At 31.7% G+C, this 72,089-nt stretch overlaps 18 non-coding genes across 18 annotated transcripts; 7 read left to right on the top strand and 11 right to left on the bottom strand.

The window, feature by feature from the left end:
- The first annotated feature begins 15,240 nt into the window (after positions 1–15,240).
- On the top strand, positions 15,241–15,312 carry TRNAQ-UUG (transfer RNA glutamine (anticodon UUG)). The gene has a single exon. It is a non-coding gene; the product is annotated as a tRNA-Gln (tRNA).
- Positions 15,313–29,828: 14,516 nt separating this feature from the next.
- Positions 29,829–29,900, bottom strand: TRNAQ-UUG (transfer RNA glutamine (anticodon UUG)). Its single transcript has one exon. It is a non-coding gene; the product is annotated as a tRNA-Gln (tRNA).
- Positions 29,901–30,200: 300 nt separating this feature from the next.
- On the bottom strand, positions 30,201–30,272 carry TRNAQ-UUG (transfer RNA glutamine (anticodon UUG)). Its single transcript has one exon. It is a non-coding gene; the product is annotated as a tRNA-Gln (tRNA).
- A 2,108-nt stretch (positions 30,273–32,380) lies between these two features.
- Positions 32,381–32,452, bottom strand: TRNAQ-UUG (transfer RNA glutamine (anticodon UUG)). Its single transcript has one exon. It is a non-coding gene; the product is annotated as a tRNA-Gln (tRNA).
- An 8,050-nt stretch (positions 32,453–40,502) lies between these two features.
- TRNAQ-UUG (transfer RNA glutamine (anticodon UUG)) lies at positions 40,503–40,574 on the bottom strand. Its single transcript has one exon. It is a non-coding gene; the product is annotated as a tRNA-Gln (tRNA).
- Positions 40,575–42,332: 1,758 nt separating this feature from the next.
- Positions 42,333–42,404, top strand: TRNAQ-CUG (transfer RNA glutamine (anticodon CUG)). The gene has a single exon. It is a non-coding gene; the product is annotated as a tRNA-Gln (tRNA).
- Positions 42,405–49,682: 7,278 nt separating this feature from the next.
- TRNAQ-CUG (transfer RNA glutamine (anticodon CUG)) lies at positions 49,683–49,754 on the bottom strand. Its single transcript has one exon. It is a non-coding gene; the product is annotated as a tRNA-Gln (tRNA).
- A 564-nt stretch (positions 49,755–50,318) lies between these two features.
- On the bottom strand, positions 50,319–50,390 carry TRNAQ-CUG (transfer RNA glutamine (anticodon CUG)). Its single transcript has one exon. It is a non-coding gene; the product is annotated as a tRNA-Gln (tRNA).
- Positions 50,391–50,611: 221 nt separating this feature from the next.
- TRNAQ-UUG (transfer RNA glutamine (anticodon UUG)) lies at positions 50,612–50,683 on the bottom strand. The gene has a single exon. It is a non-coding gene; the product is annotated as a tRNA-Gln (tRNA).
- Positions 50,684–51,096: 413 nt separating this feature from the next.
- Positions 51,097–51,168, top strand: TRNAQ-UUG (transfer RNA glutamine (anticodon UUG)). The gene has a single exon. It is a non-coding gene; the product is annotated as a tRNA-Gln (tRNA).
- Positions 51,169–56,571: 5,403 nt separating this feature from the next.
- Positions 56,572–56,643, top strand: TRNAQ-UUG (transfer RNA glutamine (anticodon UUG)). The gene has a single exon. It is a non-coding gene; the product is annotated as a tRNA-Gln (tRNA).
- Positions 56,644–58,302: 1,659 nt separating this feature from the next.
- Positions 58,303–58,374, top strand: TRNAQ-UUG (transfer RNA glutamine (anticodon UUG)). Its single transcript has one exon. It is a non-coding gene; the product is annotated as a tRNA-Gln (tRNA).
- Positions 58,375–58,974: 600 nt separating this feature from the next.
- Positions 58,975–59,046, top strand: TRNAQ-UUG (transfer RNA glutamine (anticodon UUG)). Its single transcript has one exon. It is a non-coding gene; the product is annotated as a tRNA-Gln (tRNA).
- Positions 59,047–59,387: 341 nt separating this feature from the next.
- On the bottom strand, positions 59,388–59,459 carry TRNAQ-UUG (transfer RNA glutamine (anticodon UUG)). Its single transcript has one exon. It is a non-coding gene; the product is annotated as a tRNA-Gln (tRNA).
- A 554-nt stretch (positions 59,460–60,013) lies between these two features.
- Positions 60,014–60,085, bottom strand: TRNAQ-UUG (transfer RNA glutamine (anticodon UUG)). Its single transcript has one exon. It is a non-coding gene; the product is annotated as a tRNA-Gln (tRNA).
- A 650-nt stretch (positions 60,086–60,735) lies between these two features.
- Positions 60,736–60,807, top strand: TRNAQ-UUG (transfer RNA glutamine (anticodon UUG)). Its single transcript has one exon. It is a non-coding gene; the product is annotated as a tRNA-Gln (tRNA).
- An 828-nt stretch (positions 60,808–61,635) lies between these two features.
- On the bottom strand, positions 61,636–61,707 carry TRNAQ-UUG (transfer RNA glutamine (anticodon UUG)). The gene has a single exon. It is a non-coding gene; the product is annotated as a tRNA-Gln (tRNA).
- A 325-nt stretch (positions 61,708–62,032) lies between these two features.
- TRNAQ-UUG (transfer RNA glutamine (anticodon UUG)) lies at positions 62,033–62,104 on the bottom strand. The gene has a single exon. It is a non-coding gene; the product is annotated as a tRNA-Gln (tRNA).
- Between the last annotated feature and the right edge of the window lie 9,985 nt (positions 62,105–72,089).

Raw genomic sequence — 72,089 nt, 5'->3', positions numbered from 1 at the left:
CAAGCCCTAGATTGGAATCCCCAAGGGAGCAGAAAAAAAGGAAGACCTAAAAACTCCTGGAAAAGAAGTCTTATGAAGGAGTTAGAAAGCACCGGATAATCATGGAGCGAAATAAAAGCACTAGCAAATGACAGAACATCCTGGAGGTTGTTTGTAGAGGCCCTATGCTCCTCAAGGAGTTAAACGGAAAAGAAGAAGACCTTTTCCGCAACTCTTTTGAACTTTATTCCTAGTCCACATTTTTGTCGGCAAGTTCAAATGTCCAAAAAGGGTCACAAAATTCTGAAAAGACTCTGAGTACATTCGATCTGTCGGTAGATGAAAGTTTCAATTCAAATAGGCTGAGGGTATATCTCTGTCGTCAAAGCCGACTGATACTTTTTTACTTGTTTGGTTTATACCCATACGAAGTTACCTCCCGTTATTTTAAAACATTACAATTTGCTGGCAGTTTGAAGTAAGGCGGCTTCTGTTAATTCAGCTTATATGGATAGATATAGTTTGGTAAATATCTTTAAAATACGTAAAAGCTGAAGAGCTAACACTCCGAGACTTTCAGTAGTAACTGCAGTTTCAGCCAAGGTAACAAGAGGCCATAAAAGGTGCCAATTTGTATTAAAATGACACACTATACATAAAACTATGCATGGTATTTGATACATAGAACGAAAATTGTCAGAATTATCCAGAGCTCCGAATTACTCGCTCGAATTCTACTCGCGAGTGAAATTCGAGCGAGTTCGTGCGGGAGTACTCGCGCGAGTAGAAACAAGTAAGAAAAGCGTTAAGTTCGGCCAGGCCGAACTTTTTATACCCTCCACCACGAACTGTATTAAATTGAATTCCAACAATTCCGAAAATTGGGAGATATCGTCCAATGGGGCCTATATGAGGGCGTGGGCCTTTACCGACAAATTTCAGGTGGAAAGTTGTATACCCTTAACGAAGACTAACTACCAAATTTCAGTCATTTCGATGAGATATTGAGGTCACAACCTTCAAAATTCCGAAAATCAGTAGGTACCGTTCTATGGCGGCTATATGAAGACGCGCACCTATACTGACAAATTTCAGGCGGAAACCCCCTAACGAAGACTAACTACCTAATTTCAATCACTTTGGTGGGATATTGAGGTCACAAGCTTCAAAATACCGAAATTAGGAGGTACCGTTCTATAGGGGCTATACTAAGGCGTGGACCTGTACCGACAAGTTTCTGGGAGAAAGTTTTATACCCCCAACGAAGGCTAAATACCAAATATCACCCATTTCTGGGGAATATTGAGGCCACAACCTTCAAAACACCGAAAATCGGGAGGTAAGTTCTATGGAGGTCATATAAAGGCGTGGGCCTAATACCAACAAATTTCATATGGAACGTTAAATACCCTAAATGAAGACCAAATACCAAATTTCCGCCATTTCGGTGGATTAATGTGGCCACAACTTTCAAAATACCGAAAATCTGAAAGAACCGTTCTATGGGGGCTATATGAGGGCGTGGACCTATACCTACAAATTTCTGGGGGAAAGTTTTATACCCCCAACGAAGATTAAATACCAAATTTCAGCTATTTCGGTGTGATAATGAGGCTAAAACCTTCAAAATACCGAAAATCCGGAGGTATCGTCCTATTGGGACTATATCAAAACATGGACCTTTGTCAACATTTTATGGTAGAAATGTTTCTTAGCCTCTGGTAACACAAAATACAAAGTTACAACCGATTCTGTGGTCAAATGGGACTAATACATTCAAAATATCGTAAAGTGACGCGTACTAAATACCGTGCGTTATATGGGGGCTATACCAAAACGTGGACCTATATAAACAAACTTTGGTAGAAATATTTTTTAGCCTTGAAAACACAAAATACCAAATTACAACCGATTCGGTGGTAAAATGGGACAAATACATATATTAAAAATTCCTTAAAACGACGACGCGTCACGCGTCACTTTGTATGGGGGCTATACGAAAACGTGGACCTACATAACCCGCTTTCAATACCAAAAGTCCTACGTACAAATAATAGATTTTCCCAAAATTTCATCCACTTACTTCAATCTGTTCGGACGCTAGAGTGATTTCCACAGACGGACAGACGGGCGGACATGGCTATATCGATGTAGAATTGCACGCTGATCAAGAATCTTATGGAGGAGAGTATAAAAATAAATCGAGTATACTCTATTTTTACTCGTCACTCGCGAAGCATATTTCAGACTTGCTCGTTTTTACTCGCGAGTGAAAAGTGTTTGCGAGTACGAGTACTTGAAGAGTACGAGTTTTGCAAGAAAAAAACAAGTGGGAGTGAAAATGCTTGAAATAGAGTACGAGTTTACTCGAAGAGTGAAATCCAGTAGGAAAAATTTATTTTTTTTTTGCCGTTTGTGTGTTCGGAGGTTCGGATGAGATTGTTAGGAGGTTAGAATTAGGTTGTTCGGAATTTCGGAGGTTCAGAGGATGTTGGAGTTCCAGAGGAGGTTGTTCCGAAGTTAGAAGGAGGGTGGTCGGAGGTCCAGGGGAGATTTTGTTCCGAAATTCGGAAGAGAATGGTCGGAGATCCAAAGTAGGTTGTTCCGAAGTTCGGAGGAGGGTGGTCGGAGGTCCAGAGGAGGTTATTCCGAAGTTCGGAGGAATGTGATAAAACAACAAATGAGTATTTCTTTGCATATAGGGCTTACAGAATTCAACTTTTTTAAGGCGCGAAATCACTGGATCCGTTTGTCAAAAAAAAAAATTTTGAAAATATACTGAAATGTTTTGCTGATGAGCAGCATCATCACAGCAAAAAATAAAGGAAATCAAAAACCTCATTTTGAAAAGTGTCCGTTTTCACTCAGAAATCCCCATATGTAGGTTTCTTGGCGCAGTAGACCTTGCAAAAGGTATTCTTACTTACTTATTTTTAAAGGCTTGATCGCATTCACTTCCTCAAAACATCTCACAACTTTCTATTTCATTACGTAGATTTACTCTTACAGCACATAATCGTGTATACTCTATATTTGTTCTGATTTTTTCTTTCACCACAAGACTGCATACTTTTCCCAAAAATCTTCTTATAAGTTCACAACCAGACAATACTTACCAATACAATTTGAATGCGAATTTCAAATATTCGTGAACAGTTGGTTGCAAATAAAATTTGTATCGTATTTTCTAAGTTGTCCGTGTGAAACGTGACAAATTTGTATTTCACTGATTTGCATATGTTTTACATATAAATAGGTGTATGAGACACATACTATGTGTGTGTGGCGGTAGTCAGGACTTGGACAAAGAACAATTTGTTAAGAAACAAAACCAAAAAAACCTAATTCAATTTGCATAAGGACTTTTTTGCATTCATTTTTCCTCAGATATGTGAAAAGCGAGACTCATATATATTTATGATTTTTTCGCAAGAAAAAAACTCATATCTACGATAAACACACGCAAGGAATTGCCTTTGTCTTCAAAGACAAATGACTATCAATTATATTGTAGTTTATCTTACATCTTCGTTTTTTATTATCCTTTCTTGTGAGGGTAGAAGATGTGATTTATAACCATCAGTCGGTATGCATGTTTAGATAATAATAAGCTGATATCCATAAATAAGAATTATATTCATGGAGATTAGAATTAGAATAAAGAGATTTGAAAGGAATTTCAAAACTATTAAGTGGGTATTTGGACAATAGGTGTGGATATTTAAGGACACATTTTATAGTTAATCAGAGTGGAAAATGTATAAAATAAAATATAATAAAATACAATAAAAAACTGGAATGGAAAACTGGAACTTTTGAAGAAGATTGTCTCAGATTTAAACGGGAACCTTCTAAATATTTTCTCAGACTTGGGCGTCGAGTTTATAAAGTAGACTTTCTACGACTCAGAAGTTAAGCTTTGAAAAAAAATCTTACTCCTATGTGGAACTTTAAAAAAATTTGTCTGACTAATGCTTTGAGGTTTTTGAGAATATTTTTCTAGACTAAAATGTTAAGTTTTTATAAAAATTTTAGCCATTGGGGGAATACTCCAACTCAAGCAATCAAATGAGATTGAATCTTCAACAATAAACAAAACAAACAAAAAACAGCGGAGGCACGCGCAAGGGAACTTTGTTAAAAACAAAATTCCAACAACAACCTCACAGGCAACTGTGTTGATGTTCTTTTCAACTCACAGAATTCGATGAATTCTTAGTTGATACGTGCTGACATGTGGCAGAATATTTTGATTTTGGTGTTTCTTTGGAAAAGCCGAAAAGTGAGTGTGATTCTCATTCATATGGGAGTGCTAGAGATTTAAAGAGTTCGGTTTTTTCGCTAAAAAGGCATCATTTCAAAAACTGAGAAGCCAATTGATAATTCCCTTCGCCGGGATGAAATCATGATATTGGTAGCGATCAGTAAAATTTTGCAACACTGTCAGTTCGTTTTGAAAAACATTACTCTCTGTAATAGAGGGTAATAAATGAAGTTGAGCCATTGGGGGAATACTCCAACTCAAGCAATCAAATGAGATTGAATCTTCAACAATAAACAAAACAAATAAAAAGTTTTCGTATAATTAGATCTGGAGCTTTCAAAGAAGATTTTATCAGACATTGCCTTTAAAGACGATTTTATTTGACGTGCAGTATTTAAAGAAGATTTCCTTTGACTTGGACGTTAAGCTTTCAAAAGATATTTTCTCTGACTTAGACGTGGAGCTTTTAGAGGGAATTTTCTTAAAATTTAGACGTGAAAATTTTAAATAAAACTTACCCGACATAAATGTGGAGCTTTACCTTAAGATCTTCCGGACATATACATGGAGCTTTTAGAGAAGATTTTTGTAAGATATAGACTTGAAGCTTTTAAAGAAAAATTTGCTCAGACTTAGACGGGGAGGTTTTAAAGAAGTTTTTTCTGACATAGATATGTCCAATGTCCTATAGATTAAAAAAAATGATCCGACTTAGACGTGGAGCTTTTAATAATGATTTTCACAAAATTAGATGTGGAGCTGTAAAAGTAGACTTTTCTTTGACATAGAGCTTTTAAAGATGATTTTCTATGAAGTTTTTTAAAGAAGATTTTCTCTGACTTAGAAGTGGGGCTTATAAAGAAGATTTTCTTAGACTAACACGTGGAGCTTTTAAAGAAACTTTTCATAGACTAGGACGTGAAGCTTTTAAAAAATAATTATCACAGACTTAGACATTTTCTCAGACATAAACGTGGAGCCTTTAAAGTAGATTTTCTCTGACTTAGACGTAAAGTTTATAAAGAAGATTTTCTCTGACTTAGACATGGGGCTTTCAAGGACGATTTCTTTGACGCAGACGTACGGGGAACTTTTAAACAAGATTTTCGCAAGACTTCGACGTGGAGCTTTTAAAGAAACTTTTCATAGACATGACATGGAGATTTAAAAAGTGATTATCACAAACTCTGACTCAGCTATTAAAGCAGATTTTTTTCAGATTTAAACGTGGAGCTTTTAAAGTAGATTTTCTCAAACTTCAACGTGAAGCTTTTTATGAAGATTTTTCCAGACTTAACGTGGAGTTTTTATTAGACTTTATTTAGATTTTATTAGACTTAAACGTGGAGTTTTTAAAGTTGATTTTAGTAGACTTAAACGTGGAGCTTTTAAAGTTGATATTAGTAGACTTAAACGTGGAGCTTTTAAAGTTGATTTTAGTAGACTTAAACGTGGAGCCTTTAAAGTAGATTTTATTAGACTTAAATGTGGAGCTTTTAACGTAGATTTCTGAGACTTCTACGTGGAGCTTTTAACGTAGATTTCTGAGACTTCTACGTGGAGCTTTTTAAGAAGATTTCTGAGACTTCTACGTGGAGCTTTTTAAGAAGATTTTTGCAGATTTAACGTGGAGCCTTTAACGTAGATTTCTGAGACTTCTACGTGGAGCTTTTTAAGAAGATTTTTGCAGATTTAACGTGGAGCTTTTAAAGTAGATTTTCTCAGACTTAAACGTGGAGCTTTTAAAGAATATTCTTACACACTTAACGTGTAGCTTTTAAAGTAAGTTTTCTCCGACTTAAACAAGGAGCTTTTTAAGAAGATTTTTCCAGACTTAAACGTGGAGCTTTTTTAAAAGATTTTTCCAGACTTAAGCGTGGAGCTTTTAAAGTAGATTTTCTCAGACTTAACGTGGAGTTTTTAATTTAGATTTTCTCAGTCTTAAACGTGGAGGTTTTAATGTAAATTTTCTTAGACTTAAACAACGAGCTTTTAATGTAGATTTTCTCAGACTTAAACGTTGGGCTTTTAATGTAGATTTCTCAGACTTAAACGTGCAGCTTTTAAAGTAGATTTGTCAGACTTAAACGTGCAGCTTTTAAAGTAGATTTTCTCAGACTTCAACTTGGAGCTTTTAGAGTAGATTTTCTTAGACTTAAACGTGGAGCTTTTTAAGAAGATTTTTCCAGACTTAACGTGGAGCTTTTGAAGTAGATTTTCTCAGACTTAAACGTGGAGCTTTTAAAGTAGATTTTCTCATATTTAAAGTAGAGCTTATCAAACTTCAACGTTTAACTTTAAAAGTAGATTTTTCTCAGACTTAAACGTGGAGATTTTAAAGTAGATTTTCTAAGACTTAAACGTGGAGTTTTTAAAGTATATTTTCTCAGACTTAAACGTGGAACTTTCAAAGTATATTTTCTCTTACTATGACGTGGAAATTTTAAAGTAGATTTTCTCAGACTAAAACGTTGGGCTTTTAAAGTAGATTTTTAACCGTAGAGCTTTTAAAATATATTTCCTCCGACTTAAACGTGTATCTTTTAAAGTAGATTTTCTTCAACATAAATATGTAGTTTTTATACCCGCACCATTTATGCTAACGAGTTTTTAATGTAGATTTTCTCAGTCTTAACGTGGACCATTTAAAAAAGATTTTCTCAGACTTAGAAGTGGAGTTTTTAAGAAGATTTTCTCATAACACTGAGCGACAACAAAAAAAATGACAAGGAAAATAGAGTAGATTATGAAAGTTGAGCTAAAAATATGAGACACGTGTATCGGCGTTTTTAATGTTTACTTCGGAAAGTAATCAAAATAGGCGGGGCAAATTCCGCCCATTTTTAATTTCTTCGAAATATTCGAATTAAGATATCTTGGAATCCTTGCATTTCAGGTATATAGTGTCTTTGGCAACTTTACTTAGGAGTGTGTGTGGAATATTTTTGTTAAAAATGTTAACCCTCATGCGGTTCATCAAAGGGTTCTTTGATAAAAAATAAAATTCTATTGTAGGTCTCAGAATACACCAAATCTGTAACTCTTGTCTATTCGCCAGGAATCTCTAAAAATGAAAAACACGTTTTAGGCTTAAAGCCGGACTTCATCTGAGTTTATTCAAAATTGTCCCACAAAACATAATTTTAGAGAGATGATGTCAGAGACGAAAATATTCTTCATCAAATTTTACTATGGGTCACCAAAGAAATGAAATGTCTGTTCACATTATATAGCATGAAAATATCAGTATCAATTTTGCTGAAAAAACGTGAAAATATTTCCCAATTTTTTTAAAGAAAAATTTTTCCTTCTTTTTTCGAGTTGATACATGGAAGTAATATAAAACTTGGTTATAGGTGAAAAGTGTCAAGGGATGAAAAATTCTACACAAAATTTCACTATGAGTTTCAAAATAAACCATATATCTATGTATACTATTTCCTTAAAAAAAATAGATTACAAATTTATATATATTAGGATGAAATTATATGTTTTAATTTTGGACTGTTAATTTTACATAATTCCATACTGGATCAAAATCTAGCAAAATCCTTTACTTTTTGGGAATATTGTTAAAGAAAGAAATGTTCCAAAAGAAATTTCATGGTGAGTCTCTGAATAAAAGAAATCTGTAACCATAACGTATAACATTCTTAGCAGCCCTTTTTTTCGTGTAAGGTTTAGGGCCGTATTTTACAATTTCTAACCAGATTGTCGTTGTGATTAAAAAATATAAATATTTTATTGATGGTTTTTCGTTATAAATTCATACAGAAGATGTTCTGTGTTCAATTTAAATAGCTTTAAAAACATTTGTGGTGAATATATATTTGAAAAATATAGAAAACCCAGATCGGACCTGCCAAAATTGCGTATTTTTAATACTTTTTACTTAAATTACGTATTTAGGATAAGCCATTGGTTGCTTGTATTGTATGTGAAAGTACATCAGAGGTCCACGGCTATGGTCCAGTGAAAATATAGGTGTAATATGGGCTCTCACATGTACAATTTGGTGTGGTCCAAAAACTACAATGATGGGACTCACTCCTACTTTGGTGGCATTTACGTAATTAACTATAGCAATTTTGTGGAATATTTGGATTTGATACGATCACAATTTTAAGGAGTTTTTGAAAGATTTTCAAAAAAAGGACAAAAAAGACCCCTTTGATGAACCGCATGAGGGTTAAAATTTTTAACAAAAATATTCCCCACACCCTCCTAAAGTTGCCAAAGACACTATATACCTGAAATGCAAGGATTCCAAGATACCTTAATTCGAATATTTCGAAGAAATTAAAAATGGGCGGAATTTGCCCCGCCTATTTTGGTTACTTTCCGACGTAAACTTTAAAAACGCCGATACACGTGCCTCATATTTTTAGCTCTACTTTCATAAAGTGCTCGGTTTTTCCCATCATTTTGAAAAAATTGAATTTTGTTGCACAGTGTAATTAAAGTGGAGTTTCTCAAACATCAACATGGAGCTTTTAAAGTAGATTTTCTCAGACTAAAAAGTGGAGCTTTCAAAGTACATTTTCTCAGACTTAAACGTGGAGCTTTTGAAGTAGATTTTCTCAAACTTCAACGTGAATCTTTTAAAATAGGTTTTCTCAGACTTAAACGTGGAACTTTTAAAGTGGACTTTTTTAGACTTAAACGTGTAGCTTTTAATGTAGGTTTTCTCAGACTTCAACGTGGAGCTTTTAAAGTAGGTTTTCTCAGACTTAAACGTGGAGCTTTTAAAGTAGATTTTCTCACACTTAAGCGTGCAGCTTTTAGAGTAGATTTTCTCAGACTTCAACGTGGAGCTTTTAAATGTGATGTTCTCTCATTTCGACGTGGAGCATTTAAATACCATTTTCTCCCATTTCGAGGTGGAGGTTTTAAATACGATTTTTCTCTCATTTCGACATGGAGCTTTTAAAGTGGATTTTCTGTGACTTAGATGTGGAGCTTTTAAGGAAGATTTTCATCGACTTACAAGTGAAGCTTTTAAAGAACATTGTCTTGAAAGAAATTTTTTTAGTTTAAGAATTTTTTAACAAATTTTATGACTTTACTTAACTATAGCTGTTCGTAAAAAATGTAATTTTTTTTAATTTAATTTTGTTATAAAAAACACAAACCACAATTTCATTTGACAACTACTTACAAGTGAAACATGTAATTTATTTTAAACGAAACATTTGACAAAATCACTTTCTCCCACATCTGCCACTCTACCAAAAGGACACATTTACCTACAAGTAAAGCACTTTCACTTTCGTCACAATGACAACCACTAAATATTCCAAATAGTGTACTTTTGTTGTTACACTCCAGTGAGCTATCATTTGTATTGTTGTTTTTTTTTTCTCGACCATAGTTTACAAGATTATATTCCACAAATTTGATGGGTGGCATAGTTTAAGACAAGACATAAGACACTTTGTGTGTCTTGTCTTAAAGTGGTACAAATTCGTTGCTTTTTTTCTACAAAATACCAAAGACCATTATTGAACGTACATAATTTAATACAAAGATACCGACAAAGTTGCTAGCTGTTGTCTCTTGTCTAGGAGTGAATGAGTGACTAAATAATTGGTTATTTAAGTGACATTGTCTTGCTATGGTGACACCACTTAAGATGAATGGTTACGGTCTGGCACAAGTGGTAATTTGACTATGTGCCACATTTTTTGTTCTCAATTTCATGAAATTAAAGTGAAAACCACTGCTTCAAAGATTATTTGGTAACGAGTTTATGGTGATTAGGGGCTGAGACAAAAGAAGTTTGTAAAATATACGATACTAACTAAGTTTACCACCTTTTTTGCACTTACCATGTTCCATTTATACGAAGTGGAAATTTCTAAGAAAAAAGGAGATCCAGCGAGATCTAGCTTGTCATAAATTTTGCCATCGTTAGTACTGGAGAAGACTATCTACGAAATCGATGGTGCGTGCTAACCTTCGGAAGACGGAAGCTGCAATAGTTCAGTTTTGTGCAGATAAATCTGCATTATTGCGAGTGTTTATGAGAGAGTTATGCAGGCCTTCCACCAGCATAGATTCCGTAAGTAGCACAGCACGACAACAGCGCTGCACGCCATCTTCACATATATTTGTCAAGGACTCAACCAGAGACCGCCGGGTGACAGAACAGTAATGGTGGCGCTTGACTTATCAAACGACTTTGATACAGTCGGACACTCCACGCTATTTGAGGACATTGAGCAAACAACCCTCCGGCCAAGCTTGAAACGTTGGACGCCAGTCATTTCGTATTCCAAAATTCTATGGTAATTAATTTTTGATCACATCCTCGTCTCCTGTTGTCTGCTAACTATAAACCCAAATTGTTGTCTGTGTGTCTCATTCGGTTGGTCTTGCATTACAAATGCAATTCAAAGCCACTTAACCACGTCCTATTATTCCCTGTTATTTGATGAGCTTTCTAGCTAGCTATTGTTGTTGTCAATGATGTTCATCTGGTTGCCTTGGTAAATTACAACAAGTGTTTGGTTTTTGGTTCATTCTTTGAAAAAAGTCTGCACTTGCACTCTTTGCAGTAGGGTTTTTGTACTTTTAATTTGTGCTGTTAAACCACCCAGAATTTTATGACCAACGAATTATTACCCCAAAAACAAAAAAACGGCAATGTTTTTGTGGTCTTTGTTTTTGTTATCTTGTTCGAGTGTCAGCTTGGAAGGAGGTTCAATTCTGTTGTTGTTTTACTATTTTAGTGTCATTGTGACACTCGTTTTTAATTAAAGTTTAGTGAACTCATGGGTGGCATAGAAAGGGATTGTTGTGATGCGTATGTAAGATTGGATTTAGTGGGAACATTTTTACAAATATATCAAAGAGATTACTGGGTTTTTAAATTTTTTACTAGATTTTCTCTGTGTTTTAGCAAATAAATTAAAAACTTAAAAACCAAGAATCACTTCAATGGCTTCCTGATCATAAATACCAACTAATCTTCCAACTAAAAATGAATGTTCAAGAACCAAATGTAATCTGTTTTAAACTAATGCACTCTCCAAGACTTGGCAACATTTAAGACAACATGGAAAATTCAAGCAAATATCCCAAATACAACACCAGACCATTTCGAAGTTAACTTCATTTTTCTCTCTTCCATTTTGCCAAACAAAATTGTATTTTTATCTAGACTTTCAAATCGTATTTTAGCAATTGTTTTTAATTGATTTTTCCTGGACTCGTTTTTATTTGTTGTTGCATTTTCTTTCCAACTATATTTTTGGATGGTTTTATATAAAGGACTCTTAGCCGAAATCACACATGTTTACATGGATTTTAATAAAAGTTTTCATTTTCGTTTACACTGTAATCTAGTCCAGTGTAAAGTAAATGCTGCAGTTTTCAATGTTGGCATTAAACCAAATGGTTTGTTGCTGGCCATTGGATGTGGATGTTACCATGGCCATCACATATGGCCACAATGTGTGAGAGACGAGTGTTTGTCCAGTAAATATGTACCTTAATCTACATACTTTTTTTAAATGTTGGTTTTATTAGCTCGAAGCACAGAAACGGGGTGTGGAATATTGAATCTGGAGTGAAAGTGAATTTTATTAAATTTTAAAATAAATATTCTTTAAACAATCCACGTTTATGGCTGCGCTAATTTAAGAAGAAATATTTTTTAAAAAAATTCACGTTTATGGCTATGTCAATTTAAGAAAAAATATTCTTTAAAAAATTCAGGTTTATGGATATGCCAATTTAAGAAAAAATATTCTTTAAAAAATTCAGGTTTATGGATATGCCAATTTAAGAAAAAATATTCTTTAAAAAATCCACGTTTAAGTCTCAGATAGTCTAAGAAAAAATATTCTTTAAAAAATCCACGTTTAAGTCTCAGATAGTCTAAGAAAAAATATTCTTTAAAAAATCCACGTTTAAGTCTCAGATAGTCTAAGAAAAAATATTCTTTAAAAAATCCACGTTTAAGTCTCAGATAGTCTAAGAAAAAATATTCTTTAAAAAATCCACGTTTAAGTCTCAGATAGTCTAAGAAAAAATATTCTTTAAAAAATCCACGTTTAAGTCTCAGATAGTCTAAGAAAAAATATTCTTTAAAAAATCCACGTTTAAGTCTCAGATAGTCTAAGAAAAAATATTCTTTAAAAAATCCACGTTTAAGTCTCAGATAGTCTAAGAAAAAATATTCTTTAAAAAATCCACGTTTAAGTCTCAGATAGTCTAAGAAAAAATATTCTTTAAAAAATCCACGTTTATGTCTCAGATAGCCTAAGAAAAAATATTCTTTAAAAAATCCACGTTTATGTCTCAGATGGTCTAAGAAAAAATATTCTTAAAAAAATCCACGTTTATGTCTCAAATAGTCTAAGAAAAAATATTCTTTAAAAAATCCACGTTTATGTCTCAGATAGTCTAAGAATAAAAAATCCACGTTCATGTCTCAGATAGTCTAAGAAAAAATATTCTTTAAAAAATCCACGTTTATGTCTCAGATAGTCTAAGAAAAAATATTCTTTAAAAAATCCACGTTTATGTCTCAGATAGTCTAAGAAAAAATATTCTTTAAAAAATCCACGTTTATGTCTCAGATAGTCTAAGAAAAAATATTCTTTAAAAAATCCACGTTTATGTCTCAGATAGTCTAAGAAAAAATATTCTTTAAAAAATCCAGGTTTATGCCCCACATAGTCTAAGAAAAAATATTCTTTAAAAAATCCACGTTTATGTCCCAGATAATCTAAGAAAAAATATTCTTTAAAAAATCCACGTTTATGTCTCAGATAGTATAAAAAAATTTCTTTAAACACCCACGTTTATGTCTCAGATAGTCTAAGAAAAATATTCTTTAAAAAATCCACGTTTATGTCTCAGATATTATAAGAAAAAATATTCTTTAAAAACCCACGTTTATGTCTCAGATAGTATAAAAAAATTTCTTTAAACACCCACGTTTATTTCTCAGATAGTCTAAGAAAAATATTCTTTAAAAAATCCACGTTTATGTCTCAGATAGTCTAAGAAAAAATATTCTTTAAAAAATCCACGTTTATGTCTCAGATAGTCTAAGAAAAATATTCTTTAAAAAATCCACGTTTATGTCTCAGATAGTCTAAGAAAAAATATTCTTTAAAAAATCCACGTTTATGTCTCAGATAGTCTAAGAAAAAATATTCTTTAAAAAATCCACGTTTATGTCTCAGATAGTCTAAGAAAAAATATTCTTTAAAAAATCCACGTTTATGTCTCAGATAGTCTAAGAAAAAATATTCTTTAAAAAATCCACGTTTATGTCCCAGATAATCTAAGAAAAAATATTCTTTAAAAAATCCACGTTTATGTCTCAGATAGTCTAAGAAAAATATTCTCTAAAAAAATCCACGTTTATGTCTCAGATAGTCTAAGAAAAAATATTCTTTAAAAAATCCACGTTTATGTCTCAGATAGTCTAAGAAAAATATTCTTTAAAAAATCCACGTTTATGCCTCAGGTAGTCTAAGAAAAGATATTCTTTAAAAAATCCACGTTTATGTCTCAGATAGTCTAAGAAAAATATTCTTTAAAAAATCCACGTTTATGTCTCAGATATTATAAGAAAAAATATTCTTTAAAAACCCACGTTTATGTCTCAGATAGTCTAAGAAAAAATATTCTTTAAAACATCCACGTTTATAACTCAGATGGTCTAAGAAAAAATATTCTTTAAAAAATCCACGTTTATGTCTCAAATAGCCTAAGAAAAAATATTCTTTAAAAAATCCACGTTTATGTCTCAAATAGCCTAAGAAAAAATATTCTTTAAAAAATCCACGTTTATGTCACAAATAGCCTAAGAAAAAATATTTTATTAAAAAATCCACGTTTATGTCTCAAATAGCCTAAGAAAAAATATTCTTTAAAAAATCCACGTTTATGTCTCAAATAGAAAAAAGAAAGAAAAAATATTCTTTAAAAAATCCACGTTTATGTCTCAAATAGCCTAAGAAAAAATATTCTTTAAAAAATCCACGTTTATGTCACAAATAGCCTAAGAAAAAATATTTTATTAAAAAATCCACGTTTATGTCTCAAATAGCCTAAGAAAAAATATTCTTTAAAAAATCCACGTTTATGTCTCAAATAGCCTAAGAAAAAATATTCTTTAAAAAATCCACGTTTATGTCACAAATAGCCTAAGAAAAAATATTTTATTAAAAAATCCACGTTTATGTCTCAAATAGCCTAAGAAAAAATATTCTTTAAAAAATCCACGTTTATGTCTCAAATAGCCTAAGAAAAAATATTCTTTAAAAAATCCACGTTTATGTCACAAATAGCCTAAGAAAAAATATTCTTTAAAAAATCCACGTTTATGTCTCAAATAGCCTAAGAAAAAATATTCTTTAAAAAATCCACGTTTATGTCTCAAATAGCCTAAGAAAAAATATTCTTTAAAAAATCCACGTTTATGTCTCAAATAGCCTAAGAAAAAATATTCTTTAAAAAATCCACGTTTATGTCTCAAATAGCCTAAGAAAAAATATTCTTTAAAAAATCCACGTTTATGTCACAAATAGCCTAAGAAAAAATATTCTTTAAAAAATCCACGTTTATGTCTCAAATAGCCTAAGAAAAAATATTCTTTAAAAAATCCACGTTTATGTCTCAAATAGCCTAAGAAAAAATATTCTTTAAAAAATCCACGTTTATGGCTGTGCTAATTTAAGAAAAAATATTCTTTAAAAAAATTACGGTTACGGCTGTGATGGTCGGTGAAAACTATTATTTTAAAATAATTTATGCCTCTTATGGTCCATGACAATATTTTACATATTCTTCTTATTGCCACTATGTTGTAGGTACACTTTATAAACTATCTTCCGATTATCTATAAATATTTTCCCCCTTTCATGAAGGCAATGCAAGAACAAAACATCACCGATCGCTACAAAATCTTGAAAATCTATTTCTATTTTTAAATTTAGCTGCATGGGCAACACTGATAGCAATTGAAATTTCAATACGGTTCTATGGTGTAATGGTTAGCACTCTGGACTTTGAATCCAGCGATCCGAGTTCAAATCTCGGTAGAACCTTTCTACCACTATTCCTTACAGGAATTCACATTTTATGATTTTAAATTGCATTTTCTTTTTAAGTACGTGTGCATGTGTTGTTTAATATATGTATGTGTCGTATTCATTATTAAAGTTGTATTGCCCCTCCCATGTACTCCCTTATGTACCCATTCATCAAGATCCGGTTCATTATTATTATGTTACAACGTGATAAATTAGTAAGTCATTGTATAAAATTAACACAGCAAAATCCCAGTTTACATAGATAGTGCATACAATATTTATGTGTAGTCCTTGTAATATTATGGAAAATACAGTGAAACCTATAAATTGAACTAAACATATGCCATTAGAATATAGACTATCGATTTAACCCCTTTCATAATTTTCGTTTTTAATTTTTTGTTTTAATTATTGTTATTTTTGTTCTAACTTTTTTTTATTGAAAAAATTGTCTCTTCCTCAAGTTCCCACTGTATATTTATTGAGTGCTTAATATTGTATTTATATTCTATATAGATGGACATGCAACATGTTGCAAATTACGTGCAGTTTATGACCATAGCTGGAGGCTATGTTTTTTCTCTGTTTGTTCCGTAATACAAAGCACTTTAAATTTCATTTGATGGCAATAGGAAGCTAATTAATTAATAAAATATGCTGAGTTTATTGTTCGAAACTATGCAGATGAAAATAAACAGCACACGTTTTCAGTTTGCAATAAATGCACAGTGTTCTTGTCAATATTTTTTCTTTAAGAATATTTTATTATAAGAAAATTCACAGCCATAAACAGGAATTTTTTCAAAGATTATTTTTCCCCCAATTATCAGAGCCATAAACGTGGATTTTTCAAGAATATTTTTTCTTAAATTAGCACAGCCATAAACGTGGATTTTTTAAAGAATATTTTTTCTTAAATTAGCATAAACGTGGATTTTTTAAAGAATATTTTTTCTTAAATTAGCATAAACGTGGATTTCTTAAAGAATATTTTTTCTTAAATTAGCACAGCCATAAACGTGGATTTTTTAAAGAATATTTTTTCTTAAATTAGCACAGCCATAAACGTGGATTTTTTAAAGAATATTTTTTCTTAAATTAGCACAGCCATAAACGTGGATTTTTTAAAGAATATTTTTTCTTAAATTAGCACAGCCATAAACGTGGATTTTTTAAAGAATATTTTTTCTTAAATTAGCACAGCCATAAACGTGGATTTTTTAAAGAATATTTTTCTTAAATTAGCACAGCCATAAACGTGGATTTTTTAAAGAATATTTTTTCTTAAATTAGCACAGCCATAAACGTGGATTTTTTAAAGAATATTTTTTCTTAAATTAGCACAGCCATAAACGTGGATTTTTTAAAGAATATTTTTTCTTAAATTAGCACAGCCATAAACGTGGATTTTTTAAAGAATATTTTTTCTTAAATTAGCATAAACGTGGATTTTTTAAAGAATATTTTTTCTTAAATTAGCATAAACGTGGATTTCTTAAAGAATATTTTTTCTTAAATTAGCACAGCCATAAACGTGGATTTTTTAAAGAATATTTTTTCTTAAATTAGCACAGCCATAAACGTGGATTTTTTAAAGAATATTTTTTCTTAAATTAGCACAGCCATAAACGTGGATTTTTTAAAGAATATTTTTTCTTAAATTAGCACAGCCATAAACGTGGATTTTTTAAAGAATATTTTTTCTTAAATTAGCACAGCCATAAACGTGGATTTTTTAAAGAATATTTTTCTTAAATTAGCACAGCCATAAACGTGGATTTTTTAAAGAATATTTTTTCTTAAATTAGCACAGCCATAAACGTGGATTTTTTAAAGAATATTTTTTCTTAAATTAGCACAGCCATAAACGTGGATTTTTTAAAGAATATTTTTTCTTAAATTAGCACAGCCATAAACGTGGATTTTTTAAAGAATATTTTTTCTTAAATTAGCACAGCCATAAACGTGGATTTTTTAAAGAATATTTTTTCTTAAATTAGCACAGCCATAAACGTGGATTTTTTAAAGAATATTTTTTCTTAAATTAGCACAGCCATAAACGTGGATTTTTTAAAGAATATTTTTTCTTAAATTAGCACAGCCATAAACGTGGATTTTTTAAAGAATATTTTTTCTTAAATTAGCACAGCCATAAACGTGGATTTTTTAAAGAATATTTTTTCTTAAATTAGCACAGCCATAAACGTGGATTTTTTAAAGAATATTTTTTCTTAAATTAGCACAGCCATAAACGTGGATTTTTTAAAGAATATTTTTCTTAAATTAGCACAGCCATAAACGTGGATTTTTTAAAGAATAATTTTTCTTAAATTAGCACAGCCATAAACGTGGATTTTTTAAAGAATAATTTTTCTTAAATTAGCACAGCCATAAACGTGGATTTTTAAAGAATATTTTTTCTTAAATTAGCACAGCCATAAACGTGGATTTTTTAAAGAATATTTTTTCTTAAATTAGCACAGCCATAAACGTGGATTTTTTAAAGAATATTTTTTCTTAAATTAGCACAGCCATAAACGTGGATTTTTTAAAGAATATTTTTTCTTAAATTAGCACAGCCATAAACGTGGATTTTTTAAAGAATAATTTTTCTTAAATTAGCACAGCCATAAACGTGGATTTTTTAAAGAATATTTTTTCTTAAATTAGCACAGCCATAAACGTGGATTTTTTAAAGAATATTTTTTCTTAAATTAACACAGCCATAAACGTGGATTTTTTAAAGAATATTTTTTCTTAAATTAGCACAGCCATAAACGTGGATTTTTTAAAGAATATTTTTCTTAAATTAGCACAGCCATAAACGTGGATTTTTTAAAGAATAATTTTTCTTAAATTAGCACAGCCATAAACGTGGATTTTTTAAAGAATAATTTTTCTTAAATTAGCACAGCCATAAACGTGGATTTTTTAAAGAATATTTTTTCTTAAATTAGCACAGCCATAAACGTGGATTTTTAAAGAATATTTTTTCTTAAATTAGCACAGCCATAAACGTGGATTTTTTAAAGAATATTTTTTCTTAAATTAGCACAGCCATAAACGTGGATTTTTTAAAGAATATTTTTTCTTAAATTAGCACAGCCATAAACGTGGATTTTTTAAAGAATATTTTTTCTTAAATTAGCACAGCCATAAACGTGGATTTCTTAAAGAATATTTTTTCTTAAATTAGCACAGCCATAAACGTGGATTTTTTAAAGAATATTTTTTCTTAAATTAGCACAGCCATAAACGTGGATTTTTTAAAGAATATTTTTTCTTAAATTAGCACAGCCATAAACGTGGATTTTTTAAAGAATATTTTTTCTTAAATTAGCACAGCCATAAACGTGGATTTTTTAAAGAATATTTTTTCTTAAATTAGCACAGCCATAAACGTGGATTTTTTAAAGAATATTTTTCTTAAATTAGCACAGCCATAAACGTGGATTTTTTAAAGAATATTTTTTCTTAAATTAGCACAGCCATAAACGTGGATTTTTTAAAGAATATTTTTTCTTAAATTAGCACAGCCATAAACGTGGATTTTTTAAAGAATATTTTTTCTTAAATTAGCACAGCCATAAACGTGGATTTTTTAAAGAATATTTTTCTTAAATTAGCACAGCCATAAACGTGGATTTTTTAAAGAATAATTTTTCTTAAATTAGCACAGCCATAAACGTGGATTTTTTAAAGAATAATTTTTCTTAAATTAGCACAGCCATAAACGTGGATTTTTTAAAGAATATTTTTTCTTAAATTAGCACAGCCATAAACGTGGATTTTTAAAGAATATTTTTTCTTAAATTAGCACAGCCATAAACGTGGATTTTTTAAAGAATATTTTTTCTTAAATTAGCACAGCCATAAACGTGGATTTTTTAAAGAATATTTTTTCTTAAATTAGCACAGCCATAAACGTGGATTTTTTAAAGAATATTTTTTCTTAAATTAGCACAGCCATAAACGTGGATTTCTTAAAGAATATTTTTTCTTAAATTAGCACAGCCATAAACGTGGATTTTTTAAAGAATATTTTTTCTTAAATTAGCACAGCCATAAACGTGGATTTTTTAAAGAATATTTTTTCTTAAATTAGCACAGCCATAAACGTGGATTTTTTAAAGAATATTTTTTCTTAAATTAGCACAGCCATAAACGTGGATTTTTTAAAGAATATTTTTTCTTAAATTAGCACAGCCATAAACGTGGATTTTTTAAAGAATATTTTTCTTAAATTAGCACAGCCATAAACGTGGATTTTTTAAAGAATATTTTTTCTTAAATTAGCACAGCCATAAACGTGGATTTTTTAAAGAATATTTTTTCTTAAATTAGCACAGCCATAAACGTGGATTTTTTAAAGAATATTTTTTCTTAAATTAGCACAGCCATAAACGTGGATTTTTTAAAGAATATTTTTTCTTAAATTAGCACAGCCATAAACGTGGATTTTTTAAAGAATATTTTTTCTTAAATTAGCACAGCCATAAACGTGGATTTTTTAAAGAATATTTTTTCTTAAATTAGCACAGCCATAAACGTGGATTTTTTAAAGAATATTTTTTCTTAAATTAGCACAGCCATAAACGTGGATTTTTTAAAGAATATTTTTTCTTAAATTAGCACAGCCATAAACGTGGATTTTTTAAAGAATATTTTTTCTTAAATTAGCACAGCCATAAACGTGGATTTTTTAAAGAATATTTTTTCTTAAATTAGCACAGCCATAAACGTGGATTTTTTAAAGAATATTTTTCTTAAATTAGCACAGCCATAAACGTGGATTTTTTAAAGAATAATTTTTCTTAAATTAGCACAGCCATAAACGTGGATTTTTTAAAGAATAATTTTTCTTAAATTAGCACAGCCATAAACGTGGATTTTTAAAGAATATTTTTTCTTAAATTAGCACAGCCATAAACGTGGATTTTTTAAAGAATATTTTTTCTTAAATTAGCACAGCCATAAACGTGGATTTTTTAAAGAATATTTTTTCTTAAATTAGCACAGCCATAAACGTGGATTTTTTAAAGAATATTTTTTCTTAAATTAGCACAGCCATAAACGTGGATTTTTAAAGAATAATTTTTCTTAAATTAGCACAGCCATAAACGTGGATTTTTTAAAGAATATTTTTTCTTAAATTAGCACAGCCATAAACGTGGATTTTTTAAAGAATATTTTTTCTTAAATTAACACAGCCATAAACGTGGATTTTTTAAAGAATATTTTTTCTTAAATTAGCACAGCCATAAACGTGGATTTTTTAAAGAATATTTTTCTTAAATTAGCACAGCCATAAACGTGGATTTTTTAAAGAATAATTTTTCTTAAATTAGCACAGCCATAAACGTGGATTTTTTAAAGAATAATTTTTCTTAAATTAGCACAGCCATAAACGTGGATTTTTTAAAGAATATTTTTTCTTAAATTAGCACAGCCATAAACGTGGATTTTTAAAGAATATTTTTTCTTAAATTAGCACAGCCATAAACGTGGATTTTTTAAAGAATATTTTTTCTTAAATTAGCACAGCCATAAACGTGGATTTTTTAAAGAATATTTTTTCTTAAATTAGCACAGCCATAAACGTGGATTTTTTAAAGAATATTTTTTCTTAAATTAGCACAGCCATAAACGTGGATTTTTTAAAGAATATTTTTTCTTAAATTAGCACAGCCATAAACGTGGATTTTTTAAAGAATATTTTTTCTTAAATTAGCACAGCCATAAACGTGGATTTTTTAAAGAATATTTTTTCTTAAATTAGCACAGCCATTAACGTGGATTTTTTAAAGAATATTTTTTCTTAAATTAGCACAGCCATAAACGTGGATTTTTTAAAGAATATTTTTCTTAAATTAGCACAGCCATAAACGTGGATTTTTTAAAGAATATTTTTTCTTAAATTAGCACAGCCATAAACGTGGATTTTTTAAAGAATATTTTTTCTTAAATTAGCACAGCCATAAACGTGGATTTTTTAAAGAATATTTTTTCTTAAATTAGCATAAACGTGGATTTTTTAAAGAATATTTTTCTTAAATTAGCATAAACGTGGATTTCTTAAAGAATATTTTTTCTTAAATTAGCACAGCCATAAACGTGGATTTTTTAAAGAATATTTTTTCTTAAATTAGCACAGCCATAAACGTGGATTTTTTAAAGAATATTTTTTTCTTAAATTAGCACAGCCATAAACGTGGATTTTTTAAAGAATATTTTTCTTAAATTAGCACAGCCATAAACGTGGGATTTTTTAAAGAATATTTTTTCTTAAATTAGCACAGCCATAAACGTGGATTTTTTAAAGAATATTTTTCTTAAATTAGCACAGCCATAAACGTGGATTTTTTAAAGAATATTTTTTCTTAAATTAGCACAGCCATAAACGTGGATTTTTAAAGAATATTTTTCTTAAATTAGCACAGCCATAAACGTGGATTTTTTAAAGAATATTTTTTCTTAAATTAGCACAGCCATAAACGTGGATTTTTTAAAGAATATTTTTTCTTAAATTAGCACAGCCATAAACGTGGATTTTTTAAAGAATATTTTTTCTTAAATTAGCACAGCCATAAACGTGGATTTTTTAAAGAATATTTTTTCTTAAATTAGCACAGCCATAAACGTGGATTTTTTAAAGAATATTTTTTCTTAAATTAGCACAGCCATAAACGTGGATTTTTTAAAGAATATTTTTTCTTAAATTAGCACAGCCATAAACGTGGATTTTTTAAAGAATATTTTTCTTAAATTAGCACAGCCATAAATTTTTAAAGAATATTTTTACTTAAATTAGCACAGCCATAAACGTGGATTTTTTAAAGAATATTTTTTCTTAAATTAGCACAGCCATAAACGTGGATTTTTTAAAGAATATTTTTTCTTAAATTAGCACAGCCATAAACGTGGATTTTTTAAAGAATATTTTTTCTTAAATTAGCACAGCCATAAACGTGGATTTTTTAAAGAATATTTTTTCTTAAATTAGCACAGCCATAAACGTGGATTTTTTAAAGAATATTTTTCTTAAATTAGCACAGCCATAAACGTGGATTTTTTAAAGAATAATTTTTCTTAAATTAGCACAGCCATAAACGTGGATTTTTTAAAGAATAATTTTTCTTAAATTAGCACAGCCATAAACGTGGATTTTTTAAAGAATATTTTTTCTTAAATTAGCACAGCCATAAACGTGGATTTTTAAAGAATATTTTTTCTTAAATTAGCACAGCCATAAACGTGGATTTTTAAAGAATATTTTTTCTTAAATTAGCACAGCCATAAAAGTGGATTTTTTAAAGAATATTTTTTCTTAAATTAGCACAGCCATAAACGTGGATTTTTTAAAGAATATTTTTTCTTAAATTAGCACAGCCATAAACGTGGATTTTTTAAAGAATATTTTTTCTTAAATTAGCACAGCCATAAACGTGGATTTTTTAAAGAATATTTTTTCTTAAATTAGCACAGCCATAAACGTGGATTTTTTAAAGAATATTTTTTCTTAAATTAGCACAGCCATAAACGTGGATTTTTTAAAGAATATTTTTTCTTAAATTAGCACAGCCATAAACGTGGATTTTTTAAAGAATATTTTTTCTTAAATTAGCACAGCCATAAACGTGGATTTTTTAAAGAATATTTTTTCTTAAATTAGCACAGCCATAAACGTGGATTTTTTAAAGAATATTTTTTCTTAAATTAGCACAGCCATAAACGTGGATTTTTTAAAGAATATTTTTTCTTAAATTAGCACAGCCATAAACGTGGATTTTTTAAAGAATATTTTTTCTTAAATTAGCACAGCCATAAACGTGGATTTTTTAAAGAATATTTTTTCTTAAATTAGCACAGCCATAAACGTGGATTTTTTAAAGAATATTTTTTCTTAAATTAGCACAGCCATAAACGTGGATTTTTTAAAGAATATTTTTTCTTAAATTATTTTTTAAAGAATATTTTTTCTTAAATTAGCACAGCCATAAACGTGGATTTTTTAAAGAATATTTTTTCTCAAATTAGCACAGCTATAAACGTGGATTTTTTAAAGAATATTTTTTCTTAAATTAGCACAGCCATAAACGTGGATTTTTTAAAGAATATTTTTTCTTAAATTAGCACAGCTATAAACGTGGATTTTTTAAAGAATATTTTTTCTTAAATTAGCACAGCCATAAACGTGGATTTTTTAAAGAATATTTTTTCTTAAATTAGCACAGCCATAAATGTGGATTTTTTAAAGAATATTTTTCTTAAATTAGCACAGCCATAAACGTGGATTTTTTAAAGAATATTTTTTCTTAAATTAGCACAGCCATAAACGTGGATTTTTTAAAGAATATTTTTTCTTAAATTAGCACAGCTATAAACGTGGATTTTGTAAAGAATATTTTTTCTTAAATTAGCACAGCCATAAACGTGGATTTTTTAAAGAATATTTTTTCTTAAATAAGCACAGCCATAAACGTGGATTTTTTAAAGAATATTTTGTCTTAAATTAGCACAGCCATAAACGGGGATTTTTTAAAGAATATTTTTTCTTAAGCGTGGATTTTTTAAAGAATATTTTTTCTTAAATTGGCACAGCCATAAACGTGGATTTTTTAAAGAATATTTTTTCTTAAATTAGCACAGCCATAAACGTGGATTTTTTAAAGAATATTTTTTCTTAAATTAGCACAGCCATAAACGTGGATTTTTTAAAGAATATTTTTTCTTAAATTAGCACAGCCATAAACGTGGATTTTTTAAAGAATATTTTTTCTTAAATTAGCACAGCCATAAACGTGGATTTTTTAAAGAATATTTTTTCTTAAATTAGCACAGCCATAAACGTGGATTTTTTAAAGAATATTTTTTCTAAATTAGCACAGCCATAAACGTGGATTTTTTAAAGAATATTTTTTCTTAAATCAGCACAGCCATAAACGTGGATTTTTTAAAGAATATTTTTTCTTAAATTAGCACAGCCATAAACGTGGATTTTTTAAAGAATATTTTTTCTTAAATTAGCACAGCCATAAACGTGGATTTTTTAAAGAATATTTTTTCTTAAATTAGCACAGCCATAAACGTGGATTTTTTAAAGAATATTTTTTCTTAAATTAGCACAGCCATAAACGTGGATTTTTTAAAGAATATTTTTTCTTAAATTAGCACAGCCATAAACGTGGATTTTTTAAAGAATATTTTTTCTTAAATTAGCACAGCCATAAACGTGGATTTTTTAAAGAATATTTTTTCTAAATTAGCACAGCCATAAACGTGGATTTTTTAAAGAATATTTTTTCTTAAATCAGCACAGCCATAAACGTGGATTTTTTAAAGAATATTTTTTCTTAAATTAGCACAGCCATAAACGTGGATTTTTTAAAGAATATTTTTTCTTAAATTAGCACAGCCATAAACGTGGATTTTTTAAAGAATATTTTTTCTTAAATTAGCACAGCCATAAACGTGGATTTTTTAAAGAATATTTTTTCTTAAATTAGCACAGCCATAAACGTGGATTTTTTAAAGAATATTTTTTCTTAAATTAGCACAGCCATAAACGTGGATTTTTTAAAGAATATTTTTTCTTAAATTAGCACAGCCATAAACGTGGATTTTTTAAAGAATATTTTTTCTTAAATTAGCACAGCCATAAACGTGGATTTTTTAAAGAATATTTTTTCTTAAATTAGCACAGCCATAAACGTGGATTTTTTAAAGAATATTTTTTCTTAAATTAGCACAGCCATAAACGTGGATTTTTTAAAGAATATTTTTTCTTAAATTAGCACAGCCATAAACGTGGATTTTTTAAAGAATATTTTTTCTTAAATTAGCACAGCCATAAACGTGGATTTTTTAAAGAATATTTTTTCTTAAATTAGCACAGCCATAAACGTGGATTTTTTAAAGAATATTTTTTCTTAAATTAGCACAGCCATAAACGTGGATTTTTTAAAGAATATTTTTTCTTAAATTAGCACAGCCATAAACGTGGATTTTTTAAAGAATATTTTTTCTTAAATTAGCACAGCCATAAACGTGGATTTTTTAAAGAATATTTTTTCTTAAATTAGCACAGCCATAAACGTGGATTTTTTAAAGAATATTTTTTCTTAAATTAGCACAGCCATAAACGTGGATTTTTTAAAGAATATTTTTTCTTAAATTAGCACAGCCATAAACGTGGATTTTTTAAAGAATATTTTTTCTTAAATTAGCACAGCCATAAACGTGGATTTTTTAAAGAATATTTTTTCTTAAATTAGCACAGCCATAAACGTGGATTTTTTAAAGAATATTTTTTCTTAAATTAGCACAGCCATAAACGTGGATTTTTTAAAGAATATTTTTTCTTAAATTAGCACAGCCATAAACGTGGATTTTTTAAAGAATATTTTTTCTTAAATTATTTTTTAAAGAATATTTTTTCTTAAATTAGCACAGCCATAAACGTGGATTTTTTAAAGAATATTTTTTCTCAAATTAGCACAGCCATAAACGTGGATTTTTTAAAGAATATTTTTTTTTAAATTAGCACAGCCATAAACGTGGATTTTTTAAAGAATATTTTTTCTTAAATTAGCACAGCCATAAACGTGGATTTTTTAAAGAATATTTTTTCTTAAATTAGCACAGCCATAAACGTGGATTTTTTAAAGAATATTTTTTCTTAAATTAGCACAGCTATAAACGTGGATTTTTTAAAGAATATTTTTTCTTAAATTAGCACAGCCATAAACGTGGATTTTTTAAAGAATATTTTTTCTTAAATTAGCACAGCCATAAATGTGGATTTTTTAAAGAATATTTTTCTTAAATTAGCACAGCCATAAACGTGGATTTTTTAAAGAATATTTTTTCTTAAATTAGCACAGCCATAAACGTGGATTTTTTAAAGAATATTTTTTCTTAAATTAGCACAGCCATAAACGTGGATTTTTTAAAGAATATTTTTTCTTAAATTAGCACAGCTATAAACGTGGATTTTGTAAAGAATATTTTTTCTTAAATTAGCACAGCCATAAACGTGGATTTTTTAAAGAATATTTTTTCTTAAATAAGCACAGCCATAAACGTGGATTTTTTAAAGAATATTTTGTCTTAAATTAGCACAGCCATAAACGGGGATTTTTTAAAGAATATTTTTTCTTAAGCGTGGATTTTTTAAAGAATATTTTTTCTTAAATTGGCACAGCCATAAACGTGGATTTTTTAAAGAATATTTTTTCTTAAATTAGCACAGCCATAAACGTGGATTTTTTAAAGAATATTTTTTCTTAAATTAGCACAGCCATAAACGTGGATTTTTTAAAGAATATTTTTTCTTAAATTAGCACAGCCATAAACGTGGATTTTTTAAAGAATATTTTTTCTTAAATTAGCACAGCCATAAACGTGGATTTTTTAAAGAATATTTTTTCTTAAATTAGCACAGCCATAAACGTGGATTTTTTAAAGAATATTTTTTCTAAATTAGCACAGCCATAAACGTGGATTTTTTAAAGAATATTTTTTCTTAAATCAGCACAGCCATAAACGTGGATTTTTTAAAGAATATTTTTTCTTAAATTAGCACAGCCATAAACGTGGATTTTTTAAAGAATATTTTTTCTTAAATTAGCACAGCCATAAACGTGGATTTTTTAAAGAATATTTTTTCTTAAATTAGCACAGCCATAAACGTGGATTTTTTAAAGAATATTTTTTCTTAAATTAGCACAGCCATAAACGTGGATTTTTTAAAGAATATTTTTTCTTAAATTAGCACAGCCATAAACGTGGATTTTTTAAAGAATATTTTTTCTTAAATTAGCACAGCCATAAACGTGGATTTTTTAAAGAATATTTTTTCTTAAATTAGCACAGCCATAAACGTGGATTTTTTAAAGAATATTTTTTCTAAATTAGCACAGCCATAAACGTGGATTTTTTAATGAATATTTTTTCTTAAATCAGCACAGCCATAAACGTGGATTTTTTAAAGAATATTTTTTCTTAAATTAGCACAGCCATAAACGTGGATTTTTTAAAGAATATTTTTTCTTAAATTAGCACAGCCATAAACGTGGATTTTTTAAAGAATATTTTTTCTTAAATTAGCACAGCCATAAACGTGGATTTTTTAAAGAATATTTTTTCTTAAATTAGCACAGCCATAAACGTGGATTTTTTAAAGAATATTTTTTCTTAAATTAGCACAGCCATAAACGTGGATTTTTTAAAGAATATTTTTCTTAAATTAGCACAGCCATAAACGTGGATTTTTTAAAGAATAATTTTTCTTAAATTAGCACAGCCATAAACGTGGATTTTTTAAAGAATAATTTTTCTTAAATTAGCACAGCCATAAACGTGGATTTTTTAAAGAATATTTTTTCTTAAATTAGCACAGCCATAAACGTGGATTTTTAAAGAATATTTTTTCTTAAATTAGCACAGCCATAAACGTGGATTTTTTAAAGAATATTTTTTCTTAAATTAGCACAGCCATAAACGTGGATTTTTTAAAGAATATTTTTTCTTAAATTAGCACAGCCATAAACGTGGATTTTTAAAGAATATTTTTTCTTAAATTAGCACAGCCATAAACGTGGATTTTTTAAAGAATATTTTTTCTTAAATTAGCACAGCCATAAACGTGGATTTTTTAAAGAATATTTTTTCTTAAATTAGCACAGCCATAAACGTGGATTTTTTAAAGAATATTTTTTCTTAAATTAGCACAGCCATAAACGTGGATTTTTTAAAGAATATTTTTTCTTAAATTAGCACAGCCATAAACGTGGATTTTTTAAAGAATATTTTTTCTTAAATTAGCACAGCCATAAACGTGGATTTTTTAAAGAATATTTTTTCTAAATTAGCACAGCCATAAACGTGGATTTTTTAAAGAATATTTTTTCTTAAATCAGCACAGCCATAAACGTGGATTTTTTAAAGAATATTTTTTCTTAAATTAGCACAGCCATAAACGTGGATTTTTTAAAGAATATTTTTTCTTAAATTAGCACAGCCATAAACGTGGATTTTTTAAAGAATATTTTTTCTTAAATTAGCACAGCCATAAACGTGGATTTTTTAAAGAATATTTTTTCTTAAATTAGCACAGCCATAAACGTGGATTTTTTAAAGAATATTTTTTCTTAAATTAGCACAGCCATAAACGTGGATTTTTTAAAGAATATTTTTTCTTAAATTAGCACAGCCATAAACGTGGATTTTTTAAAGAATATTTTTTCTAAATTAGCACAGCCATAAACGTGGATTTTTTAAAGAATATTTTTTCTTAAATCAGCACAGCCATAAACGTGGATTTTTTAAAGAATATTTTTTCTTAAATTAGCACAGCCATAAACGTGGATTTTTTAAAGAATATTTTTTCTTAAATTAGCACAGCCATAAACGCGGATTTTTTAAAGAATATTTTTTCTTAAATTAGCACAGCCATAAACGTGGATTTTTTAAAGAATATTTTTTCTTAAATTAGCACAGCCATAAACGTGGATTTTTTAAAGAATATTTTTTCTTAAATTAGCACAGCCATAAACGTGGATTTTTTAAAGAATATTTTTTCTTAAATTAGCACAGCCATAAACGTGGATTTTTAAAGAATATTTTTTCTTAAATTAGCACAGCCATAAACGTGGATTTTTTAAAGAATATTTTTTCTTAAATTAGCACAGCCATAAACGTGGATTTTTTAAAGAATATTTTTTCTTAAATTAGCACAGCCATAAACGTGGATTTTTTAAAGAATATTTTTTCTTAAATTAGCACAGCCATAAACGTGGATTTTTTAAAGAATATTTTTTCTTAAATTAGCACAGCCATAAACGTGGATTTTTTAAAGAATATTTTTTCTTAAATTAGCACAGCCATAAACGTGGATTTTTTAAAGAATATTTTTTCTTAAATTAGCACAGCCATAAACGTGGATTTTTTAAAGAATATTGTTGAAAAATATAGATTTTGGCCCCTTAATTACCTTAGTAAATGTATGTGTTATACAAATGTATTTTGATGTTATAAAGAGTTTGTCCGTTGATTTTGTGGCTGCTCTATAAAATAGTGTTGCATACTTTTAGGGGCAGAAATTTAACCTTGTGTATTAACCCTATAATGAACAATGAATTCTTTTATTAAAATCAAAAAACTATACGAGTATGACAAACAAAATACATTTTCCGCAAGTGCCCTTCCGTAGTAACATCATATTTATTTAATAGGGGTTAGGAAATAAGGTCTGTTGTAGTATTGGAGTTATAAATAATTAATTTTCATTTGAAAAAGGTAGTTTGTTAAGATATGTAGATGTTTTATATACAGTAGATAAGCGGAAATCAATCAAATCCTTCAATTAATTATAGTAAAGGAAACTGCGAGTTGGTGATGGTCGTCAAGAAACTATTTACGTTTTTTTTATTTTTATTTTTTTTTTTTCTTTTATTTATTTTTAAGGTTTTTATAATTGACCCTAATATTAATAACTATTATAGTTCCAATATTAAAAAGCAATTTCTTGCAGGTTCTACCGAGATTTGAACTCGGATCGCTGGATTCAAAGTCCAGAGTGCTAACCATTACACCATAGAACCGTACGTTGAATACCAATCGAATTTGACGAATTTAAAATGTTGAGATTTCATAATTTGTTTTAAATAAAATTTATTAATAATAATATTAACAAATATATTTTCACATTTAAGTTAATATTTTTATGAAATTGAATACAACCAATTTTTGTTGCACATATGAACAAACACACCTTACTAATTACAAGTTTGTGGGACCATCTCCAAAAACCATAATTATTATTAATTATTATCCCATTTATCCAAAAATCGCCTACATTACTCAATCATCAATTGTAACCAGAGCAAAATTTTCAAATCTACAGGTTCTACCGAGATTTGAACTCGGATCGCTGGATTCAAAGTCCAGAGTGCTAACCATTACACCATAGAACCGTACGTTGACCGATGATGCGAAATATGGAATTTTAAATAATTGTTTTCATTTCAAAACTTTAAACTTTTTTGTATATTGAAATAAATTGAAGGAAAAAACCTGGTTTGTTCCTTTAATTTGTTTAATGGAGGAGCTGAAATTTAGTATTTAGTCTTCGTTGGCCGTATAAAACTTTGTTACCTCAGGTCCACGCCTTCATATAGCCCCCATAGATGGTACCTCCCGATTTTCGGTGTTTTACACGTTTTGGCCTTAATATTCCACCGAAATGGCGTATGTGTGGTATTTCGTCTTCATTTGGGGTAATAAACGTTCCATATGAAATTTGTCGGTATAGGTCCACGACTTCATATAGCCCCCATGGAACGGTACCACCCAATTTGGCTGAAATTTGGTACATAGTCTTCGTTGGGGGTATAAAACTTTCTCCCAGAAATTTGCCAGTATAGATCCAAGCCTTCATCTAGCCACCAGAGAATGGTACCTCCCGATTTTCGGTATTTTTAAGGTTTGTGGCCACAGCAACCCACCAAAATGGCAGAAATTTGGAATTTAGTCTCTGTAGGAAGTGAAAGCCTTTCAGACTGAAACTCGTTTCGATATAACCAACATAGAACGGTTATAAGAACAATTGTGCTGGTTTTTGGTGTAAAGAAATAATTTTCGGGTAAAAAGTAACAACATTTTATGATTCTTGCATGAAAAGGGACAGATCTACTATGTATAAAATAATTTGTATATATGGTAACATGGGGCGGCTTCGCCACTGGGGCGCCTTCGCCAGCACCGATTTTCTTGATAATTATAACTGCTACAGAAATGCCGTTAAAGGAAAAATTGTGATTTTAACGAAGATCTTTCATCTCCCAAAAATTGGCTTTTCTATCAAATATATGATTGCTGATGCACGCGGTTTCATGTTTTTGGGGTATTACGAAAAATATTCATGGTAGGTATATTTTGTGATATCTTGTATACCTTTAGTGATATCAAAATTATATTTTATACCGTTAATAGACAACTACTGAAGAATATAAATCCAAATAATTTGCATGATAAAAGTAATTATAAATGTCAATATATTCATATTATGAACTATGTAGTGGGTGGGGCGGCTACGCCATGATAGGGGTGTTGTGGGTTAATGTGAGAAATATGTCAGGTTTAACTTAAATTGTTTATGCTATTGATATACCACGCTATAATGTGAAGTTGAAATCAAATATTGTGCTAAACCTATCTAATTTGGCAAAAATTTCATTTTTATGCCTAAATTCAAGGTACCTTCTTCAATTAACGGCAAGAATATCTTTCTTTTTGTGAATTTTAGAATCATTTTTGATTATTAAATAGAAAACATGTTCCTTTTATGCATAATGTTGATATTTGGGGAGGAAGTATAGTAAATGCCATTTTTAGAGTCAGTTGATATATGTCCTATGTCGATGGCGAAGCTACCCCATGGGTGGGGAGGCTTCGCCACTTTTTCGACATTTTGTAAATGCTCAAAAATAATATTTTAAAAACAAAATTATAATCATTTATATATCAAAACTTATAGTCAAGACATGCTAATATTCTTACCAAAAATAATATTTGGAAAAACTTTAATGATGTCGATATGAGAACATTTTGAAAAAAAAGTGGCGAAGGCGCCCCATGTTACCATAATTGTTTCTGAGTGAAATAACATGGTTTTTGATCTCCTTTATTTTTTTCTGTATTGATTCTGCTCATCAGCAAAACATTTCAATATATTTTCAGATTTTTTGACTAACAGTTTCAAAGATATCGCGCCTTGAAAAGTCGAATTCTTTAAAAGCTATTTTCCGATTTTCAGTATTTTGAGGATTTAAGCTAATTAAGACATTAACATCCTAATTAACATGCCTAAAAGATGTGCTCGTGTCATCCAGAATAGAGGATGCGCAACTTTAGTTTTGTCTGCTTATAGGTATATATAAAAATAAACCTACTTAACAATGATTTAGAAAGTATCCAATAAATAAAATTCACTTCATAATTTATAATGTTAATTAATTAATAACAATTTTAATTATTAATTCTCACATGTTATTATTAATTAAAAAAACAGAAATTCAACTTCAGGTTCTACCGAGATTTGAACTCGGATCGCTGGATTCAAAGTCCAGAGTGCTAACCATTACACCATAGAACCGTACGGTGACGGGGCGACAAACAAAGGTAATTTAAAATGAACGATTACACTATGCAACACTGAAAATGCAAACAACTTCTCGTATGCATTTTTTGAAAGCACATATTTAGACTATAAAAACCCTAGTAGGGTTTTGTCCTGTCAGATCCAGTTCGGATTTTATGGCCTCATCTAAACCGGACTAAATCTACACTTTTTTCCATTTATCAGGCCTTTATCTCAGAAACGAATAGGAATTTGGCCTTGCTGCCTTTAGCAATATTGTAGCGCTAAACTAGTAGAACTTATCTTTTGAGAAAACCGCATAAGAAAAACTCCATTTAGGGCATCAAAATCTATAAAATATAGAAAATTTTATATAATTGCTGAAATTCTGGTCAGTATCGGCTAAACTATTGGGAGTTGAACCAAGTAACCTTTTGCAAAAATCTTCCAAATAAAGTTCTCAACAATTCTTTAGAACATTCTGAAACTCTAAAATGCTTACTTCATGTTGTTTCAGCAGTATTTTGCATCTTATCTTTTACAACACGTATTTCAAACACAGTTCACATCAACAGTTTTTTCTCGCATTTCGGATTTCACTACATTATTGACATTTTTATTAAATCGTCGTTGAAAAATGTACTGAAAACAACAGCATAGAGGCATTTTACAACAATGACATGTTCTGAAGAGTTGTGTATAACATTCCAGGGAATATTTTTCCAAAAGAAAATATTCAGAAAAAATTAACGGTTTTGGAGATACGGTGCGAAATGTATAAAAATTGTGTATTTTTTGCATATATTTTGAAATTTGAGGCAATAAATGTAGTTTTTCGAGTTTATTATTTCTCCAAATATTTTATTCTTGTCCTTATCTACAAATTTGATTCAGAGGTCAGAAGAAGATTCGCATTGGTTTCAGAGATATAGCCCCGAATTTCTTTAAAAACTCAATATTTAACCATGTTTAGATGGGGCCATAAAATCCGAGCTGGATCTGACACAACAAAACCAAACTAGGGTTTCTTGTCGTTTGGGTCTGTACTTTCAAAAAATCCTGAGTTCAAATTGTTTGCACAAGATCACCTTAAAAATGTTGCACAGTGTTTTAGTAATTGATAAATTTCACCGTCTAAAGTTCGATATTGAATATTTATATGTCATAAATCAGAATATGGGCCAAAATATGAGGTGATGTTTATATATATTATATATATGAAAGACATAAATAATTAAAATGTTATTTGCAAATTACATAGAATTCTAACAATAAGTATTTAAATTCAAAAAAGTCGACTTCGAAAGTTAAATATAGATATACTTTACTTAGCTGACCCATTACAGAACATTTGTTCCATAAGCCGAACTAAGAAAAGATCTCCAATTCTCTGTTTGTTGTTTCGCTTTTTGTAATACCGCGTCTTTCCATCTCTTTTTCCACTTGTCAGATGTTTCGGAAATCGTATTTATGTAGTAAGACTTATGTCGTAGGTAAAACTTCGTTATACTTGCAAAGTGTGTTTATTGCAATTTTTATTGTGTATTAAATTTCCCGAGATATGTCCAATTTATCATTGATTTGAATTCCGAGGTTAGGTTAGCACTCTAAATTCTGAATCCAGCGATCCGAAGTAGAACCTTGAAACAGGGTTAAAAATAAATATTTTATTTTATTTATTCATTCTTTTAATCAAAAAAGCCCTCACACGGGCTATAACATGATAGAAAATATACGACATGAGCAAAAATATATAAAAATTTTCTAACTTAAATTGCAATATTATTGTAATTCAAAAATTTATAAAATCGTGACTAAATTTAGAATATAAAACCTTACTAACGCACAGTTTTAAAAAGTAAATGTAGGGAATGACTGCTCATAAGTTTTTAGATACTGTCAGTGAAACCAATATAAATAAGATGATTTAAAGTAAATCCTAGGAAAAATAAGTAATGAAATTTTTCTTAAAAAGTTTTTGATGATATTGCAAAGTTTTTTTTAGGATGTTGGGAATCATATTCCACAATCTTGTTACTCGAAATGTAAATGATTGCTCAAGGACATTATGACTGTGATTTCTGTGTATTTGTGGACGAATTTAAAACTTGAAAGAAATTTACATGATAAGACGGTTCTCCAGCTTGTATAATATTGAATAAAAACAAACTTGTCTCGAATCAATAAAATGTTCAAAGGGTAAAAATGCAAATTTCGAATGCTTCTGTTACGATTCTTTAAAATTGAAACAAATAAAAGCTATTTTAAGTTTGAAACGCTAAAATTGGTCGAACTATGACTTTAAAAAGATAAAGATTAATTGAAAAATGAATGATAGAAGACAAATGGTGCAAAATAAACTTGAGCTTCTACTGAAATTTGGGTACATTTCTCCCTGAAACTTCAAATTCCTACGAATCCTATTGCATAATAGGGTTCAATGTAGGCCTTAAGATAACTTAACGGTTAAAATAGTGGGCGATTTTTATTGATCTAGGTCTGAGCTAATATACTATAAAGAAAAAATCAGATCCTTCCTATACACAGAAAGAAAATAGTTTGGATTTTCTGAGCTAACTATAATGAATATTATAAGGAAAAGCAAGTAGTCGTTTCCCGAAGCAAATAATCATTATTTGCAGGTTTCCGACGGCAAAACCTATGACTTCTTGCATCTCCGAAAAGAGAAGAACTAAATAAACCATCAATATTGCGAAGTTGATCGCCTCATGGAATTGAAGGGTACAAAATATTGCTGTACTAAATTTACGAATATTTCCAGTTTATGTCTGCTCCATAAATTCAAACTAGTCTTTTCTGTGTATAGGAGGATGTGGTTTTTTCTTTATAGTATATTAGCTCAGACCTAGAGCAATACAAATCGCCCAATATTTTAACCGTTAAGTTATCTTAAGGCCAACATTGAACCCTATTATGCAATAAGATTCATAGGAATTTGAAGTTTCAGGGAGAAATATACCCAAATTTCAGTAGAAGCTCAAGTTTATTTTGCACCATTTGTCTTCTATCATTCATTTTTCATTAAATCTTTATAAATCTGTCAAGAAACTGTCAGCTTATGACAAATTTTTAACGTATTATAGACAATTAAGTTCCACAGCTTTCATAAGGTCTTATTTTCCTGGTATTAAAGTCATAGTTCGACCAATTTTAGCGTTTCAAACTTAAAATAGCTTTTATTTGTTCCAGTTTTAAAGAATCATGACAGAAGCATTCTAAATTTGAATTTTTACCCAAGTTATTAAAGAATGTGCTATTCCGACGAAACACTTTAAACCGTACAAATTGTGGACTTTTTGAAAGAAAATTAAAAAAACTTATAACGGTACGTTATCGAAGCCAAACTTTTTGTTGAAAGATACTTCATAAGATTACAAACCAAGATATATAAACATTCCCAAGGTTATTTCACGGATATCGACTAAAATGAAGTAGCAAAAAGCAATTTGAAATGTGCTATTGACATGAAACGGAGTGTATGTGGGCAATATCCAAATCTGAATCGATTCTTACCAAAATAAACAGGGATCGTGCTAGGGCCAAAAAATCTCCAATTTTTATGCGAGATTGGTCTATGAACTTTGTTTTCAAAAAGACATGGCCAGATGGATAAGTGCGAACCTATGCAGATCATCAAAAGGAACTGTGGGTCTATTTCGTTTCCTTTTGCATGTTGCAAACTCATTCGGTAAGACATAATACCCTTAGGGTATTAAAATATAGTGCAATCATGAATAAAAATTCCGTGCGGAATTTGTTTCCTTTCCCCAATTTCACAATTTTTTTATACCCTCAGCATTTATGCTAATGAGGGTATATACACTTTCATACGGGCAAAATGTGCCTCATCGAAATAACGGTTTTAGACCCCAAGTATGTTTGGACGAAATGTGTTTCAGACCATTTGGAGTCGATTTAGCAATGTCCGTCCGTCTGTCTGGCTGGCTGGTGCGCAGGATAACTCTCGAACGGATCAACCGATTCGGTTCAAAATCAGGCATTCGTAATATTTTGTCCAAACTTAGTTTAAGTTCGAAGATGGGTTACATCGGTCCACTTCTTCCGGTACCTCCTCCACAAAAGTTCGAAAATGTTCGGAAAATGTGTACGTACGATAACTCTTGACCTAACCTTTGTCACCATATGTGGCGTTCGGAGAGCACGATAACTCTCGAACTGTTCAACCGATTTTGTTGGTTTTGTTATATTTTATCCAAGCTTACAGCCAGTTTCTGTATGTCGAAAGAAGAATGTGTACGAATGAAACACGCCCGAACTTTAGTTTTCGAAATAATTTTACCTTTGCTTTTGCTTCAAACAAAAAACAAAATTGAAAAACACACAAGAGTTTGGACGTGTTTCTTTCGCACACATTCTTCATTCGACATACAGAAACAGGCTGTTAGTTTCATGGGGGCAATACCGGTCCACAACTTCCGGTACTTCTACCCAATATTTAAAAAATATCACTAAAATGCTAGGACGATATCACTTGAATGACTTCTAACTTCTAATATCGCCCATATCGGTCCTCCTTAATGGTACCTCCCCCACAAAAGTTCAACATTTGTGTCTTAGTGCAGTTAATTCCTAATCCACTTTTTTTGTCTGCAAGTTCAAGTGTCCAAAAAGGGCCACAAAATTCTGAAGAGACCTTAATTACATTCGATCTGTCCGTAGGTGAAAGTTTCACTTCACATTGGCTGAGGGCATGGTGGAATAAGAAGGTGTTACATAGATAACAATAATCGGACCATTTATCAGACCAAACGTCAACATTTGCGAACAAACTCTCAGTAAAAGAACAGTCAAAATGTCTCTCTCGAATCGCTCTCTTTTGTTGACTTTTTGTGTTAACAGACGACTTCCAGCAACAATTGGTACAAATTTGCTCTGTTCCAGAACCTGCAAGAAGTTACTATTTTTTACTACGATAACATTTTTTCCTTTATGTTATCGGAAAAAATAGTAAAAATTAGTAGATTCTTGCAGTACTGGAACAGACGAATTGTTACAAATTTTAGGGTAACCTGACAGACTTATAGTCAGCTTTGAATGACAGCTTTGCTCAAATAATCGGTTGCTTTCTAATGTGGCGGTCATTTTTGTCATTCATCTTGCAACCACAAAATATTTTGTGATTGATTGACGGTTGGAAGTTATCTATAATTGCGAAAAATTTCGTTAGTTGACTTCAGCGGTTTTACAGTTTTCACATTTTTATAGAAACAGAATTGAACCCCTTATCTACAAATCATATGTGAAAGTCCAGATTTACATTAGGCAATTTTCCATGCGGCAATTGTCAGTTTGCCGGTAAGAGAGGGTGTTGAGAGGCAAAGCGTTACCATATGCCTCACCTCTCTCTCTCCTTCAAATTGACAATTACCGCAAGGAAAATTGCCTAATATAAATATGGACAAAAGGTTCAAAAGAAACTTCGAAAAACGACGAATAATCGATTATAAACGAATTCCTGCGATTATCAAAAAGTCGAAAGTCGAGTTTTAGAACAACTTATTAAGCAGTACACATTGTCAGTTTTGAATGTCGATATTTCGCACTTATCGATAACTGTCCAACCGTCCAACAACCACAAATCATTTTGTGGTTGCATGATGAATGACAAAAATGAACGGCCACACTAGCAAGCACCAACAAAGCTGTCATTCAAAACTGGCAATGTGTACTCAGCTTTAGTTTTGGGCCAAAATCGAACAATCGATCATTGTCTCTTATTATCTATTCCAATCTTCCACTTATTTACTCCATCGAAGTCTTGGCATTCCAGATATGCGTGTACCGCCCGCCATTTTAGCGGGTTCAATCTTCATCGCTCATTCCTATGACATGGCATAGCGTTTAACTATACCAATGTCGTTGTATATCAGATATAGCTCGTGATTCATACGGCGTCGATATACACCGTCAACGCAGTTTGGCCCATAGATTTTTCGAAGAATTTTTCTCTCAAACAAACCCAACACTGTCTTATATGCTTGCTCAAGTACCTAGGCTTCGGAACCATACATTAGCACGGGTTAGTATCAGTGTTTTGTAAAGTGTAATTTTCGTTTGACAAGATGTGGATTTGCTTTTAAACTGCTTACTTAAGCCAAAGTATCATATGTTGGCCAATACAAATCTTCTGCCAACAACTGATGTTTTTTGTTGTATTTACGGCGGTGCCGAGGTAGACAAAGTCGTTTACTTCCTCAAAATTATACGAGCCAACCTCCACAGTTGGTCCGAGCTTTACGAACGCATTGCGTGTAGAAATACGTAGTGAAATGCAATAATCGGGGTTTCAATTATTCCGTTTTCGTTTAAAACTTAAAACTCGATTTTCGGTTAATCAATATTTTAAGAGTGTTCCAATGGTCGACTTTCGATATTTCTTTAACAACCAAAAACCGGTTATAGCCGATCGTTTTCGCTTCCGATATTAGTCTTACACTAAAGCGTTCGGCACATACGATGCGTTGAGCGTCGCGGTATAACAACCAAATGAAAAAAGTGTAAGTGATGCCAAGTTTGTTCTTGAAGTTTTCATATGGTTGTTGTAACGCGACGCTCAACGGACCGTATGTGCCGGGGCCTTAATAGTCGACTACGATTAAAGCATAGTACACACTGACCAACAAAACTGGCATTCATATAGGTCTATTTCGTTATTATCCAAATTAATTGGATACCAACAGTATGGTAAAATGTTCTTTCAATATTCCAAGCACACATAGTGTTATCAGTTACCAAATAACCTTGCTGTTCTCTACAGGAGAATGTGCCTGTAACAAAGCCATCAGTTTGATGTTTCCCTTTTTTGTGGAATTCGGGCTCCTGTACATATCGATTTTCTCACACTCCCTCTTTTCCATTTCTCTCGTTTTCCTGCGGAAAAGCCGTTCCTCCTCTCTCCTTTTCTCCCGATACCTCTCTCTTGCGCTATTACGTGCCCGTTGTTGCTACTAATTGTAGAATAGCCCTATATGCCGAATTTTTATTTTTATTTCCTTAGTGGAGTTCTCTGGTATCCATGTTTGGATTTTCGGCTGTTTACATTAAGTGGGTAATACTTTGCCACTGTGCTGACAAGTTATCGGGACGAGGAGTGCTTTGGTTTAGTAATTGGGCCGGTTGAGTGGAATATATATCCGCTGTGATGTCAGCTTACCGCTGTCCAGCTTTCGTGTTGTGTCTCTTGGTTCTGTATTCGATACGTTTAATCGGGTACATATCTTTGCTGCAACAAGGTGTTGGTCCGAGTCGATACATGTCTTCCATCTATCACAACGTGATCAATTTGATTTTCTGTACCATGTTTTTGCCGTTGCGAAGTCTATAAGTATCATTCCATGTTCAGATGTTTCAGAAATAGTATTTTTGTGTAACACTTATGTCGTGGCTAAGTAAAAGTTCGTTATCCTTGCAAAGTGTGTTTCTTGCACTTTTAATTCGGTATTAAATTTCCCTAGGTTAGGTTAGCACTCTAAATTCTGAATCTAGCAATCCGAAGTAGAACCATGAAACAGGGTTGAAAATAAATATTTTCTTATGTAAATATTTTTTCATCTCAGTTTTTTATATAACTACCAATCGGATAACTAACACGTGTTATTAAAAACATTTAACTTCCACTAAATCTGATTCAAAATGAACAATTCTGATATTATATTGAGACAAGTATTGAAGTCGTAAATATTTTCGAATGATGTCCTGATATGAATCCCTCCGAACTGAATATATTTTGCGCAGGAGACTGTGATGACTTCACTGAATTTTCCAGATTAGAACTTGCAGTAATTTTTACAAGAGATATTATAAAGATTGGATGTTCATGGAAATGTTAAATTTCAGCTCTATCGAGATATTATTCATACGAGTTCGGAATTATAAATCTACAAATTGTCTAAGAATTTCCAAACTCATTCCAGATCTAATATGAATTTGCGCCTCTTTTTTGCAATTCAGTGATAATATGAGTCGTTCCATATCATTTCACATCATTCGGATCCAAAAGTTTCGCAACTTTCACTGTATTTTAAGGTTCTACCGAGATTTGAACTCGGATCGCTGGATTCAAAGTCCAGAGTGCTAACCATTACACCATAGAACCGGTTATTTTTAAACTAAACAATTTTCGAAAAAATATTTTCCTTTGCATTATGAAAATTCATATTCTCAGAAGCAACAATGTATGTTGACGGCGGAAAATTCACAGCAAATCATCGAAATGTTTATGTTGGAAGTGTTGAAATATGTGCATACATATTTCTAAAATTGGCCCCACGACAGGCAATTATATGGTTATTGCAGCTGTTCACGTCTATTAAAATGTAGGGGTTTTTTTGTTTAGTGGAGAACTATTTTTAAGACTAATTTTCACAGCTTCTCAAATATGTATAGTGTCATAATAAGATGTGTAGGCGAAGACGAAAAGTGGAAAATCATATGTGTGAACAAGTCTAATGTGCGTGAGAGGGGGTACTGCAATGACCTTCGCCGTGGAGGGGGGTTGGATAAATTAATGTTAAGTAAATAGATTGGACTGTCCCTCCAGATGCCAATGTCAAGGCAATTGTAGTTTTGTTGTAGAAATCCAAGAGCTTCTTTTGTCACATTTTGAATAAACTGTGCAACAAACATAACCTCATATAGATAAATCGGCTTATGAAAAGGAGTAGGTATCATTAACTTTAAACAAATTCTGTAAAATTAATTTTAAGTTTATTTACTGGCATATACCTATATACTACACATAGTTATTTGAAGACATCTTCTTTAGCAGTATTTCTGGAATTTATTGCTTAATTTATACTAAGCATAATTTCTTATATAGAAAATACAATACAAATTCTGAGGTCTTTCATTAAAATTAACGTAACTTTTGCTTAAAATACCTATGTATGTTTTCCAAAAAATTACATATATAGAAAGGCATTCAAGTAACGCGTTATACCGGTTATTGCGTTAACTGATTGCGCTACAGTGTCGTCGATACATATCATACCGATCCTGCAATGATAGAAACATAATTTGAGACCAAACTATTATGTGGTCTAACATAATTGTTGCGAATCTGCCACAATTTCAAAAGTAGTTAAGAATTTACCTCTATCAAATGTGACGTCTTTGCATCTAGTGAAAAAAAAACAAACAGTATCGTCAATATGCGGAGATTCTTCTTTTTATCACTAATATATTTAAGCTGGCTACACATTGTCAGTTTTGAATGACAGCTTTGCTCAAATAATCGGTTGCTTGCTGGTATGGCCGTTCATTTTTGCTATTTATCATGGTACCACAAAATATTTTGTGGTTGTTGGAAGGTTGGAGAGTTATCGATAATTGTGAAAAAATCGGCATTCAAAACTGACAATGTACTTTAGTGATTTTATATGCAATTTAGAGTTATTATGGTAATACCAACAGTACTGAGAAGTTACAGTAACTAACATTTAACGGGTTATTCTGAACGAAAATTCCCTGTGGGTATTCCCACCGTTTCAACTTAAAGGAGAAAGTGAGAAAACTCAGGGGGAATTTACGTTCAGAATAGACCCCTTAAAATTTTACTTTAAAAATTGTTGTGTTACATATTCTACCGGCTTTTGTCCTTAACTTATTCTGTGAGGACCAAAATTACAGCCTACGATAAAAACTTTTGCTCTGTTCCAGAACCTGCAAGTATCTACAAATTTACTATGGTGAAATATTTTCCTTTATAATAAATGAGTAAAATTAGTAGATTTTTACAGGTTCTGGAACACAGCAATTGTTTTTTAACTGAGGCTGTAATTTTGGTCCTTATCTCTAGAGCTTGACATCATCAAAAAAATTTTGCATACAGTTGCAAAATTGCGCAGCAACCAGAGGTTCTATGGTGTAATGGTTAGCACTCTGGACTCTGAATCCAGCGATCCGAGTTCAAATCTCGGTAGAACCTTGAAACAGGGTTGAAAATTAAATATTTTCATATATCATTTTTTTTAAATATAGCAAATAGATAATTGATGTTGATTTGATTAGATTATTTTATTGATACTTCATCATAGCATTACTAATAACAATAACATTTCGTAAAACATAAAACTAGAGTGTATTGTTGTATTATTATTATTAAAAATTAAATAATTATCCCACAACTAATTAAGTTAAAACTGTGTTTGCTCCCGACACTTCATGTTACGCATAGAGTTGTATGTATTATGATAAAAAAAATTAAAATTTAAACTAAAAAATATTAAACTTACACTAAAAACTATCCCCTATGAGTGCCGGGAGTAGAACATAAATAAAAAATTGGAACAGGACCATCAAATTGTTCTTGGAGAATGCCAATAGATAAAAGGTGTTTGTCCAGCTATATTCTTCTTCACGGTTCAAAATACTTTGAATCAATTCCCCATCATAATGAAACAGATTTTCTACAACCGTTTCATTAGATTAAGAGCGTAAACAGATAACGTAGTAATATTGCTCTCCTTATAAATATATTCATTTGAAAAACGTTTGTTGGGCAACTGAAAATTTCGACCTATGCATTTACGAAGTACATGTCGTTCAAAAATTTCAAAATTTTTCTTTGTGGTAGGCGATATGCTGAACCAAATTGTAAAAGCATAAAGGAGAAGAGGTCTTAAACTTACTTTGTATATTAATAACTTAGTTTCTCTGGACAAGAATGTATTATTAAATAAACTGGCAAAAGCGCATTTTACCTTATTTGCTCTCTCTAAACTATATGCGGCGTGTTTGTTAAACTTTAGTAAACTCTATTCTGTTTCCATTCAAAACCAAGTCTAGTCTTTTACTTTCCGGAAATACTGCATATTTGCATTTACCGGAAGCATAACGGATACAAATAGCGTTACTTTTAGATACATTAATTTTATAACCCAATGGGAGTAAAAATTATTTACTTAATCCAGATGCGACGACGCACGCTGTAGTGCAACCAACGGAGATTCATGAGCATAGAGGAGAAAATCATCGGTATACAATATACCCTTTGAACCATTAACTTCGTGAGGAAAATCATAAATGGAGATGTTGTATAAGTGAGGTGCCAGCACTGAGCCTTGTGGCACCCCACATGTCATGGAACCCAAAGACGACAAAGTATTTCCAATTTGAACGCAGAATTTCCTATCATCAAAAAAACTTTTGAACACTTTTACTATCGCAGGTTGAAAGCCGATAGAAATCATTTTAAATAGTATACCATTGTGATCAACTTTGTCAAAGCTTTTTCGATATCAAGAGACACCACGACCGTACAACGCCTTTCCCTTAAGATTTGAACAATATCATTTTGAAATTTTAACAGTGCAGTGCAAATTAATATTGCGATATGTAAGGAACATCCAAACCAACGCCCATTTTTTCCTTTACGATCTTTTCAAAAAATTTTCCAAGATTTGATAGTATAGAAATAGGCCTTAAATTATTAATATCATTATCGCCTCTTTTTCGGTATTGTTATTATCTTTGCAATTTTCCACGCACTCGGAAAATAACCGTTATTTATACAATTATTAAAAATGATTGTTAATACTCAAATATGTAAAAATAGCACTGTTCTGGTTATTTAAAGCTGTGAACGCATCATCAAATGCGTGGATAATTTCAGGAACTCCAGATAAAGTTCTGTCTATAGTTTCGTCGATGAGCGACGTGTCTCTATTAGGAGGAGATCCTTGATAAATAGATGTAAAATGATTCTTAAGGGGTTCTAATTTTTGATTCAAATCGGAAATATTTTGACCATCAACCGAAATATCATTTTTTTCGATTTATGTTTTTTTCCCTATAAGTTTGTAAATCTGCTTATATGCCCAAGGACCAGGTTTTATTTTCTGAAGTTTCGAATTAAAGACACCTGCCTGCTCTAACTCTATTTGCTCTCTTATAATCTCTTGATCAGATCAATTTGTTTAGAGACCAGCAAATAGTCCGGATGTTTGCTGTTAAGTGGTGGTGCTCAAAATATTTTGTGCATTAGTCTCTCTGAGCGAGTCTTTCCTTTGTCAAACCACGACAGATGAGAAAAAAGAGAACATATGTTGTTGTTGTAGTTACGTTAACGTATATGGGTGATCTTGGCTGCTGTTAAGTGTTCGAGCGTAAATTCTCTTTAAGTCCCTTTGCCAATTATACTTAATTTTGAACAAATTCTTCAAATGTTCACAGACTACAAATTTAGAATTACATCTTTTAACATCCCAAGAGTGTATTGAAACTATAAAATTTTTCGTTGTGACGAACTCATCGACAAATGTATCAATTTCACTATTTGTCAAATTTCGGTCCATTGCATGATGGGGCCAATGAGAGGTTTTCGAGGCAACAAATCACTGGGGCAAGCTAGACCTTCCAAATTTTGTACAGATGTTTATAATGGGCTTAGAAACTAATATGCCAAATTTGGTTCATATCGGTTCATATATACATATAGCTCCCGTATATATGTTCGCCCGATTTCAAGCAATTGATGGACCAAACACGCAAATTCTGCCCAATTTTTATGCGATTTGGAAAATACCACGGAATTAGGACTACAAATAAGTTTGCCAAGTTACATTGAAATCGGTTCAGATTTTGGTATTGCTCCCATATTTATTTTCGCCCGATTTTAGGTACCTGGGCACCAATCCCGCTATGTATTTCCAATCTTGATGAAATTTTAAATGTGTGACGGATTTTGGTCTAGAAACATTTTTGGCAAATCATATTGAAATCGGTTCAGAATTGGATATAGCTCCCATATATATGTTCGCCCGATTTCAGACAAATGATTGACCCAGCATGCAAATTCCAGCAAATTACAATAAAATTTGGAAAATGTTACGGAATTCGGACTACAGATAAGTTTGTCAAGTTATATTGAAATCGGTTCAGATATAGAAATAGCTCCCTTATATACATATGTTCAAATTTCATGGTTTTGTCTGTGGTCTGTTATAAGTTAATAAAAAAGGTTCCAAATTTAGTAAAACTCGGCTAAGATTCCGCCACAAAAGCCAAGTTTGCCTGCGATATCTTTGAAATGATATATTATATATATATTATTATATACGTCTATTAAATTTTTCCGAAATCCAATTGATAACATTAATGGGTTTCCGATTATTCTCCAACCAAAACATAAAAATGTCCATATTTTTAGTATTACGACATCTGAAATCAGATTTTTATAAAAAGGCGCAGCTGGGCGCAGCTAATTTTTTCACAAAACGATAGTACACATTAATACCTTTCACCACATATATATAATATCCTAGATCTACCTAGATCTCAAAAGTTATACTCCAGAGAACACATGGATAACAAAGCATAATACTCCAAAAAGGACATAACATCTTAACTCAAAAATACATTTACCACACATAACATTTTTATTATTTGTTAACACTATCTTATTTTACATACCCATTGAAGAGCTTTCCATGTTTAAAAAATATAAAAATGTTGAAATGTTCTTTTTGGCGCCTAAAATGCTTTCACTACTTATTTATAATGAATGTCGGAAAATGATGCATAAGAAAATATGTCACCATTGCCAGATCAGTATGTCGCAATGTGATGTTACCAGATTGATTTATTTTTTTATTTTTAGTGATTCAGAGTGTTGGCAAACGAAATCCGTTATTATTTTTTTCAAATTGTTCACTTCAAAAATTGACTTTTTGCCTCGAAAACCTGCTATTGGCCCCATCGTGCATTGGAGGAAAATGACATAATAAAGCATTCGCAACATCGTTTTTAAATATACTCCAATTTATGTTTTTGAAAGAAACGAAGTTCTCGGGAGAATCTAAAATAAAATTAAATTCCGAAAATGACAGTTTAAGTTTTAATGGTAAATGGTCTGAAAAGGTCGGAAACGTACTTGTCGTAAAATTTTGGTTACATATTAAATTACAACTGACGATAAAACTGAGACGAACCACCTGGGTAGGTGGGATAAGAATCACAGATTCTAGACACATTTAAATTTTCGGAACTAATCCAATTTGATAACACTTCACCATTATAGTTATTAACAGCATCTCCCCAAACTATGTTTTTAGCATTTAAGTCACATGCTACTATTAGACCATTGTAACTCTTTGAGAAATTTAAAATTGATGATAAGCCTTCGCAAATAAATCTTCTATCAAAGTTGGTCGGTAAGTAAACAGAACCACTGAACCGTTAATCATTACCTTTACTTCTACAAATAAATTTGGAAAATGTAAATTTGGGATTATTACTTTTGAATATGACACACCATTTTTAATTGCTACACCTACACCAAGAGAACTATTATCTCTTAAAATGGTGAAATTATCTAAAGTATATGTTTTTGCCCACAGGTAAATGTAACTCCTGCAAAAAAGCTATATCAGCTTGATGCTGATCCAGTAACACATTTAGCTCAAGTTTTCTGCCTATGTTGACAAGAGAGCCAACATTAAACGTAACTAAGTTCAAATATTTACGATGAGTACCCATTTTGAATATCACATCATATTTTGAGCTTTTATATGCTTCAGCAATCTTTTTCCTATATGAAACATAATTCTTGTAAGAGCTACAGCCTCTATAATTCGCCGTATGTCCATACTTTCCGCAGTTTACGCCAAACCTAATTGGCAAGCACCTCGTACATGTGCTTTGTCACATTTAACGCAAGAGAAAGGGCGAGTACAATTTTTGGTACTCGACCTCATTGAGGTATTTTGGTAGAAATCTTGGATTTTTCCCATGTAACCGTTTGTTCAAGGATTTCCTTTATGCCGATAATCTCATTTACTCTCCGATTAGGTTTTAAGAGTTATTAAATATAGCCAGTATCAAATCCATTTTTTCTAGAGAACTCTGTTGAAAACTTTGTAACTGTTTCTACAGTATCCGGTACAAAATGATCAATATCAGACTTAATATCATTGATATCAGACTTATAGTATATACCTCTACATATTACATTTTGTCTATTAAGCTTCTTGGGAGTATACGAACAAGATGAAATATTCCTTTCTCGTAGCAATTGCATCATCTCAGCGTAATTCGTTGCATCTTTTAAGAATAGCTTGCTTTTGGTCTGGGATTGATTTTTGATTTTAAATTGAACATGTTTAGATTTCAACTGCTAAATAAGAGATGTTATATTAACGTTTTCTAGGAAAATTTGTGGACAAAACGACTCTCTTATACCGCTTTGGCAATCTCCTTATTTTTGGTAACATTATTTCGAACAATATTAACATTAATGTTGATTTGATTTTAAAATCTCGAGAGAATCTTGAAGCGAGGATACAAAATAAATATTTGCCCGTCTCAGTTTTTTTTTATTTTTTTAAATACAAATCTCGGCAGATCCTTGAAACATGGATAAAAAATAAATATTTTTTATCTCAGTATTTTTAATATACCTACCTAACGCAGTCTTTACTAGGAATTAACTTCCACCGTTGGTCCGAGTTCCATGGACGCATTGTGCGTCCACACTATCAACTTGGTCTTGTCGCCGTTTACCGCCAGACCCACATTAGCAGATTCCTTCAATTTTCCTAAAGGTACAACCATAGACTAATTAAGTAGAGACTACGAACGCTCTCATTTTTCATTCTCAACCAGATGTCGCACGAATCGATTTGGGGCTAGTCATCTGACTCAAGCCAGACTGGGGCTAGTCAAATGACTCAACTTCGAAAACAATTTATTTGTTTTTCTACCAATTAGGGTCTCTGTTTGCAAACTTCGCCACTTTAAAATGTACTTTACATATGAAATTAACTATGCCACTCTTTTTGATAGGCATATATTTCGTAAATGTTAATATTTTTAGGAGTTTTCGTTTGAGTGAAACAATTAGCTTTCACTCAAACCATAAACATGCGTAAACGACATCTATGTCGCCGCAGATAAATGGTGAGAGCCATTCTTTGTCTCTACATTAATTAGTCTATGGTACAACTACTTCCCTTACTAATCGTCCCATGATGCCTACTATCAGCATAAGCAAGTAACATGTGGATATTGGTGTAAACATAGAAAACGAAAACTCCTAAAAATATTAACATTTACGAAATATATGCCTATCAAAAAGAGTGGCATAGTTAATTTCATATGTAAAGTACATTTTAAAGTGGCGAAGTTTGCAAACAGAGACCCTAATTGGTAGAAAAACAAATAAATTGTTTTCGAAGTTGAGTCATTTGACTAGCCCCAGTCTGGCTTGAGTCAGATGACTAGCCCCAAATCGATTCGTGCGACATCTGGTTGAGAATGAAAAATGAGAGCGTTCGTAGTCTCTACTTAATTAGTCTATGGTGTAAATTGCACCATTTAATTCAAAATTAATTAATATTATATTTTGATAGTCATTAAAGTCGTAAAAATTTTCAGATGATGTCGTGATTATAAAATTCTATTTGATTATAAAATTCTGCAATGTTTTATAAGGCACACAGCCATTTGATGATAATTTGTGTGTGCCTCACAAATTATCATCAAATGGCTATGTGCCTTATAAAATATTGCAGAATTTTATAATCAAATGGCAGTGTGCCTATGCGAAGATATATCATAAAAAGTTCAATCTACAGAACAGAATTATTTAAACAGTTACACACGCCTACGGGCTTAAAAAGAAAAAAAAAATAACATGGCGTCTTGCTAAACGTTCGTGTATTAAATGGCCATGTGCCACAAAAAATTATCATCAAATGGCTGTGTGCCTTATAAAATATTGAACAAATTTATAATCATATATATAATCATATTGATCAATGCGATGATATATCATAAAAAAGTTCAATCTTATTTAAACATTGACACAAGCCTACGGGCTTAAAAAAGAAAAAAAAATTAAATGGCGTCTTGTTAAATAGTCATTTAACAAACACGTGTTTACAAAGGAATAATCCTTAACCTCTACGTTTTCTTCGCAGAAGAAGAACTCGTAAACATCAAATGGCAGTACGCCTAAAAAAGTTTTACTGAAATTAACAATATTGAAATTAATAAATGAAATAAAGTCCTTTCGGATCAATTGAAAAATCTAGACAAAATCTACACAAAGTACTGGGGTTTGAACGTGGTACCATAGGGTCGGATACGTGAACCAAAAAGGAGAAAGAGGGGCGCTTAATGCGAAAAAAATATGTATTCATGTTTCTCATCACTGCCAACACTTGCAATAAGGTAACAAAATTTTCTTATTTCAATAATAACATAAAGGTTCCACCGAGATTTGAACTCGGATCGCTGGATTCAGAGTCCAGAGTGCTAACCATTACACCATGGAACCACGTGATGACCTTGTGAAGTTGCGACAATAATAAAATGTGCGCTTAGAATGTTTAAGCCGTGTTTTTGGTTTTTTAATGATCTACCCTTTGCAAAGAGGGTGAGTTGGCAGCCAAAAAGTGGTCAATTTGTGGCAACTCGCGGCTAGAGGAAAATGTAGGAAAATTTTTCCTTCAAGTAAACTGCTTTGTAAATTCTAAAGCAGGTAGAATCTACAAAGCAGTTTACCAAACATACCCAGAAAACGAGTGGAAACACATTTTGTGTGCATTAATCAACCCCATAGGCCGTGTGCCTTCGTACGTATTCAGGTAGCGTATTTAGTCGTTGCTTTGTTTGGTATCCATGCCTGGTTTAAAACAGTTATGGGCAAACAATCACAGCATCGCTTCTATGGTGACCATTAATTTTTCAATTTTAGGCAACAAAATAGCGCCAGCATTACATATCTCTATACCAACGGACAAACGTTCGTGTTTAGCCAAATTCATGCTTTAGAATATAATGCGCATTTATCATCCCTTTAAATTGTAACATGTGCCTCTTTCTTAAAAAGAATCAATTCAGGTTCTACCGAGATTTGAACTCGGATCGCTGGATTCAGAGTCCAGAGTGCTAACCATTACACCATAGAACCAGTTGTTCGCCCCATCCAAAAAATGTTAAGATTAAAATGATTAATAATGACCGGAAGCTACCAAACATTTTAAAAATAAACCGCAATTTGGGGTTAGAGACTTCCTGGTTCAATGCGCCACCATCGAAGTTATGAGTTTAATAATTTTTGTGTTGTTTATTTTTGATGTCATATTTTCAGTATAAGTCGTTAAATTTAATAAAAAAAACACATTTATTTGCAGGTTCTACCGAGATTTGAACTCGGATCGCTGGATTCAAAGTCCAGAGTGCTAACCATTACACCATAGAACCATATGGCAACCCTACTCCATTGATATGTTTTAAAATTTTTCATTTTTTGGAATGACGAAATTTTTTAAAAAAATCGCCAAACAATCAACTGATAATTAATTTTCTACATTTTCGACTCCTTAAACATTATTAATTATGCAGAGTAATTAGGCCCAACAAATGCTAAAATAAGTAAAATTTGAGATAAGTAAAATAAAGAAAATTTGAAATAATACCTTTTTATAAACATACAATTTAATCGAACATAAATTCGAGTTTTGAATGGAGGAAATTTTTATTAGAAGGTATTATATCTATGTAACCCCTTTCTTGCCTATGTTGGATATATGACTTCGGCACTTATCCTGGATATTGTCCATTTTTGGGAGGTGAAAAATTCAAAATATTTTTAAAGCGAAAAGGTTCTCCCATAAGGTTCTATGGTGTAATGGTTAGCACTCTGGACTTTGAATCCAGCGATCCGAGTTCAAATCTCGGTAGAACCTTGAAACAGGTCTTACAGTAAAGATCTTATTTTCAATAGAAAATGCAGTTACATGCAATGTATGCTACAATGGTTTTAAAAGGGCAATTAATTCCAACCTTACATCCAATGACGACACCCTTCTTTCCTTGACAACTTACCCAGATCCAATAATATATTTGTGAAATCCTTCCTATATTGTAAAATGGCACATCCCCTTACATGAAAGAAATCTTAAAAAACGGTACAAATTTATAAAACTGCTTGACATGTTTCTATTTAAAAAATATTGAATAGAAGATTTTGCTGTAAAAAATTTTTGTTGGTTCTCAAAATATTTCTATGTATATTTTTTGAAATTGCTGCTTAAGAAGGACTATCGACTTATTTAAAAAAAATCTATGTAAAATCCCACTATCTCTTTAACATGCAATAAAATCTCCCATTTTTTTTCTTAAAATGTTGCTCAGGAAATGCACTCATTTGATTTTCAAAATGTTGCTGTAAAAACACCTACGATTTTTCCATAAAATGTTGATGTAGGAACATTTGTCGGTAGCTCAAAAAATGAGTTGAAGAATCGCACTTCAGAAGTATTTTATTCGAAAAGTACTAAAAATTATAAAAACACATTTTGCATTTAGGTTAACATTTATGATTTTAATGATATTTGAACCCGATACGCTGGATTCAAAGTCCAGCTGCTGTTGAAAGACCCACGATATATTCTCAAATGTAGCAATAAAAAGACCGATAATTGATTCTCAATCATCTTAATAACTGATTCTTTTAATGATACTATAGAACGATGCACTATATATTCTTACATTTTAGGTATGGAAAGATTATCAAATGCTTGTTCTCAAATCTACTATTTTTTTTTTAATTTTTTTCCTTTATAAATTATGATATAGATGGATCCGCATTTAATTGTTAAAATGCTACTATAGAAAGGTTCAAATGTTGTTAAATTGATAAGACTCACGATTAATTCTGAAAAATTTCCTCTAGAATTATCCACGTTTTAAACTTGTCAAAATGTTGTCACTCAAGAAACGGTGCGACTGGCCCCGAAATATAGAAGCGTCTACGATTGATTCTCATAATCATGTGTAAAAATCTCTCGATTGACTCTATAGTAAAACTCGCATGTTTGATTCTGAATTTTTGCTTTTGAAAGATTCACGATTGTCCTATAGCAATATTTTGGTTAATCTTTCAAAAACAACAATTCAGAATCAAACGTGAGTCTTTCTAAAGAAACAATCGAGAGATTTTTGAACATGATTATGTATAAGAATCTATCGTCTATAGCAAAATGAGATATACCAAATATTAAGGATACAGTCAACTACAAAAATTTACCTAAGATTTCAATAAACAACTTTCTAGAACATAAAAAGATTCTAGGAACGGTCCTCCAAGCTGAAATTCACAAAAAATTAAATTATTTTGGACGTTTCCTCCACCTCAGGTCTAGAAATAACATATTGTTCAAAACTCAAGGAAATTTGAAAAGTTGGTTATTTACGGACCTGAACAGGAAAGAATGATCTAAGGGGTCGATCATCGTTAACAATTATCGTTGAGTGGCGTTGCCAGTTGTCAAAATTGATCCACGTATGGCAACTCTCAACTGAAGTTGCGAATCTCAGTTGACGAAGCGGCTGTTTTTCAGCAACCACCAATTTTCAGTTGCAGTGAACATTTTCGAAGAAACAAGAAGTAAAATAGAAGGAAAAATAAACATTTTGTTAACAATTATTGATTCTTTGCATCATTAATTAATTTTGTGTATCAATATGGTGAAAATAACGACAAAGCAGCAATATTAATTGATAAACTGAGTGAAAATCCAAACTTAGCCCGAGGAGTTCGGGAGTTTTGGTGAAACCAAAGCCACAGCGGATGAAGCGTGGAGGTCCATTTCGGACAGTTTAAACAGCCATGAACCTTCAACACGAACACCTGAAGAGTGGCAGAGTCTGGATTCACTTTAAAGCAAAGTTGAAAAAGAAAATGCCTCTAAATAAAATAAACTTCAACGACACTGGTGGTGGTCCATCACAATAAGTGAATTTATCGCCTTTGGAGCGGACTGCAGCAAATCTTTTGCAAATGAATTTGGTGACAAATACAGTAGGTTCAGTTTAAGTACAAATGACGAATATCCTCCATCTATATAGCCAACTACACCAGGGAATTTCGTTTTTGAATTTTTTTATTTTGCCTTTTTTCCTCCTCTGTCAACTTCGAAACGAACCAATTTTGGCACAATTTGTCCTCTATCAAGTGGACAACTTCCTTCAATACACTCGACAATGTAGATTGAGCCATGCAATTGTTGAAATCATTGCCATGGGACTTTTGAAAACTTCCGTCCTCCAAGAATCGCAACGCTGCGCACACTTTTAAAAGTGGGGGTATTCCTGTTGATATGTAACTTTCTTTGAAGTCATCCTTTAACGCTTCCACAACGTAAACTACGGTATCCTTTGGCAATCCAAAATACGCCTTAAACCTGTAATAATTTACTGATTATACAGATCTTTCCACATGATCATCAGCTTACAGTGCAGATGGCAATTCCATTGGATTCGACTTGTCCCTCAAATTTCTTCTAATAGATGCAATGTCCTGTGCATTTTCTTCATCATCAAAAAATAATTCCACCGAACTTATAATTTTTTGGGACAGCAAATAAAACTTGACGATCCGAAGATTCAATGGGCAGGTTATATTCCAATCTTGGGTTCCCAGCAAAATGTTCGATGCCAAAGATGACATTCAATCATGGGTGCAAGTGATCTAGCATGTCATCTTTTTAGCATCTTCATCGATGAATTTTATATGAGCGTGGACCCCAAAAGATGACGTTCTTTTCTGGATCCTAAGCATGTCATTTTAACCAATGCGTTGATATGTCATTTCCACCAATGCTTTGGCATGTCATTTCCACCAATGATTTGACATGTCATTTTCACCAATGCTTTGACACGTCATTTTCACCCATGCTATGACATGTCATTTTAACCAATGCTTTGGCATGTCATTTTCACCAACCCCTTGGCATGAAATTTTCATGTCTTGTTTGGAAAATGGAAATGCTGTACTGAAATATGGTTTTCATGAAAAACAAAACTCTTTATTAATTCAATCGAATTCATGAAATAGCTACAATTAATTTATCAGTTTAGTTTTTCAAAAGTTCACATCCAAAATTGCAATGTAATCACCACCGCTGCAACGCAAAAGATTACTTCCTCCGTTCTCCGCAACTGATATTCTTTCATCTTACAAAAGGTCTTTTCAATTATCTTCCCATCACCAGTTCAGATTTCAACATGGACTCCAAATGCACTCCTTTAAGTATTTTTATTTCGTAAATTACTTTTATTTTATAATTTTGTTATTTTATAACAACATTTTGGTAATTTATACTCTTTTGTTTAGTGACGGAAATATGTAGGGATCTACAACCCGGCTTGCTTTAGGGATCTATAAGAACAAAATGTAACGAACGGGGAGGAGAGACTTTTTATGGAAAATACCATTTATGCTTAATTAATTTATTTTTAATTGTTTCTTTCCAACGTAGTTTCTTCTTTATTTTCAGATTCTTGTTCCTTTTCGTTTCGGACTTTTGTTTTCAAATTCCAAGAAGCGAGATTTGATTGATTTCATTCTATGTCAGATTTAGAACAGACGAGGGAACTTTTAGCTCGATGGTTGGGACTTCATATAATACCAATTGTTTAGAAGTTTTAGTTGTTTGATATGCAGGAAATGTAAGACAACATCACGACGACATTTCTAACAACTTTGGTCTGTTCCAGAAACTGCAAGAATCTACTTATTTTTACTACGATAACAATTTTTCCTTTATGTTATCGGAAAAAATAGTAAAAATTAGTAGATTTTTGCAGTACTGGAACATACCAAAATGAAAATAAACAGGTGTGTAAATAAAAACACAAACATCATCTCTATTGGATCGATGGAATGGGTACAAATGCTGATGAAAAGATCGGATCTTTCACGACTTCCTTTGCATTGGTTCAAATCCTAATGAAAAGATCGGATCTTTCACGACTTCCTTTGAACCAATGCAAAAGATGCCATGAAATCACGTCATCGCAAAGAACCCCTTCCGTCAAATTTTGCTGGGTTGTTTTCCAAATTTGCTCGAAAACTCAGCTAAAATATTAAAATATTGTCCAGAATACACAAAAGAGTTATCCAAAGCGCAATTATTTTTAAACTGTTTTTTTTTTTGGCGAATAGAGGTCACAAGTTTGAAAAAACACTGATCGATAACATGTTTATCGACCACCCAGTTGAGTTGACATTAATGGTACAAAATTTCGTCTCAGTCGCGCAGACAACTGACAACGCAACTCAAGTTTAGTGGCAATACAAGATAGACCCATAAAATAATCGAATTTTGAGCACGAAGAACCGCCCCTAGAATCTTTTTATATTTAAAAAGTATAAAAATCTAATATTTTCAAGAGGTTTTCACATTCAAGAACCGGTCATAGACATTTTGTATGTTCCAGAAAGTTGTTTGCTGATATCTTTGCTACATTATTGTGGTCCATTGTTTTCTTGAATTTTGGAGGAGGAGGAATTGAATTTTTGGAGGATAATAGAGGATAACAATCGCATTTGATTTGCTATTTTGGCCATTAAGAACCGTTTCTACAGTGTTCGTATGTTCTAGAAAGTTGTTTACTAAGATTTAAGGTACATTTTTCTAGTTGGGTGTTTGCTTCAATATTGATCGGTTTGAAATCTGTAGACTAAAGTCCGAGAAAAAAATAGAGGGGAAATTTGACTTTGATGATTTTGACCTTGAAGGTGAGGTTGAATGGATTGTAAGCGTTCACAATTATTATTCTTTAAGACGAGAGCTACAACTTTTCCGCTACGAGTAAACCCAAATTCTTGGCTGTTTAGAAGATATGTGCCTGATAAAATTATCCCTTTTGACATCAAGGCCTCAGGTCTTTTGGGGCCCATAACCGCGAAAGTTGATGTGATAGGGAAAAACGCCGGGACACGTGTCTTCTTATTATTGGTCTTCTATTACTCTGTGGTATCAGAATATGGTTAATAGACCATGACTCAAAAAAATACATTGTTATACTAGGTCAAGTAAGAAGCATATCCGTTGAAAGTCTTCCGGAGCTACTTTTATCTTTCCAATGATTTCCGGTTGTGTGTTATGTAAATTAACTACATTGTAGATGTTAATTACCAGCATATGTGTACCTGCATCGTAATATAATTTTCGATATCAAATCCAGTAAAAATTTAATTTACAACCTTTACTTAACTTTATTAAAAAGATTTCCGATATATATTTCAATTTTTTTATAAACTTTTTAATTTCAAAATTTTGATGAAAATTCAACAAACAACCGGTTCTATGGTGTAATGGTTAGCACTCTGGACTTTGAATCCAGCGATCCGAGTTCAAATCTCGGTAGAACCTTGAAACAGGAGTTACAGTAACACGATTTATTTTTCAGAGAAAAAAAGCGCTTCAAAATTCATGTCAAATGGCGAAATGGGAATCGCAGGCGCAAAGCTTAACAATATAACAGCCCATGCTCATGCCTTTAATTTAAATTAGGTCTCCCCATCAGGGATGGAAAATTCAGTACAATAGTACTTTTTCAGTACCATTTCACTATAAAAAGTACCGAAGTACCCCCACTTCCAACTCAGTACCATTTCACATACTCCAGTCTCCACGTTGACAAATTTTATGTTAAACTAAAAATGCAAAATTCGCAAGTAGCTTCCTATATTTTATATATGCAAATTGCTAGAAAATTTTGATGTTTTTACTTTCATATTAGAAATATACCAAAATATGAACATATACTGATCATTTTCTTCGTGGAGCTCTTCCAACCATTAAGTATCCGAAATATCATGTTACAGTCAGTCACTACAGTAGACTAATCATTTAAAAAAATGTACATTGAGCGGTACCAACCTGCAATACCTCTTCTATGGGTGTTATTTTAGTGCGGGTAAACTATTGATAGTGTGACTATGTGGCTTGATTACTGACGTAAAACAAAGTTTACATTGGCCACCAAAACATTTTTTGGTATATCTGTCGCGAATTATATAAAACATTATTTGTTTAAATTTCTTTTAAACATATGTACTTTACGACAGCGATTAAACAATGTTCGGGCTATTGATAGCTTTCCTGCTCTAGGCTGTATTAAAACGTACACTATACCCACAATTCTCAATAGGAATGTTTTATACCCATATCGACTTAAAAATAACTAATTTCATTCATTTGGATGGGACAATGAGGCTAAAACCTTTAAAATACGGATAATCGGATGTGGGCTAATTTTATGGTGGCTATATTAGAACGTGGACCGCGCAGACAAATTTCTGGGGGAGAGTTTTATAGCCTCAACGAAGACTAAATAACAAATTTAAACAAAATACCGAAAATCGGGAAGCACAGTGGTATGGCTACATCAAAATGTGGACCAATAGAACCAATTTTCAATACCAAACATCCTAGGAGTAAATGAAACTTCTGTACCAAAATAAAAAGCTCTATTTTAAATATGACGAGCTGTATCTTGATTTCAACAGACGGACGGACAGGGTTATATACTTAATAGAGTCTCCGACGATGTGTTACAAACGGAATGACAAAGTTAATTATACCGTATGTACGATTTTTCAATATTCTTCAGATTTCATAGATATAAATAAGAATTTGTTGTTGTTTTTTACTGAAATTTTTTTAATTTTTTCTTAAAAAATAATAAAAATGTACCTTTTCAATGAAAAAAAAAACATTTTAGTACTATTTGAAATTTTTAATTGTCCATCCCTGCTCCCCATACACGTGTGTTCATCTCTGCTATAAAATCAAACGAATACCGGAAGGAGAAGATCTCTCTCTCTAATAGCAATGTCCTGAAAACGGTTTGAGTTTCAAATGTTCATCTGTTCGCTCCTACTTTAATTCCTTTATTTTTAGTGGGATTTTTCCATTGAAATAACTAAGTAAACCAGGATTTTCATTTCAAAGTTTTTCCTTTGGTTGAGTTAGGGTCATAAGGTCAATTAATTCAAAAATCATTTGTGATGGAAATTGGTTCGCCCTGGTTCTATGGTGTAATGGTTAGCACTCTGGACTTTGAATCCAGCGATCCGAGTTCAAATCTCGGTAGAACCTTAGGAAAACAATGCGAAAATATTTTTTTCTTTAAATTATAAAAATTTTAAGTCATTTAACATTTAAGATTTACATGAAAGACACAATCGGTATAGGTAAACAACCATTAAAAATTTTTTGATCTGAATTCAAATCTCGGTAGAACATTGAAACAGGAATAACAGTACGAATATTATTCGGAATTTAGTTTAGTATTAATGTTTTTATTTTTAACTTAAATAAATTTTAACTCATTCAAAATTGTAGATTTAGATGTTAGATTAAATTATTTATTTTTTGTCAAATGGCAAAGTGGACCTCTCATCTGCGTAGCATAATAACATCAACAGAATGCCGCAAAATCTCTTTCTTCAAAAATATTCTGAAATCGGTTTTGATTTTCACTTGTTGAAGAGTTTGCTCCTAATCCAATTTATGTATTTTGTAAAGTAGAATTGTAAGGGAATATTCAAACGGTAAACTACAATATACATAAGTAACTGAACTTATAGTTCTTATTTAAAACTATTATCTATTTACTATTATCACTCTTTGGTTCAGAAAAGGTCATAAGGTCAAGTAATTCAAAACTCCTTGGTGATCGAAATAAGTTCGTTTACTGGTTCTATGGTGTAATGGTTAGCACTCTGGACTTTGAATCCAGCGATCCGAGTTCAAATCTCGGTAGAACCTGGAAACTGATTTAAACAGTTGTCATATATTTTCATTTGTTGAAAAGGATTATGCCTCGTAAAAAAACCTTCAACTTTTCCTTTAAGGAAAAAATGTCCGTAGTACATTGTCGAAATTGACAAAAAATTGTGTCTTTTATTTACCGTATTCCCGTCTCAATGTTCGTATCTGATGACCTTTTTAAGGTTATTTGAGCTGCAACACATTTTCACCTAAAAAATCAACATTTCCTAGTCTTTAAAAAAATCCCCAATCTCTCTTTTGAAAGATATCAAAAGTATTTTGTTCGAAAGATACTAAATAGCATAAAAAAGAACATTTTGCATGTAGGTTAACATTTAAGGTTCTACCGAGATTTGAACTCGGATCGCTGGATTCAAAGTCCAGAGTGCTAACCATTACACCATAAAACCGTGTGAGTTCACATGGTCTCAATGGCTTTAATAATTATTTTGTTTTAAATTTTGACCTTTCTGAAGACCTTTTTAAGGTCATGTGAAGAAGTTTGATTAACAATAGATCTCAATATAATTAAATTGATGATCTGCAAAATCTTTGAACAAATTTAGAAATTTAACGATTTTTTTGACCATAAAGGCTTTCTATTACTGTATGAAATAAATAAACATGTTTATATTTTTCAAACTAGGTTCCACAACCACCACTAATGAATGGCTTTGATTCCCTTCCTACTCATACGACCATCGACAGCATGATTTACACTCTATAAATATCTTGTGCCTTACTGCAGTGATACAACTATAAAATCATTACAACAAGAGCCATCATAACCTGATTCACCATAACAACTCAAAGACGAATAACTAACTGGTGGTTGTTTCACTTGAGTTGTGTCTGTACAGTGTACACTCTTCAATGGCATGCGAGCCACTTCGCAATCAAAAAACAATGGATTTTATTAAAAATCAAAGCTAAATAAAATATATTAAACTGTAAACCTGTTTCAAGGTTCTACCGAGATTTGAACTCGGATCGCTGGATTCAAAGTCCAGAGTGCTAACCATTACACCATAGAACCGGTTATTAGTTAAATTTTCACCAAAATTTTGCAATTGGTGAAAAAAGTTTCGCAATATTTTTTGAAATTTTAAAGTAAAAAATTAAAATTGTTCCAAATAGAATTAAATAAAAAGTATAAATTGTGTTCCTGCTTCAAGGTTCTAAGAGGATTTGAACCCGAAATCCTTAATTGATACGAAAGTTATTTGTTATCAAATATCTCCAATGTAAATAATTCACATATATATTTTCCAATAATTGTGCTAAGGGAACGTAAAATAAAGAAGAAGAGTGTTGTAAGCAGTAATATAATAGGAATTTAAATTCGCGAAAATTTCAATTGATCAACATATTTCAAATTTATATATATATAACTGGGAAAAAGATTTGAGAATTAGACATTAAACACTATATTATTAATTTTTATTTATAATACTTACTTATAATATTAATTTATAATAATTATTTCAAACAATTCCAAGTATTGGACAAACTTATGTCCAAAGAAGCCCACATAGAAAATTTTCCCTTTGGATTTCAATGTAAAATTTCAAAATAAAACTATTTAAAATCCAAAATACAACAGAGTATTTATTCATTGCAAGTTCCACTGTAGAATGTTGAAAATTTCTTAGTTAAAAAAATGATCGAGTTTCCCTTTCTACATCCGGTTCTATGGTGTAATGGTTAGCACTCTGGACTTTGAATCCAGCGATCCGAGTTCAAATCTCGGTAGAACCTGGAAACTGATTTAAACAGTTGTCATATATTTTCATTTGTGGAAAAGGATTATTATTCCTCGTAAAAGGACCTTCAACTTTTCCTTTCAGGAAAAATGTCGGTAGTACTTTGTCGAAATTGACAATTAAATAAATAATATCTTTTATTTCCCGTATTCCCGTTTCAATGTTCATATCTGATGACCTTTTTAAGGTTATTTGAGCTGCAACACATTTTCACCTTAAAAATCAAAATTTCCTAGTCTTTAAAAAATCCCAAATCTCTTTTGAAAGATAACAAAATTATTTTGTTCGAAAGATACTAAATAGCGTAAAAAAGAAAATTTTGCATGTAGGTTAACATTTAAGGTGTAGTATAACAAAGTAGCGTAAATACAATGTCACACAATGCCAACAAGAATATTTAATAAATGAAAGAATATTTTCATAACAAACCACCAACGACGAATTTTGCTAACGCCGCACTTGATTCCATATGAACGCCAAGCCGTTCATAATGTAAACGTGCTGCTGTTGTTGTTATTCTCTGGCCATTGCACTGTTTTGGTTTTCGACTGTTGTGACACATATTTCTCCCCTCTTCTCGTTTCTCTCTTAGTTTGTAAGACTCAGCATGTAAGAAGCATTCTGTATGTCAAATAGAGTAAGAATAAATGTCAACCATATGTTTAAGCGGGAATTCTTCGACCTGCTGACTATGAAGAAATTATGTCTAAATTCGATGGAATTCCCAATATTCAATCAATTATTCAACAACAAACAATAAAGAAGCAACGGGCTCTAGCTAGCCCTGAATAAAAGTTCAAAGTTGTATTCCTGTTGGTTATAAAGGTTCTACCGAGATTTGAACTCGGATCGCTGGATTCAAAGTCCAGAGTGCTAACCATTACACCATAGAACCGGGCGAGTTCAGATGGTTTCAAATGCTTTCATGATTATTATTATTTTTTAAATTTTGACCTTTCTGATGACCTTTTTAAGGTCGTGTGAAGACTAGACTTTGAATCCAGCGATCCAAGTTCAAATCTCGGTAGAACCTTTACTTTTTATATTGCTCCAATTTGTATGGTAGAGATTTATTTAAGTTCGTACAGTAATATGAGGTTGGGTCAAGCTATAAAAATGAATATTTGCAACAAATTTGAATATTGTTAAATTTTTATGTATATTCAACTTTGTAAAAAACAGTTGTGAAACTATGGACTTATTAAGAAACACTTATTCGAAGGTTCTACCGAGATTTGAACTCGGATCGCTGGATTCAAAGTCCAGAGTGCTAACCATTACACCATAGAACCGTGCGAATGATCCAAAATTGTTTAATTTTTCATATGAATTATTGAAATGTGAAAAAAAATTCGGAATTAGTTTCGTACATTTCACACGGCGCGTCTTAACTAATTTTAAATGGAAGGTGCTTACACCTGGGAAGTTTTTGCAGATTCTGAAACTACAATGCTCATAGATGAGAACTATCAAGAAACAAAAAAAAATCGCCGGAGGGATTTTCAAATAAATCGCGATTTAAGTTCACATTTTTAGGGGTTCTTTAGGTGTTCACGATTTTGCTTGAAAACCGCTTGTCCTATGAAAATTGGCCTAAAGAAAATGTTGTAGCTGTGAAAATTCTCCACAAGATCGACCTTTATGATATTTTCGTAGGTTTTACCGTTTTTGAGATATAGAAGTTCAAATTGAGATAATGCACTGACTGTATCGCCTGCTTATAAAACAATGTCATTTCTGCAATTTCCCAAATTAAACTTATATATCTTGAAAATGGTACAACCTAGGAAAAAATAAATCCAATCTTGTAGAGAATTTTCACAGCTTCAACATTTTCTTTAGTCTCATTTTGATATGAATTGCGGTTTCCAAGCAAAATCTTGAAGACTTAAGACAAAAACCTAAAATTTTGAACTGAACCTCTATATCTCAAAAATGGTAAAACATACGAAAAAAACTAAAGGTTAGTCTTGTAGAGAATTTTCACAGCTACAACATTTTCTTTAGACTCATTTCGATACGACTTACGGTTTCCAAGCAAAATCGTGAAAACCTAAAAATTGTGAATTTTGATCGCGATTTATTTAAAAATCCTTCCGGCGATTTTTTCTGTTTCTTTTATTTTTCTTATCTATGAACATTGCTGTTTCAGAATCCGCGAAATCTTCCCATGTGTAAGCGTTTTTCATTAAAAGTTAGTTAAGGCGCACTGAGCATGATATTGTTTTATAAGGAGGCAATACAGTCAGTGCATTGTCCCAATTTGAACTTCTATATCTCAAAAACGGTAAAACCTACGAAAATATCATAATGGCCAATCTTGTGGAGAATTTTCACGGCTACAACATTTTCTTTAAGCTCATTTACATAGGACAGGCGGTTTCCAAGCAAAATCGTGAAAACCTAAAGAACCCCTAAAAATGTGAACTTAAATCGCGATTTATTTGAAAATCCCTCCGGCGATTTTTTTTGTTTCTTGATATTTCTCATCTATGAGCATTGTAGTTTCAGAATCTGCAAAAACTTCCCAGGTGTAAGCACCTTTCATTTAAATTTGGTTAAGGCACACCGTGTTCATTTAAAACCTTGCAACTTACTTGGTTTGAAAGATATCGGAAGTATTTTGTCAAAATGTACAACTGTAGAAAAGTAATTTTTATTTATTGTATTTCTGTTTCAAAGTTCTATTGAAATTTGTACTAGGATTGCTAGATTCAAAATCTATAGAATAGGCTATTTTAGTAACTAGAAGACGAAGATATGTATGAAAATCAGGGAATAATGGTACTATCTGTATTCGCTGAATTACCACAAGCAACATTAATCCTCTGTGAAAAGAAATATTTATACGATCATCGTAAAACACTACCCTGTGGGGACGAAAATTCCAATTGTCGCAATTTAAGTAGTCCAGAACTAGTTCTAATCAGTACTAGTACAAATATTGGCCCTAAGTAATGCGAAGGGAACCAATTGTCACCTTTTTATACCCAAGTAAACGAGAAGGCGTCAGTTGCGACTTAATTAACTTAACTTAAACGACGAGTTGTATAAATAATTCACATTTAAATTTTCTTCATAACTTTAATATAAATGAAGCATCCAATAACAGAAGCTAGTGTTGATGGAATGAATATCTTCGTTCATATTATTCATATTGTTCTGGTATAAAAAAGGAATACGTCGGAAATACGCAAATCGCCCTCTTCTTCTCTCTACCCGCTAGCAATTCCAATTTCGCAATTTAAATAGTCCTAAACTAGAGGTAAGTGGTACTAGTTCACAATTGACCCATAAGTAATGCGAAGGGAACCAATTAACACCTATATATCCCCAAGTAAACGACGAAGCGTCAGTTGTGTGACTATTTCCCACCACTTTTTTTATAAATAAACTGGTATATGACTGTAAACCTGGAACTAGTACAATACCATCTACAGGTAATGCATAGAGTGTCAATTGGTTACCTCCTATGACATCCCCATGTTAAAGTTTACAGTTGATTGCACTGTGAGGGGTCAGAAGTGGAACTAGTTACTGTAACGCTGAGAATCGACGAGTTTCCGATGCCGAACTAGCCCATCACCCAAGCGGGTACTAGATGAAGTAAGTAAAAGAGAAATAGGTAAATCAAAGGAGAAGCTAAAATAATACTACGAAAAATTATGGAGCGTGTGGGAAATTTGCAACAAGAGTAAAAATACTTTTCAGGTCTACTCTACCATACAAACATGGTTCGAAAAGAATCATGGAGAATTGAGCTTTTTTTCCTAAAACAAGTTTTTAGTGGAATTTTGGCACCCAGTTTTACAGATACCAAATAAAAGACAATGTAATATGTGACATTTGTTGCGAGAATGAAGATAATGTGGAAACAACATAGACTTATCAAATGAACTCAGTGGGAGAGCAGAAGAAACGCATACAGCGTATGGACCCAACAAGACGTGACTATCCAAAAAATAATTAACCAGTTCCTAAAGTATGTTTTAAATGCTTTGAGACGGTTAAATGTCCTGGCATACCTTGTGGCTATACCCCAGGACTAATTCCGCAACAGAATACTAGTATCCGAAATTGAAGAGGGCGTACAAAAATATCGAATAACAGAAGGTGTAACACAAGAAAGCTCTCTTTATTACAAGTCCCAGAGTTGTAGAAAAGATAAATATTCAAGTTAGAGACTGTACAATAACAACAGCGGAAAGCCTTCAATACCTCAGTGTTATGATAGACAATCGCCTGCCTTTTAAGGATCATTTAGATTACGTAAATCAAAAGGCCGGACAAATGTGTAAAGCGTACTTGTACCTAAGGAGAAAAATACTAGCAGTAGTTATTAAAAATATTATTCTCTACGCAGCCCCAATATGGGCACAATCCGTGAAGTACGCCACATACTATGCAAAGATTGGTTTATTATATGTTATCGCTGCTATGATACCTATAGATATCTTAGCAAGAGTCATGTCATGTTCAAATCATGAAGCACGGAAACCTATATAGATCCTAATGTCGCAAAGAGACGGAGCATTACAGAATGGCGACGAAATACTTGCTACAGTTACACAGGTATGGTGGATCAGAGTAAAGAGCTTATTTTAGCGTGTTAAGGTCTCGCACTCCTAGCTAACGCAAGTTTTCCAGGGTCTTTTGATTGTTTTTTCCCCGACCAAAAAACCAAAAAATACTCCTGAGACCTACTGTGGAATTTTAACATTCTTAATCACATTGTAGTTTTCATCCATGTAGTTTTCAAATTGTTTCCATGTTTGCAATTTTTTTCAATTCTGCCGCTGAGGTATTCCTTCTACTCAATTTTATTATCCCTGAATTTGTAATAGCATTATATCACCTTTCGACTGCTAGAAAATCGACTATGTTAGAAGTTGTATTTCCAACTGTAGGGGTTTCCGGCGCTTCAACGAACAAAAACTATCCATTAAACTCGTAGCATTGAAATTGTTTGGACTCATCCTACCAATACACAGAAAAAATATTTCAAGAATTTTTACATATTTTCGTTCGTTTTCACACTGTACAGGTACATCACATAAGATACATGTGCAGTTTCTTATATCCATCCGAAAGCCACTATTTTTTCAAAATATGTAAGATTTCCATGAGATGCAAAATAACTTTCGTATTTTTCCCTACTTTGCTCTCATATTTCCTCTCTGGTTTGGTAAATGCTCTCAACTTTGTTCTCGTCTTCTTTTGAATGGTCTCATCGTCAACAACATCAACTACTCTATCAACATCAACTACAAATCACAACCCTGCAAACATGTCTCAAAATTGTGGAAGTTTGTATCTTAGATTAATCTTCAGTGATTCCCAACGGCGATCTTTGGACGATTGTTTACATTTTTTTATTTTTCATATGATCACCCTAGAGAATAACAGGATACTCTTCTGGAAGAGCAACAGATGATTGTCACTGACATTTTTGATTTGGTTGTATATAATTCTCATATACACTTTCGACAGAACTTTGATATAAATAGGTCTGTACGATAACTTTCCCAGCAATAATTACTCATCAAGTTCCATCAGTGTATTTTACTCTCTCATGCAACAAAAATTGCAGAAAGTCATCGAACAACCTTTTTCAAAAACTTGCAAGAAAGTCAGCTGTTTCCGAATATGTATTAAAATTGTTGTTGTTTCTTTTGATATTTTAAAACAAATAAAACAAAAACATAAATTTTAAAATTGCATTTTACTTATTTAAAGCAATAATCATAACCACAACGCTGTAGAATCTAAAAAAATACTTACAATTTTGCGGGACAAATTTTCCCTGCAAAAATTTGCAAGTTCTCAGTCACAAAACTCTCCAAAAGTCTCTCCCAACTTGCTCTCTTTTGCTGGATAATTTTGTTATCGAACAGCATTCAGTAACAATTTTTACGAATTTGTACAAATTGTTGGGTTATCGTACAGACCTAATGTCATGCGTAATATTATGAAAATTGACAAACACAACGCATGTAGGTTTTGGCGAGTTAAACTAGAAAGACAACAAAGTGAATGAGGAAGCAGTATAACTAGCCACCAACAAGGAATAATTACAAATCATAACAAGGCAGAAAAGAAAACAAAAGGGGGTAAGAAAACTCAAAGACAACGCAGAAGATCTTTAGGTGCGCTCTTCTGGGATTGAATTGATCTTCTCCGCGAATCCCAGAATATCGTTAAGCGATTCAACGTTTAAAAAAATGTTTGCAGGGCAACGTCTAATATCTCAACATAGTGCTGATAGACTCAACATGTACGTACATATGAGCTTTGTTCCTTTACTTTTTTAATGGTAAGGGTGGTAAAAGAGAAAAGTGTCAAAATTGCTCTCTCATGAACATTTTTACCAGAAAAGTAAAGGAACGGAAAAATGGTAGATCTGGCAGCAATGTCAAAAAGAAACATAAAAATATCAATTTTCGTCTTTTATTTCACAGTTTTTAATTTAGTTTTGTCAGCGTGCGACTTTTTCTTCTTTTGTGAAATAATCGTCAAACAAAAGTCGAAAAATCAGTTCTGCCATTTTTTACCTGCAGAAATTTTGCTGGTGACCTGTGGTAGAAGAGAACGCCATTTTCGATCTCTCTCCACTCTCACTCTCTTAAAAATTGCTTCCAGTTTTGCCACTTTTCGGGGTTAAGGAACGTTTTGCAGGTTAAAAATGGTAACAAATGGTAACCTTAGGTAAGTAAAGGAACACAGCTATGGTTCATATTCTGCTATGCTCACAAGACGATAACAACTACAGTGAAAATCATAAGAAGAAACGGTAAGTTACAATAACACTATGCAACACTGAAAATGCAAACAACTTCTAGTATGCATTTTTTGAAAGTACATATTTAGACTACAAAAACCCTAGTAGGGTTTTGTCCTGTCAGATCTTGCTCGGATTTTATGGCCTCATCTAAGCCGGGCTAAAACTACAGTTTTTTGCATTTATCGGACCTTTATCTCAGAAACGAATAGGAATTTGGCCTTGTTGTCCTTGGCAATATTGAAGCCCTAAACTAGTTGAACTTTTCTTTTGAACAGACTATATAAGAAAAACTCCATCTAGGGCATCAAAATCTATAAAATATAGAGAAATTTTAAATAATTGCTTAAATTCTGGCCAGTATCGGCTAAATTATTGGGAGTTGAACCAACCTTTTGCAAAAATCTTCCAAATAAAGTTCTCAACAAGTCTTTAGAACATTCTGAAACTCTAAAATGCTTACTTCATGTTGTTTCAGCGGTATTTTGCATTATATATTTTTCAACACATACAGTTAGACAAGAAATGTATTGCAAAAACCAAAATTGTAGAAAATTTCATATTAATTGTTCGTTTATGGCAACAAATTATGTAACAACTATACGGTTTTTGTGCAAATTTCTTGCTATAGGTCCTTACAACAATATTCCGTCAAAATAAGCAAAGGTTATTTGGGATTTATAACAAATACGGCCAAAAATAAGAATTGACTACTTTTTGGGGGTGACAATAAAAGTATTGCAAAAATTACCAAATCGATGGTTTCTTCGAGAATTACGAAAGGTGTGTTCCTTAATGACTTGTCTATCCACTTTGGACATTCATTTGGAGCATTAATGAGCTTAGTTAAACCAAAAATTAAGACTCGGTATGTTCCACTCTAAGGATATTGTTTCCCCAATTTTTAGTAAATCTTGATCCTTCGTTGGAGGATGTTTTTGGAGTTTTTTGTTAAATTGGACATAACAATTTTATGAGAGTTGATATCAGGATGTTGGCCCGATGTATTTAAGAGTTTTGTGGTGTTATATTACATCGGCAATTTACACAAATAAGATTAACATGTCATGATCTGGTCTTTGGAATGGTGGTAGTTGACTTTGTTTGAGCTTCCGGGATCGATTTTTCTGACTTTCAGACTAATGACTATTAAATATTTCTTAATGATGTCAGTGGGGATGTCTCCCAATCATTATTATATCCTTGACCCCAATTTCGCATACTATTTTCCATGGTAAAAAATATAGTACCAAATATTCGGTATTCCAGCTTCTCCAGTAGCGGTTTAATTTCCATATTTGATGGGTTTTATTGGATTTGGCGCAATTTTTTGGATTTATTATGATAGCAGAGGATAGTATCTATCCACTTAGTAAAAATTAAATCATATCAATACCATTGACAGACGAAATAGTGCTCTGTCGTAGGACGTTTCAAAATACTACACTGGTGTCAATTTTTTCCATATACTTTCCAGAGGTATTTCGATGTTCTCAAAGCCAAAATCGGATTTTTTTTTTCATTGTTCCATTATCCTACAATACATATTGAGTCAAATATTCATTCTTTGCATACTTGCCTGTGGCCGACTCGTCATTGTTTATTGTTAATATGGTCCCATGCGTTTTTTACCTGTCTGAAGACCCTCCATGACGGCATTTTTTATCACTGAACTTTATTACATTCAATACTGTTAGTCTATTATTAGCCGCAAAAGTCATAAAAATGCATAATGACCGCAAAAAATTGCAAAAATTTTATAGTTTTATGGTACTGATTTTCCCATTGCAATACTTTTATTGTCACCCCCCAAGTAGTAGTCAATTCTTATTTTTGACCGTATTTGTTATAAATCGCAAATAACCGTTGCATATTTTGACGGAATATTGTTGTAAGGACCTATAGCAAGAGATTTGCACAAAAAGCCGTATAGTGTTTCCATAATTTGTTGCCATAAACGAATAATTAATATGAAATTTTCTACAATTTTGGTTTTTGCAATACATTTCTTGCCTAACTGTATTTCAAACACGGTTCACACCAACAGTTTATTCTCGCATTTCGGATTTCACTACATTATTGACATTTTTATTAAATCGTCGTTGACAAATGTACTGAAAACAATGGGATAGAGGCATTTTACAACAATGACATGTTTACAACAATGACATGTTGTGTATTACATTCCAGGGAATATTTTTCCAAAAGAAAATATTCAGAAAAAATTAACGGTTTTGGAGATACGGTGCGAAATTTATAAAAATTGTGGAATTTTTGCATATATTTTGAAATTTGAGGCAATAAATGTAGTTTTTCGAGTTAATTATTATTTTTATTTTATTTTTGTCCTTATCTACAAGTTTGCTTCAGAGGTCAGAAGAAGATTCGCATTGGTTTCAGAGATATAGCCCTGAATTTCTTTAAAAACTCAATATTTAACCATGTTTAGATGGGGTCATAAAATCCGAGCTGGATCTGACACAACAAAACCCAACTAGGGTTTCTTGTCGTTTGGGTCTGCACTTTCAAAAAATCCTCAGTTCGAAATGTTGCACAGTGTAATTACAAAATACAAGAATTAATAAAAAGTAGCAAAATTTTCCTCTGGTTTGGTTGGTGGTGTTGTGTGTGGTGATTATTAGTCAATAAAAACAAAACAACTCGCCAAAAATTTTTTTCAATCTCTCAGAAGAAACCATTATTTCTTGCTTTATGAAAGACGTTCATTAAATGCAGAAATTTGAACCGTGGCAAGACTTTATGCACACTAATTTTTTTCTGTGTAGTTATATTAAGCCCACCTACTATATACATCTATTTATGTCACACTGACATAAAAACCAAAATGGATTCACTAATTAGAATACATTTCACACACCATTATTTCTAATATTTTTTTCATTCCACCAACATTCATTTGGGGGAAATTATTTACATGGCCCTACTACCGCTCATTTCCTGAGTTTTTCCTTGAAGTTATTTCCTTAATTCATTAAAAGTACGCTTCATAGACAACCTCGACACGTTTAAGGATACACAAAAATTCACTTGAATTATCCTACGACTAATCTGTCACGTCTATGAATATTGATTATTCAAGTGCGTGAGTATACATTTATCTTTTTCCCCCGTCTCTAACTGAAGGTAAAAGGGCAAGGACGTTGAACCTTTGTCACACACAATTGAAGCAGCTCATCTAACAATTATGAATACACTTTATCAACATTTTGACGTCATATCTATGCCTTGACATTATTATATATATACATATTGTATTCAATTTACATTAAAACGGCATTTCAGCATGTGAAATAAGTTAAAGTAGACCTAACGTAAATGTTCGGTTGTAAAAAAGATTTAAAGAAAAAAATTAAACATTTCGAAGGAAAGTACTTAAATATGTATGTATGTATACCCTTATGATGTTAACGTTATTCTGTCTTTAGAATATCTGTAAATTAAATATCCAAGAAAATAGTGTCATTATCCCCAAAAATCGTCTTCGCACTTTTTTGAGTTTTCGGAGTTGAGTTACTTTACCGCTGAAAAATTGAGTAATCCGTCGTCTGTATGTTCATTAGTCTATGTTTCAACATATTTTAAAAATGAATGTCATCTAAAATCATTAATAATCTAAAATAATAAAATTATTTAATAAAAAATCCATAAACATTGATTTGTTGATGGTTCAAAAAACAAAGAGAAATTTACACCATCATTAAAGTCGCCTAATGCTCATGATTGGTTTCAAAAAAATTTTTGAAAAGTTAGCATTAAAACAATTGTAACACTCCCCTTACAACACTCACTACTTGAATGAATGTTTTTTTTTTCACTCAAACCACTTTCATTTGTGCGTTAGCAACCAAGCTTTTCGTAAACTGTGCGTCATTCATTCATTGTCTATTTTTAGCCATTCACTCAAACGCTTCAACACAGTGTGTTTGGGTAACACACTTTCAAAACACGTTCCGTTAGTTTTGTATTTATTTTTTGAATCACCAACTTCGACTGGAAGGTTGGCATCTTCTGTAATCACGCTTCTGTGAGGTCTGATTGTGGAACGATTTGAGGCTGGGGGTTCTGTGCGACGGATTTCCTAACGTTGACGGAACGTCCGCACTAAGCTTGCCGTCAATATGGGTGCCATGGAGGAGTCCGTGGCATTCAGGTTGGCTAAGGAGGGGTGTACCGGGCCAGGGGTGAAAACCAGCAGCCAAGAGTCCCCGCGGTAAGCAGTAGTGGGATAGCGTACCGGAGTGTGGTGCCATCGTCAGCCCAGCCAATATGATGGGACTTCAATCTTTTGCTCAATTTTTAATTAATTTTAATTTTTTTTTAATATTTTTTTTTTTAAATAAAGAAGCCGGGGTTCAAATTCCACCACCGTCGAAGCCAGGAGTTATTTTTTACTTTTTTATGCATTTTTCTCGCAAAAGTTAAAATTTTGTCCATTGGGATCTCTGAAATGGTTTCAAAATTTATTTCTAGCAACGTCC

The sequence above is a fragment of the Musca autumnalis genome, unplaced genomic scaffold (genome assembly GCF_047663935.1).
Source record: "Musca autumnalis isolate F117 unplaced genomic scaffold, ASM4766393v1 scaffold_2, whole genome shotgun sequence".
NCBI classification, from domain to species: domain Eukaryota; kingdom Metazoa; phylum Arthropoda; class Insecta; order Diptera; family Muscidae; genus Musca; species Musca autumnalis.
The sequence above is the reverse complement of the archived record's forward strand: the minus strand, read 5'-3'. Positions and strand labels throughout refer to the sequence as shown.